This window comes from Gordionus sp. m RMFG-2023, chromosome 1 (assembly GCF_954871325.1).
Source record: "Gordionus sp. m RMFG-2023 chromosome 1, tfGorSpeb1-WG-v2, whole genome shotgun sequence".
NCBI classification, from domain to species: Eukaryota; Metazoa; Nematomorpha; class Gordioida; order Chordodea; family Parachordodidae; genus Gordionus; species Gordionus sp. m RMFG-2023.
In genome coordinates, this window is record NC_088775.1 from 15,042,079 (window position 1) to 15,114,167 (window position 72,089).

General features: G+C 26.6%; 1 protein-coding gene across 5 annotated transcripts; it reads right to left on the reverse strand.

Moving 5' to 3' along the window:
* Nucleotides 1-891: 891 nt before the first annotated feature.
* Nucleotides 892-42,328, reverse strand: LOC135930991 (ras-related protein Rab-37-like). Of its 5 annotated transcripts, none has more exons than XM_065467860.1 (10): nt 42,104-42,328; nt 17,385-17,495; nt 11,745-11,792; nt 10,747-10,788; nt 10,312-10,378; nt 9,004-9,056; nt 3,067-3,192; nt 2,946-3,022; nt 2,208-2,335; nt 892-1,028 (listed from the first exon to the last, which is right to left on the reverse strand). In XM_065467860.1, the coding sequence occupies exons 1-10, from the start codon at nt 42,113-42,115 to the stop codon at nt 943-945; spliced, it is 750 nt and encodes a 249-aa protein (XP_065323932.1). In that variant the 5' UTR covers nt 42,116-42,328; the 3' UTR covers nt 892-942. The 5 variants fall into 5 exon arrangements, with proteins under 5 accessions (XP_065323932.1, XP_065324215.1, XP_065323998.1 ...); XM_065468143.1 differs by having other exon boundaries at nt 11,745-11,796; nt 42,104-42,115; XM_065467926.1 differs by lacking the exon at nt 42,104-42,328 and adding an exon at nt 26,015-29,338.
* Between the last annotated feature and the right edge of the window lie 29,761 nt (nt 42,329-72,089).

The following is a 72,089-nucleotide window of genomic DNA, read 5'->3' on the forward strand; positions in this document are numbered from 1 at the left end:
GCTGAAGATGAAGTTTGAAACAGTAAAGTTAGAACTACGTAGCGCGAAGAAGAATTAATTTTTACATAATTTTAACCAATAATTAATTTAAAAAAATCTCATTAAAAAAAACTTATTTTTTACAAAAATAAATATAATATTTAAATAAAGGAAATACAACCGTTGATTAAGGGGATAGGCAGTCAACATTTACATAAAAAGAAATTTGTGGTAGGCATTTTGCAAATGTTTCCCCTATCCATGTAAAAAAATTGCGGGAAATATTCTCACAGCTTTTATATTATAACAAGAAGATGTTAAAATTATTATCCAAATTATTTGAGCTATCTTTTTATAATCTCTCTCCTCCCAAATCATATTCAAAAATTTCAAACATCAATCATAATTTAGAAACAATGACCAAAAATAGATTTAAAAAAAATGGTATCCAGTCATTGGTGACAAACACTTCTTCAAAGATATTATTGATAAAACATTGGCACGAATAGATTCTTATCTTCCCATAAATCCAATTATCTTCTTAAATATTATCCCCAAAAATATGCAACCGTATGCTCTATAGCTTTTTTCCAAATCTTCTTTGACACTTAAGAATTTTGAAAACCAAATAAAATCTATCATCAAGAAAATCCTTATATTATGATTAAGATGCATGCAAACCTACCAAACAAAATCGATGGAATTAGCTTATGTCAAGATTTCAATAAGTGGTTTTATATCTTGACATGTCAAGGAACAGAAAGATAGATTATTTATTTTAAAAAATATTGAATCTAACTTAGATGATAGATCTATTTAGAAAAAAATTATTTATAATGCATACTTTCTTTTCTTTTACACAATAATTTTGAAATAATATATATTTTAAAATTTATATCAATTATTTTGAGACACGAACTATAAATTAATTTATTGGCGTAGCCAGGATTTTCCTAAGGAAGATTAATAAATTTTTGGGGACTTCGCCCCCAGACCCCTCTTTTGCCGGGACTTCGACCTGCGTTTTTCCAGTCTTTGCCCATATATAGCTAAAAAATATTTTTGTAAGATAGGATGTTAATTTTAATTGTTATATTGATTCTTTAGTTTTATTCATAATATATAACATCAGTCAAAATGGAATCAAGGAAAAAGATATATATATTTATTTCAATATTAGAATAAATCATTCGATAAATATAATTTCTAATTTAGGTATGAAAAAATTAATTTTAAGAAAATTAATTTACAAATATCGTTTTAGATAGAACTAATGTTTAAAAATGAAAGCTTATTTGATATTTTGGTGCATATTCTGCAGAAAGCTCAAAAATATATATATAAACTAGAAGGTCGGGCAGAATCCTATCTGATAATGAATTATTGTAAATTAAATTATATATGATATGATTTGTGATAGACAATATCGGGTAATCTATATAATTAAGGTTTGTTATATAATTAATTAACAAAATTTTTACTTCCATTGTATTATTAAAATATAACGAGGTTTTACTGTGTTAAGTCATGAAATTGTGTCCTGGTACAACTTATTTTTGATACTTATTGCTTTTTTAGCCTAGGACGAGGACACCCTATTTTGGTTTGTTTTAAGCGTTTGGGTTTTTTTTCGTTTCGTTTTGTTATGTTTTTTTCTCTCTTAACTTTTTAGGCTGTTTATTCGAAGCCATATACAGCAGGCTGTTTGGAAATAAGTCGTACCAGGACAGAATCTGAGAGTTTATATTAAAAGTAATTTTAGCTTTATATAGGACAAATATACAAATTTTCAAAAAATATGTGTTCACCTCTGGTGTTCCCTCTGATTAAAAAATCGTGATTATATTACTAGCCTGTTTTCATATGAAATTAATTATATTATAATGTTTTTAATATACAAAATCTATAATGTTATTATTCAAATTATATATTGTTATTATCATACAAGGCTTTATATAAGTATAAATTTGTATTCGATCATAATAAAATATTATAAATAAAAAATTTTTTATTTGTCCACCATATTGGCGAATCACATTAGGATTTAAGGATGAGATTAATTTAATTTAATGAAATTAAGAGAAGTATTTTTTTTAGGAAAGAATAGAGACTATAAACAACAAAGTGTGATAAACTATCCAATTCACTGATTTATAATTAAATTATTAAAATTTTAAATATTTGGGATATTTATTTGCAGCACCCATTATAATATAAAGAATTATAACTGTAGGACGATTTTCTCTTGCGAGTTAAAGAGTCGTTCGTGTGAGATGATAATTTGCGTGATTTATTGTGAAGATGCGGAAGCATATTGATATGGCTCGTAGGATCTCGACTCTTATTAAGCAAACATCTACAATGTGTATAATGTGTACAAATAGAAAATACCGTGAAGATTTTATGTTGGTCCCCAACTTTGCATAAATAAATTTAATATGACAGACCCTCCCAGCCATATGAAGTAAATTGTGGAAAATAAAAATCAATTATCCTATCCTACCCAAGCTTCGTGTAATCACTGATAAATGCAAATTTTTTAGTCTATATCATAATTAAGGGTCCACCAGTCTGTCACTAATTTTATAAAACATTTTTTAATGACGAAAAGAATTTTTTTAGTGATTACATGCCCGACTAAATCGATAAACATTTTAAGGTTAAATTCATTGAGGACCATAAATAAACTATTAATAGTTCTTTATTTAAAATTGTAAAAGAAAATATATGATATAAAAAAAGAAAGACGAAATAAATGGGATAAACTTCATTTCGACGCCTGAAAAATCTCATTTTAAGTATTTTTTTCTCACCCACACTGTTATAAAAAATAATTAGATAGGTGTGATTTATTAATAATTTTTAATTTTTAAAATTAATTAATAAATATCTTTATAAATTAGAAATTATATATTAAGACTTGATTTGATGAAATTGATATAAGCAAAATGAAGAACATATATTACTTTGCCACGAATAAAAATGCATCTTGAACATTATATCCCGTCTTAGCACTGACCTCCATAAAATATACGTTATTCTCCTAAATTGGTAATCAGATTAAATATTTGTTTATATTATATGAACCTTAGCTATTCTAATACCATCATCTTTATTTACTTTTCGAAATGACGAGGAAACATCACTCTTATTGGCTAGTAATAGTAAAACCACTTCTGGAGAAGCGTATTGTTTGATTTCAATCAACCAAGCCTTAAATGTTAAATATATGAGATGAATAAATCGCAATTGATATAAAAAAACAAAAGAATGGGGTAATTTAGCGCCTCAGGTCAAAATAAAATTAACAGCTCTTTAAAGGCCCCTGTTTACTCAATAAAAAATTATAAATATAAGAAATAAATACGTCATTCTCATATGGGAGAAACGTAGAGTAATATACTTCTCAATATATTTAATAAAGTTTAACAATTTGTATACTTTCCACTTTTAACTACATGATAATTATTTTCTAGTGGCCCCTAAGATGGTATAATTTTAGCATCCAGGGTCTCCGCCCTTGCTTCTCACACAGGCCTATTTGAAATGCATGAGCAATATTTTATTGCCAAATCATTATAGAAAAATAATTTTATTATCCTATCATCTATTTAAAATCTTAAAGTAGTTGTTTTAGATCAAATTTAATTCGCAAATAGATCTATAAACAATTTTTTATGCAAATAAATCATACAAGTTTTATATATAAAAGATTTTCTTACAAAAAAAATTTTAAATTTTAAGTAAAATAGTATTCACAAAAAAAAATCTATTTAAAAAAATCAAATCTTTACTTTTTTTAATCTTGAGATATTAAACTCTACAAATACCTTTTTATTTTGATGATTTGTGCTCTTGAATAAACAGTAAATGTCTAGTTAACTGCAAATTCCGCAAGTAAATATTGTATACTCTATTAATTACATTTTAATTAACAGCAAGTTAACCACCTCAACACTCTATATATTGTCCCTTTTTAAAAGGGAGACAGCTCCTACACTAAGCCATCAATTCGATTATCATTAGGGAGATTGAGAGCAACAGATATTTTTCCTCACTAGAAACCTCTAACCACAGCCCCGACATAATTCCTTAGAATTAAGATGTACGTTTTCTTGGAATTCGTAGATGGTTTTGCTTAATCTTTTTCTACTAAATTACATCACGAGAGAAGAAAACGTAAAAACTAAAATACAGCAACCTACTTTCTATTAAGGTGATTTTCGACACCTCAGCTTTTGGACCTCAAGCTCTAATCTTTTCCCTAATAAATAGGACAAAAGCTACGTGCTATCATAGGTGTAGTGTAATGTATTTATATAAATTGAATTTTATATTTGCTTAAAGCTACAATTTATTACAATTTATAAAAATAGAAAAACATCTATATATATATTATTATATGAAATAAATCACTTTATATTATTGTATTGTTCTGAATACATTTCATTTGGCGACGATTTATTTTCAAGTCATTTTTGATGACGACGAATTATTTTAAATAAAAAGATTAAAATTATAACATGCCTCTGAAGAAGATTGAAGAACTTACTCAATTTCATATTTTTGAATTCATAAAAGAAAAGGTTAATATTCAAGATTACCTATATAATATAGAACTCATTCAAAAAATATTTTCGATCAAAATAAAAAAAAAGATTTATTATTGGCCCATATAGGCACTGAAAATTTAAAAATATTTATTTTCCTAATAATTTAGATAATATAAATTATTTAACTTTACTCAAGAATTTAGAAAAAATTTTTAAGGATGCCTCGAGTATTTTTCTTCATAGAAACAATTTTTATACCTTAAAAAGAAATAATGAAACTATTATTGATTTTTCAATTAAATTAAAAAGCATTTGCTCTTTATATAATTTTAAATCGCCGGTTGATGAACTCTTAAGAGATATTTTCATCTTAGGAGTAGAGTTACCTGAGCTGGACAAAGAACTTCGGTCAAAATATGCCGAAGGAAATATTACTTTTGAAGATACTGTGCGTCTAGCGATAGCGCTGTCTTCATTGGAGAAGGAAACCCTGACAGAATTTAATAAAATAATTAAACATAAGCCTATGCAAGGTTCCAAAAATACTTATTTTAGGAATAATTATAACAATGTTAACAAATTCAATAATAATTATAATGCAAAATTCAACCATAATTTTTATAAACCAAGTTTAAACCTAATTTCAGTCAAAAAAAAAGTAATATGCTTTAGATGCGGAAAAGCAAACCACATAGCGAAAGAGTGTAGAACGCATGCTATACAAATGATTTTATCACGGACGCCTCGCCTGTCTTTTGCTAATAAAGCTACAATCGATGCGAAGATAAATGGACTGCAGCTTACTATGGAATTCGATACTGGGGCGGCGTGTAGTGTGATAGACGAGGTTACCTGGAGTCGCATAGGCAAACCACCATTATCACCTGCTTATAAACTAGTAGGATATAACCATATCAAAATCGAAGTATTGGATAAATGATTAATGGAAGTCGAAGTAAAAAATATTTTAAAATTTTTACCTATTTGGGTAGTTAAGGGTGAGAATTCCCTTATTTTTGGAATGCCCTTTTTTAAAGAATTTGATATAAAACTTCCTGAAGAAGTTCGTATTAATAATATAAATATGAAAGATTCCAGTTTAAATACTATTGTTTTAAAATTTCCGCAAGTTTTTAAAAAAAATTAGGACAAATAAAATTACAGGAAGCCGTCATCAAAATACAACCAAATACAGTGCCAATTACGCTGCCATCTAGATGAATTCCATTTCCGTTGCGTCGAACCGTTGAAGCTGAGTTGGACAGACTTTTAGATGAAGGCGTTATCGAGAAGGTACATCCAACAAAAACTCCAATTACTTGGGCTACGCTAACGGTTAATATTTTAAATAAATCCGGTGCCGTGCGGATATGCGGAGATTTTCGTTTAAGAATCAACAAATATTTAGCGATAGATAACGATTTACTACCAACTTTCGTCGACCTAACAAATAGGATCGCGGCTGGTAAAATATTTTCAACGATAGATTTAAGAGATGCATTTTTACAATTCGGAGTAGAGACCTTTTAGTAATTTCGACTCATGTCGGTTATTACCGATGCCAAAGAATTCCTTTTGGGTTGACTAGCGCTCCGATAATATTTCAACGCATTATGCAAAACCTATTAAAGGGTATTCCTCTAATCTAGAAGAAGTATTAAGAAGATTTGATAAGGCTGGACTGACAACGACAACCGATAAAATTAAAATTGGAGAAAAGTCAGTTACTTATTTAGGCCATGTTATTGATGAATTCGGAATTCACCCGACCGAAGATAAGATTAATGCTATAAAAAATTGTAAAACATCGTCTAATGTTAAAGAATTATGTTCGTTTTTGGGAATGGTAAATTATCATGAATCGTTTACTTTCGGCAGCTGAAAAGAATTATGCCACAATTGATCGGGAAGCTTCGGCGATCATGTTCGCTATCGAGAAGTTTCATCAATATATTTATGGAACATTTTATTTTGGTTACAGAACATAAACCTTTAAAATATATCTTAGGTGATAAAAGAGACCTAAATAAAATAACAAATAACCATTTAATACGGTGGGTCACGAAGCTTTTAAATCACAACTTTGAGATAATTCATAGGCCGGGTAATCAAAACAGATGCGCTGACGCCCTGTCCCGTTAGGGGGTAGAGAGAGAAAAAATTAATGAAGTTAAAAAAAAATTTGAAAATGAAATTAGAGAAGTAAAGATCAATTTAATGGAAGATTTATCATACACTCGAAGTAAAGTTATAATTGAAACGATCAATGATATAGAGATCATTAAATTAATAAAAAATCATTGGCATATTGATAATATGAATAATTATTCGGAAAGTTTAAATAAATTCATCTTAATTAAAGATAATATTTCTTTGGAAAAAGGGCTATTATTTTATAATGATAAAATCTCATTCCTGATAACCTAAAAAAAGTGGTTTTGAATGTTATCCATCAAGGACATCCTGGGATAGTGGGGATGAAATCCTTATGCAGATACTATGTCTTCTGGACAAATCTTGATCGAAATGTTGAAGAATTCGTCAAAAACTGCAAGAGTTGTCAGGAAGGTAGACCGGGAGCCAGAGAAGTACCATTATACAATTGGAATATTCTTACCCGACCTTGGGAACGAATACACATTGATTTGACAGGCCCCGTGTCTAGAAAGTACTGGTTAATTTGCTTAGACGCTTTCACCAAATGGGTTGAAGTTGCAATTTTAACACATATTAATTCGACGAGTGTAATAAATAATCTCTGTAATTATTTCGCTAGATTTGGTTTACCTCGTTACATTTTCTCTGATAACGGTACTCAGTTTACTGGATCTGAATTCAAAACGTTTCTTTTTAAAAATAATATAAAACATTTTAGATCGGCCTCTTATAGCCCCAAATCGAATGGTTTGGCTGAGCGTTATATACGTACGATAAAGACGCGTTTCTATGCTGGAAGGAGAAGTGGGACTCCGGACCAATTAAATTTAGCGAATGTTTTAATTACACACCGAAATACTCCAAACGCAACTACCGGTAAATCCCCTGCCGAAATGAAGTTTGGAAGGCCGCTCAGAACGACGTTAGATCAATAGAAATTATCTACGAGAGAAAGGAGAAAACGCGTTATGGAAACAAAAAAATTATAATGATAGGAACGTTGAGCCCCGTGAATTTGAAGAGAAGCAAAAGATTTGTATAAAAAACGAAAGGACTGCATGGCATGAAGGGACAGTGGTTCAACGGAAAAGTGCGATATTGTATGATGTTGAGTCTGAGGGTATTGTAAAAAAACAAGCATGCCGACCAACTGAGAGTAGCTCATGTATAAGCTAAAGAAACACCCATAACAATGACTGAAGATTTGGACATTGCAGAATATAATAAAAATACAACTCTAGAAAAAAGGGTTTCAAAACCCCCATTACGTTATTATGATGAATTCAATTTATAGTGGGGAGAACTGTAATATATTTAAATAAATTGATTTTTATATTTGATTAAAGCTACAATTTATAAAAATAGAAAAACATCTATATATATATTTTATTATGTGAAATAAATCACTTTATATTATTGTTCTAATACATTTCAATAGGCAATGAAAAAATGGGGTTTTACTTACGGCAAAGAATATCCACGTAATTTGCCGATCCAACTGTATTTCTATACAGTGATCATCATAGATTTTTAATTGGTGTTTTAATATAAAGAATATGAATATACGCTTATTTTCAATTGATCTTAAAAAAAATTGTATATTCATTGTTAATGTTATTATATATTTTTTTAAATAGATAAAAAAAATTACATTAACTTTAAACGAGTAATATAATTAATTTGATAGATGTAAGTAAATATGGTATTTTATTTTAACATATAATTAAGATATATTGAAATAGTATTTTATTCGTTTAAAAAATAATACTACACAAACAAGTCATTAATTAAGAGTTATAAATTAATATTTATAATCTAGTAATAGAGATGATTTAAATATTTTAATTAAATTATTTATATTAAAAATGAGAATAAGATAATATATTTCTAATTTTCCTCAAAGTGCCGTTAATAAATTTAGGGACAATTTAAAAAAATTAGAAATTCTGTATTTTGTACCTCATTTTATCAAAATCTCAAAATATATAAAAATAAAATTAATTATAATAATAAATTTATTTTACTGGTGAATTAATTTAAATAATATATATACTTACTTTATTGTTAATATTATTAAAATCATGTAGGAAAAATTTAATTACAAATAATAATACTGGGTAAAAATTATATTTACAAATCTATTAAAATACAAAGAAAAAGAAAAAGATATATTTACTGAAAATTTTATACTTAATAAATGACAATTTTTTTATTATATACTGGAAAAATAATTTTTAAACTGGTAATTTCGAATAAAATACTAGAAAAATAAATAACTGAATACAGAAACATAATGCATATATTTACAACTCACACGAATGTTATCGAATGAACTTTTACAGCTAACATCGTACAACAGTAGCAAAGCTAAACATGTAAAATAAAAATTAAAATAATGGATGAGAATCTTTTTTCTTAATGACTCAAAATAAAAATACCTAAAGCAAAAGAATAAGGATTTTGTCAAGTAAAATTTCTGATTTTCTTAGAATTTTCTTTTTTTTGAATTTCTCAGAAATACTAAAATGCTCATAAATTTTTGCTATTTTAAATGTTTTATGCGTTTAAGTAAATTTGGTTTTAAACGTTCATCTTTTACCTTACATTATTTATAAATTTTTGAATAGGAAAAGTTATGTGGTCAGACCTGTTAGACTTTTTTTTATAGCATAATAATTAATATGGGAGGGAGGAGGGATATATAATTAAAATTAGATTTTTTTAAATGATAATAGAATTAAATCTATCTTATTAATTTTCAAATTTTTATTATAATTTTATGTGAAATCTTACAAACAACCTTATTTTAATAATCAACAATTGTCCAATCATTTATTTTACAAAGATGTTTCTACCATTCAAATCAGAGTTATATCTTACTTAAGAGGAGCTCTGGCTCGAGTCATCGATTTCTCTCATACAAAATTTAATGATCATTTGACTAAGTTTATAAAAAAATGCCTTCGCCTTGTTAGAAAAATGTTGCTCGTCTCACTCGCAATGTTTAATCTTGCTATCAAAATTAAATTTGATTTTTCTTACCAAATGGTATATTCCTGTTTATATAAAACGAAAGGATGTATAATTGTTATATTAAAGTCGCTTAAATCTGGGGGGCAAAATTTTTTGCCACCAATTTCATCAATGAAAGTTCAATTTTTTACATATAATGATTTTATTACTATTACTATGACTTTTAAAATGCTTTCGATACCAATTCTATCAATATCGAGGCTTTTTCCTTTTTGTTTCTTATATTCCTAACAATATTAATCTTTCTACATTTTACAAGATTCAAAGCTCTTTAGATATAATGTATGATATGGGATAATAATTTGCGCCAACTAGAAAGGGAGGACTTTCTATTAAAGCTTATCAAATATTTTGTTATAATTAGATAGATGGCAATAGAAAATATTAATAGTGTGATGGGACTTATCAATTTTAGAAAAATTGCACTACTATTATATTGCAATAATACCAGAATGAACCTAGGTTCTTCCTAGTCAGATGTAAAATTTTATATATTCTCAATTCTCATTATCGAATAAAGGCAATCTAGCTAATAAATTTTTAATAGTATATAAAATTTTATTTAATATTTTTTAAAATATATTCCTACCATGTGCATCACGATAATATGCATGAGTTATACTTCTATACCGTTCTTGTCCGGCAGTGTCCCATATCTATTTAAAAAAAAATATTTGATAAATTTTTAAATGTTATGTTATCAACAGCAATAAAAAAAAATTATGGTAATGATTTGCTATTAGTATTATTTTAATATTATTACTAAAGATCATAAAATCCCTATATCTAGAAGTTATTTTACTAAAAAAAAGGTTTAATTTGAAATCTGTAAAGCCAGCAAAGATCTATTTAATTTATTATCAGGTCAATATTTTAAATTCCGTTTGATCAATATTACAATTAAATAAATAGAAATAATTTCATTGAATGTTCAAATATTACTTTAATTTTTTATAAATTTAAATGTTGATATGAAAAAATGGTGTTCTTTTACAATTTATAAAAAAGTATAAAACTAATTAACCTGTAATTTCACCTTTTCATTCTCCACTTCTATAGTTTTACTCTGAGATACAATGATGCATTAAAAAATGAAATGTAAAGGATTGTAATATTGGTATGAAAAAATATATAAACAATATCAACTTTTGTAGTTATTTGATTTATTTTTTACCAACCTTGACATTATTTACAATAGTATAGACAAAGATTCCCCAAACAAGATAAAAGTATCCCACTTGCAAAAATAAGATGTTAGCAAATTTTGACAAAACTTTGGGCTTTATTGTCATACATTATAGTCAACATAGATCTCAATCTTTGAATCTCTCCAGCTCATTTTTATATATTTCTATATATTGACTGACATTTTTCTCACGATAGATCATGCCGCATAACAAAGTTTTTGGATAAGACAAAAATTAATCAATACTCGAAATTTTTAAATAAATGAGAAGATATCATTTATGATGATCTTAAATACTAAAGTATAAAGGAACAATAAAAATTTCAAAATTCCCATGGGATAAAAATGTCGATTTAATTTCCCTTTTAGTCTTTTTTATATAATATATAAAATCTTTTTGCCAAAAATATGTTATCAAAATTTTTTAAAGATGTTGGTAAAATTTAAAAAAATATATTTTTGACGTAATGTTTTTTTTCTCCTAAAATTAATAATTGTGCCGTTAGTAATTGAACGTGTTATATTGGATGAAGAGTTATTTTAAAAGGCAGATGGCATGAGCTAAATTTTAAGAAAAATAGAAATTTTGTCAGTCCAGAATAAATTCTTCGAGATTTTATCATTTGAGCCTAAATTGGGTTTCATCTATACTCAAATTATAGGCCGTTCTAATATGTATAATACATCATCTTAAAAGCAAAACAAGACATTAATGTTGTGGAAAAGACTGGAGCGCAACGTCAACAGGGGTAAGGAAGAAAATGCCAATAACTTTTCAGCCATTTGAGCTAAATAACTAAAATTTGATCAAAGTGTATTTTTATAAATATTTTTACCATGTATTTTACTAGAATTAGGTTATGCGATCGACAGTTTTTTTTAGCCTGCCTTTATAAATAAATAAAAATATAATTAATAAAAAATTTTAAAATTTTTAAGAGAGATTCTTCATTGCCTATCAAATAAAGTGGCCGGGAACTTCTAGCTCATCTAGAAGTAATTCGCCCCTATTGCCACCTCATCCCGGATATAGGGTTAATTGGAGAATTTGTTCACCTCTCATATATTTAGGACTTACCTAAACTATGAGAGATTGAAGATTTTTTCTATTTTATAGCTTGATGATGAGGTTATCATAGTGCATTAATAGTTTTATTCTAATTCCTAAGATAATTTATTTGCAAATCGGGAAAATACTTCTTAAACCGATCTCCATTAGTTTATCTTATATTTCATTTTCAAAATTGAAGGGATAAAATTTCTTTCCCTTTTTTTTGTTATGATAACATAAACCCAATAGAAAAACTATCATGAGAACTGTTTTATTTCTTATTAATATAGAAAGTCTCCCGTCAATCCTTAATTACGCCTTTCAACAAAATAGTAAATTTTTTTACCAAATATTGTCAAATTTTAAACTAAAAAAATTGTAGCACTTACAAAGGGAAGTGTTTTTCTATTTGTTTATTTTAAATGGAACATGCAAAATTGGTAATTTTTGGGTCAAAAAAACGCAATTTATCTCCATAATTTAAAATAATATATATATTCACTTAGAAATTTTTATATAAAATTTTTTGTAAAAAATTTTTTATATGAAAAATCTATTAAAAATATTTTGGGCTCTGTCCTAATTTTTAAGAATTCCAAATTTTATTTTGAATAATGAATTTTTGAGACTTAAAAAATAAATATCTTTAAAGTATTTTGAAGATATCATCACATAATATCAAAACCTACAATTTAAAAAAAAAATGGTGAACAGGCTGATATTCTAAATAGAATTCAGAATTAAGAACAAAAAAATGAGTTGAGCTAAGGTTCGTTTATGAAGTTCAAAAATATTCATTCATGGTAAAAATTGTTTGAAATTTAATAAAACAAAGGGTATTATGTATGCACTTTATATACTGCTCAAAAATACATTTATTGTAAAATATAATTTTTTTTAAAAAATTAAATTATCTTCAAATATAAATGTTTTGAAAAAAATCTTAATCACGAAGTAATGACTCTGCAATTTTTTTTAAAGGTAATAAAAAAAATTTGTTTTGATAAATCTCGCTAGCAATAAATGGAACCCATAGAGAATTAATGGTGTAGTTAAACTGCTCGATTTGAGACATTTTTAAAAACGGCAAAATATTTTAACCATAAAAAATATTGCCTAAACCTCGAGATTTTGCTAACAGATGTTTAAACCTTTTATGCCATCTAGGGCCAACATTCTTCTTTGTAATTTATTTCTGGACAAAATATTGAGTTAGCTGTTTTTAAAATATTGGCTCAAATTTAGCCGTTATACAACACTATTACGAATCTTGCAATTTTAATTTATTTAAAACGAGATTTTTTTCAAAAAATGTGATAAATATGATATGATCGGAAATGGATTATCAACATGTGTAGAAAATGCCTATCAAGTTTCGGACAAATTTCTCGCTAACTTCTGAACCTTACTCTATATTTTTAAAATTGGTTTATAGATTTTTTCCTTCATATATAAATTCAAGAAAATACACAAATGTTCGTAATGAAATTGTCTGAAATTCTACAATGTAAGTATTCTATATATGCTAGGGATTTTTTACTCCTGGAAGAGAGAGGTGAGGGGTTATGTGCAAGATCACCAGTAAAATGGGAGGGATTAACATTTGAATGGGATTTGATGGGGGGGGGGGTAAAGGGTAGTTTTGATTTAGATTTTATATTTATCTTTTTTCTTTCTAATTTTATTTGGATTTCATGTATTTCTTAATTTTTAATTTGGCAGGAGAAGGGTAAAAGGTAAAACTCAGAGAAAGTGGGAGGCATGGTGGGGGAAGGGGGTAAAATTATCACTGACTTGGAGGGCTGGGACGTAAAATTTGCTCATATATGCTATTCCAGATCAAATCAAATTTTTATTAAATTTATAAATTTTCAACAATATATTATTCCAAACTCATAAATTCCAAACCTTATCTTATACCTAAAACGAATTATTTGTTATTCGATATTCTATTTGATTAGATTCAATTCGTATACACAATTATTGGATTCGAAAAAATATATTATTCGTCGAATAATTTTTTATATATTATTCGTCGAATAATTTTTTATATATTATTCGTCGAATAATTTTTTATATATTATTCGATCGAATTATTCAAGATTATTCGATTAAAATAATTTATATTAATAAATATCGAAAAATAATCATATATTATTAGTAGGAATTATTTGCAATTATTCCTATTTAATAAAATTTCCTAGTGGAATAATGAAGAAACATTTTATATTTCTAAATGTTGTTAACTGCTGTTTTTATTCGAATAATTCATAATACAAAATTAACTTCATTGTTTTATGATGGACGAAGAAAGTATTTTTTTATATGTAATTTATAACACATATACAATTATAAATAACTAGTAGCTATCCCATCAAGAATGACGGGCGAACCAGATATTTCTCCTTTGTTTGATGATGGAGAAATCATAAATTTGACTTTTTGCAAAAACTTTGTGTTTAAAAAATTAGTTGTTGGTATATTTGTCTTCTACATGATATGAATATTATATTGATTTTTCTACATTATATATAAATATACTATATATGTAACTATATTATCTTACTAATAAAATTTGTTTGTCTTTTATCCATAATTAAATTTTACAAAATAAATTTAATAACGGTTAAATAAAATTTTCGAATTGAATCGAATATTCGAAGAATCTAATCGAATAATCATTTTATTATTCGTACGAATACGAATAATGAATTATTCGATTTAAACGAATACGAATAATTCCATTATTCGATTCGGAATTTCGAATCGAATACGAATAATACAATTATTCGATTTGATTCGTTTTGTAGGTCTACCTTATCTATTCCATATCCTAGCAGATGTATTCGTATTTGATGATTAAATATTTTATACATTATAATTTCACACAAGAAACCAATTATAGCAGTATTTATATAAATGTGGAAATAAGGAGAAAATTAATTTTCCTTTTCTTATATAAATGTTATTTATCAACGAATTCTTAATTTAAAAATTTATATTTTTAAACAATTTGAAAAAAGGCATATTTCAAAAAATAAAAATCAATAAATACCAAAAAATTATATAAATTTTTAAAAATTTTAAACTAAAAAAGGTTCAATTTTTTTAAAATTGTTTCAAATTTCCTAATCCAAAAAATCTTATAAATAATTGAAATTTTTTTTTATAAAAATTAGGTACTAATTATATTCACACTGTAATATTTTTGGGAGAAAATATTTCTTCATATTCGTTTGAAAATATCATTTTTAAATTGGCAAATATTATTTTTCACGAAGTACACGCTAGAAAATTAGAATTAAATTTATTTCTAAATTTATCGTGATAATCTTCTTTGGACAATTTGTGTCTGTAATGTTTTAATTTAGAAAAGTATATAGGAAAATTTATATAAATTTAGAGCAACTTTATATGACCGATATCAGGCCTGTTAACGATACTTTTAAAATGTCACCTCACCTAATTTTCCCAGATTATTTAATACCTTTACTTTAAAATCGCTCTCCCATGCAATTTATTTTAATATCATTAAATATTATATAAATATATATTAAACACATATTCTAATATATAATTCCTAAAGTAAATAAATACTTTATAAGATATAGTTAATAGCTGGAGATGGGAGACGGGGGAGGGTTAACTAAAAAAGATGATACGAAATATAAATATACCAGGAAGTTTAGAGGGAGTACAACAAAATAAAGCTAAAATGGTATGGACACACAATGGGAAGACCCGAAAACAATGTTGGAAATAAAGTTAAAAGTTTAGAAGTGATGGGTAGAAGAAGAAGAGGCAGGTCAAAACCAATAAGTCCATAAAAACCAATATGGCAAAATATATATTAATAAGGTGGATTATATGAACAATAGAAAATGGAGAGAAATACTGAAGAAGATTACCATCCAGGTGAAAGCTAAAATAGAAGATAAATTTTTTTTATTAAAAATTAACTATATTTGTCTTTATGTCTGATCTTTACAATCATATCCAAAGTTTAAATTATACCCGAGAAAACAGTAACGAAGGGTTTACCGCCTAATTCAAGTTATCAAGTTTTAATTTTTTTTCTTTTTTAAAATTTCATAGTCATACATATATTATATTTGAATATTAATATTGGTATATGAATCTGATTTAACGTATATACCCGATTTAGGTGTTTAAATATATAATTTAATTTAAAAAAATTTTTTTTTTTAATTTAAGTTTAATATAAATAATTAATTAATTCCTATAATAATTAGCTGCAAACATCGACATAACCTGAAAACTCAACCTATTGCAATTAATACAAATTCAGGCTGTCATTTGGAAATATTTTTATTATATTATGAATCTGATCAACAAAATCGTGCTTTGATTGAATTATTATTTTACGATATTAGAACTTTGTTTAATATTTAAATTATTTTTTTTTAAACTTACATTTTAAAAATATTTTGATTTTCGGGTCCATGTTTGAATTGAATTGGGGAAATACTTTCAATCTTACCCTTCATTCACAGTTAGTGCGAATTCTTCGTGAATATACATAAATATACAAAATATTTTGCATACTTCCCCTCGAATTCGTACTAACTATGAATGCAGGGTAACCTCTCATTCACTGTTAGCTTGAATTAGCGACCGAGAATACAAAAATACATCGTATTTTTTATAATTCGCCGGCCAATTTGCGACTATTAATGCAGGGTTACGGGTCTAGGTTTCTCTCTATACCACGTATATTTATATAATGTTAGACAATGTGCGGAAAATACGTTTTTCGACAAAATCAGACCTCCATATTTTAAAAACGCATTTATTTAAAAAAATTTTTTTAATTTTTTTTAAGTATATTAGGACATGTTTAAAATTCCTGCCCTATAAATTTTATACCATTTTATAAGATATTATACATTTTTCCTGGCAGTAATATATAGATATGATAAGATTTCTAAATAAAAAAATTAGATAACCTATTAAATTATAATTTCCTAATATACACTATAACCTTGTTAATTGTGAACCTTATTTCAAAGTAAGGTTAGATCGGGCGTTTTCCTTTTTGATCGGGAGATTTTCTTTTTTGATCGGACTTTTTCCTTTTTTGATCCAAATTTTTCCCTTTCTTATTGGACCTTTTCTTGGTTGACTGAGAAACTCTCTAAATGGTTAAAGAGGAAATGAGAAATCCTCCTCATCTCCATTTAAAATTTAATTTTTTCCATTAATAAAAACTCGTACCTCCGTACCACCCCCTGCCACCACCTCTCCAAAAATAATAAATAAAAAAAGTATAAATGGATTAATAACTCCTTAAAAAATAATTGTAAAACATTTTATTTAATTTAAGTGAACAAATTATCTCCCTTTAATCAAGGTTCACTATGACTAGTTTATACACTATTATATACAGCAAAATAATTATTAATACCCGAAAATCGATTCCAACTGTAGTCATAAAATTGCCCCCCAAAAAACTTCCTTCTTTGAATCTTACGAGAAGACACGTTTTTCCAACACCCGAATCTCCCAGTAGCATAATCTATTTATAAAAGATATAATAAAATACAGGTGGAAATATTGACATAATGAAAAATTTTATCTCGATGAGTCTCTATTCTCTAATCGAATTTCTTCTGACATATTTTTTTCTTCTAAATTAAATATTTTTAACAAACGGATCAAGCAATTACTTCACATCCTATTGGATTAAAAATGGTCTTGATTAATTCCTTTATGCTGCGTTTATAATGCTAACATACTTTTATATAAACATAAATTAAGGTAATCTTATAAATAAGGAACTTTCGAGTTATTTTATTTTATTTTACGTTATTTTTCTACTAAAATTATCAAAATATTAAGTTAATAAATATAATAGCGTTCGCTTATATTCAATAAAACGTCAATTTGTTGCAATCTTTTAATATTACAGTTTTCGAGCGTAAACGTTACTAAAAAGAAGTAATCTAGGACTCTTATCTTGAGATCAATATGCCGGATTATTTTACATTTTTATGACTCCGATTTAAAAATTATGAAAATTTATTATTGTTATTATATTATATTTATATAAGAAAATACATTAAGAATTATAAATATACATTACATTAATGTTTATTTCCATTATCATTATATTAAATTGATATATCGTAAAAAATAAATTATTAATATTTATAAATATTTTATATAAATTATAAATTCTTTGATATAAAATTCAAAATTTATGAAATACTATAAAAACCCATATTTAAAGGAAATTAAGAAAGAAAGATTGAAAGAAAATTTAAATGATCATGCGTGTAGGACCGAGTGTCAGTAGTTATCGATTAGATGAATATAGACAAGACAATGTGTAGTTTGGGCATGGATAACATATTCTTGTCACAGTGAATGAAATATAAAGAAAGTAAAACAGAAACTCTTATTAAAATTAATTGGAGAAATTATTATAGCGTTAAAAATTTAAGACTTTAGATTAGACGAAGTAATTACTTTCCAAAATAGAAAATGCGCTGCGCAGAAGCAATAGACGCCACTTCTGTTATATTAGATATGGTTGATAAAAAATGCTTGAATTCGATTCATGTATAAATGATGTCTTACAAATTTAAAAAAATAAAAACTAGATGTGCCTAAATGTTAGCATAGCTTTTTATTTTTGCTAGAAAGAATAAGTGGAATTGACGAAAAGTCCAATTATTATCATATTAAATAGCAATGGTGTATCCAGACTTTTCCTATAGGGGTGGGGGGAATTGGGGGCTGCCGGGTCATATCTTTGAGTTATTCTTTTTAATTATTCATAATACAATAATTATTATATTAATATATTTAGCTTTTATTTACTAATTCGCGCTTATGGATATTTAAAGAAGAAATAAAGGTTATAACCCAATTTTTTTTATTATTTTAAGTTAGGTATATATTAAATAAATTTTTTTAAAAAATATTAAATTGAAATAAAGTTTTATATCATTTTTTTCATGAAATTGGCTTTATTTTTTTTATCGGCCTGCAGGTTCTATACTCTAAGAAATAATTTTTCTAATTATTGATTATTTACTTGCTTATTTCCTACAATCACTTTTTAAATATTCTTTTCCAAAAAAAGGTATTATCTTTTCTTTTTGTTAAAAATATTTATTTATTGTTATTCTTTAATTTGTCTAAAAATATTTTATTTTTTTTAAATAATAAAAAAGACTTTTCTCTATTAATTACATAAATTATATTTCACTCTAATAAATGTATTCATAAATTTTCCCATTGCTTAATAAATTATTGATTTAGTGATATTCTGTTTTTACTTTGTATGGAAAACTTGTGAAACATGCTATGGACATTACCTATAATATTATCGTTTTATAAATGCGGCGATAATTTAAAATATACCACATAAAAAGAGTCCTTAAAGCTGCTATTTATAGCAGAGGAGAAGAAATAAATTGGCAACAAATAATAATAGATAAATGTCATTTTGATCTTGATATCATTATTCGAAGTGAAACTTCAATCTAATTTAAAATAGAAATTAGACTTACTTTTCCTGTTGCACCAAATGCAGTAGAGAATATTTAAATAAGTATGTCATAACAGTTAAAATGTGTAATATAATCAGACCATAATTTTGGAATCTAGGAAAATAATTCCCCGGAAAAAAAATCCCGGAAAAAAATTCCCGGAAAATAAATCCCCGGATATTAATTCCCCGGAAAAAAAAATCCCCGGAAATTATTTCCCCGGAAAAAAATCCCCAGGAAAATAATTCCTAGGAAATAAAATACCCGGAAAATAATTCCCCGGAAAAAAATTCCCAGGTAAATAATTCTCCGGAAAAAAAAATCCCCGGAATAAAATTCCCCTGAAAAATAATTCCCCGGAAAAAATTTCCCCACTATATATTGAATTGCTAATGCATTGCTAAACTGCATTGCTAAATAGAAATCAATCATAAATAAATCAAAATTTTATTATGTATATTTTATTAATGATAATTTTTTAAACTTTTTTTAAAATATACTTAAATCATTTTTTTATTATAAATGAAGAATATAATAAAAAATCATATAGTATATAATTTTATTTTTATTTAATATTATTAGTAAGAAATATATTTATTTTTCTAGCTTATTAAAACAAAAGTACATTTTATTCAATTTTAAAAATTAACAAATATATATCCGTAATAGGGCGTTATATGTTTTAATATGTATCATTTTAGGAAACCGGAATGATGATTGGATAGCACTTTTTTTTATATTTGGGTATATATACATATGACGAGTAGGTTTAGAATAGTAAAACAATGGAAATTTTCTAATAAATATTGCTGGCGTTATTTATCAAAATCTCTTCATTTTTGTTTTATACGTGTATATTTACGTGCTAAGCATTATCCTAAAAAATATTTTGATTTGACCGATTGCCGAGTTCAAAACCGACCACTTATTAAATATTCGATTGATCAAATTTGCTATTAAGATAAATTGAAAAATGTTGATTTTTGTTTTATGTATCTATAAATACGTATAAAACATAATTCCCAAAAATATTTTAAAATATCATGATTTGACCCGAAAACCGACCGAATGACCAAATACTGCATTGCTGGCGTTATCCATGGAAAAATCTTCATTTTTGTATTATACGCGTATATATATACGTGCTAAGCATTATCCTAAAAAATATTTTGAAAATAATTTAATTTGACTGATTGCCGAGCTCAAAACCCCACTTACTAAATATTCGATTGATAAAATTTACTAGTAACATTTTTTGTTTTATATATCTATAATTACGAAAACATATACGAGTCGGTTATCCGCCAAACCACGATATTTTTAAAATATTTTTTGGGATTATGTTTTATATGTATTTATAGATATATAAAACAAAAATGAACAATTTTCAAATTATATTACTAGTAAATTTGTATCTAGGAAAATAATTCCCGGGAAAAAAAATCCCGTGACCCGGATCTGCTCTGCAGTATTTAATTAAATAGAAATGTTTTTTAAAGTCAAATTTCTTCGAGGATTTGAGATTTTAAATAATAAAACGAAAGTTAAATAAATCTAGTTCACCTTTACACACTTTCATCAACTTTTAGGTATTTATTGAAAAATTATTTTTACACAAATTTTAATCATTTTTTTAGAAATATGATAAAAGGCTTTTCACAGTTTACTAACTCTTAAATAGCGCCCCTTTTTGTTTTTACAAGGATAAGCTATTAAATAATATAATTTTATAAATTTTGTGGCGATATAGGAAATTAGCAATTCAATCTGATACCCTTTATTTGATAAAAATTATTTTACTGAAGTATTTACCTACTTTAAGAATTTAACTGACTGAATACAAAATCACTATAAAACTTGCAAAATTATATTTTTTACTGCCCAATTTTAATTAAATACTGCCAAAAGTAATGAAAAATGCTGACCACTTTAATCAAAATACATCCAGAGGTGATTATCAGCAGTGAGTATTATATTTTTCTAATCTAACAATTATTATTTTGCTTATGAATCAAATGTTACAGAAAAGAAATAATTATAATTTTATTAAATGATATATAGAATAATAAATTATATTATTCAAAAGAAACAATTCTAGAACGTATATGTTCTCCAATTGAAGAGAGAAAATTGGGCAAGTCCCTTCTCTCTTCTAAATAATCAATGCATAAATTTTTTAAAATAGTTTGTTTCGTTGCATAAATACGATTTTTTTTTGGGAGTGTATGTCCCAATATTCCATTGGCCGATTTTTCCCATATCAACCGCTATTTTCATCCTTATTTTTTCGAGTAGTTCCCATATCTTCGGTTTTTTGTTGCCTACAATATGCTTAAATCGGTTATTCCATCCTTCACATACATTGTTTGTTCGATTTTCCCCAGCAATCGTAACATTGAACACATTCCATGTTTCTGGTGGGAACAATGGCTCTACTTGCCTTTGAGAGTTTTTCCTATGTCTCAATTCTCCATTCACATAATTTTTATCAAAATAAAACAATAATTCTTTGTTTTCATCCGATACAATGGTTTTTAAATACTCCATACCTCTGACATCGTGTATAGGTAAAAATGCTAATCCATCGATCATAGCTGCAAATAAGCATAACATTGAATCATTCCGATATGATGATTCTAACCTCAATTCCTGAATCTTTCTATGAGTTGATTGAGTTAGATGATAAAAACATCCTTGGATGTTGATATCTCTACCTAAAAGTTGAAAAAATATAGATTAAAATTATTGTATAGGTTTTATTTAATATTTATGTCTTTATCAATTTTTATTAATTACACTGTGTGACAAGAAAAATGGGAGAAAAAATAAATAAAAACAAGTTTTGGTGCAGAATTTGACATTGAGTTCAAATTCATTTTCTAAGTTTTCCCTTCACTTCAAGTTTTAAAAATATTATCGTATAAAGGCAACTTTTCGAAATCTCAAAAATGGTAAAATTTAGGTCTTTATACGGATATATTTTAAAAAGTATCAAATGAAAATCCCTGAAAATTGGTGATAGTGTTAGACTTATATTTCCTTATAAATTTATTAATTTTTATAATTTTTTATCCATTGCTTTCTGGTAAAGAATTTCGTTTTGGGGGTCTTAAGTTTTCAATTTAAATTCCCGGCAAGAATCGTATAAATATGTTAGCGGACTACTGCTGGAGTATTTTTTTTGAAAATAAATCATCAACTTCATATTCGCGGAAATATATTTAGATTTACCATTAAATGTTTTTAAATTCGATAAATTTTATGTTATTGTTTAATTTGTTTTAAATTCAATAAATTTATTGTATATTACAAGTTAAATCCTATATAATAATGAAGGATGGGGTGAGACAACGGACCGATAAAAGGTTTATTAAAAGTAAAATATGAGATAGGTTAGCTTAGCATAATATATTTATTTAAATATGAGAAATGTAACTATTTCATTTAAATTAAATTGTTTGGGAATCGTACCTTGTGCAGTGTAGCGAAGAGAACGAAAGCCACAATAAATATATTAAATGTAAGCTATATTAAAAAAGAATCTATAAAAATAATTCCCCGGAAAAAAAATCTCCGTTTTTAAGATAATTAAAATTACAAAATTAATAAATTAGGAGAAAAAAATCCCTATAAATAAATCAACGAAATAATAATTCTCAAATAAAATATTTAAAAATTTTGATAAAATTAATTCTGAAGAATTATTTTCTAAGATTTACTGTCTTAAAACATGTTTATTTTATTTTCTCCCAAAAAAATCAAGTCAAAATTTGTCACACAGTGTTACTAGAAATGGGTTCGTTCATCCTACACTCATAAAAAAATCGTTTAATATTCCTAAAAACAACAGAAAAAGGAAATTAGAATTAAAAAAAATTTCAAATTCCACGGTCCAAAATACATTTTAAAATCAAGGTCCTAGCATATCTCGATAGGATATAGATGTAATTAAATCGTAAAAAGAAACCTAGAGTATTTTCGACGGCATTGATTGCAGCCTTTTCAAAATCTATATAAATTGTTATCGGATCTATGACTAAATTCCGTTCTTGGGCTTTTTCGAGTAAAATCTTAAAAATTTCTTCATATGTTGTATACGTTTTTCTTTGTAACAAGAAATATGCCGCTGTTATATACAGTGTTTTAAAGGGTATTCTAATTACATATAGCTGCAAAAATAAATGAGGAGCCAATTTAAAATTCCCGTCTATATACCAAGTTTTCGTTAGCATATAATCGGTGGCAAATATAATTATCCGTTCATTAGATACTCCGCCATTATCATGCAAAAGAAATCTCTCATTCGTGGGAGATCCGGTTGTAGCCCAATCCTCTAATATTAAAAGATATTTCCAATTAAAAGTTATTTATAGCATGAATATGATTTAACCTGAAATGCTTAATTCTTCCAATGTGGCCGGAATAGGAGGAAACCTTTTTATTTTGCGATTTCTAAGTGTCCTCTTGATACTCTCTTCATTCGGAAGTCTTTTTCTGGATTCGGGAGACAATTTAGACATTTCTTCTGCTTATATTTGGCAAGTATTTTGATTTGTTTCAGAGGCTTTTCTTTTCATCGTGCTTATAGCATTTTCAATTTGATATTCATGTGGATTTATAGGATGAATATGAGGCGTATTTTCCAATGTATAGTCATTTTCATTGTAATATTTCAAAATAACTGGGCATTTTTCAGCATTATATAATGTACATTTATATCTTTTAAAATTTTTCGTAGTTTTATGATAATTGTAGGAATATCCCTCATGAAAAATTTTAGCATGCTTATTTAACGGAAGAATAAACATAAAAAATTTATTAAAATTATCAAAAATATTTAAAATAGTAAAAGAAAATTTTATAAAAAGTAATAAAAAAAACTAAATGAAAATCGTTTGTTTCAAAATTACAAAGAATATATCACCCAAATATATAAATTTATTTATTTTTGAGCATAAATTTCCTTTCAACGTTATAAATAATAATATAAGAAACTAACTGGGATTATATAATAACATTTCCGGAGTTGGAAACTTTTAAATAAAAAAGTTTCTATTTTAAGATTATAGTCCCTCATATGTTTTCTTTAATGAATTAAATTTATTAAAAATTATAATATTTATAAAAATAAACAAATATTATTTAGAATAAATAGTATATTTTTTGTAATGTTCTACTTGAGATAGTCTTTGAATTAAATAAGCTTTTGTAATCGGTGATTAATATTAATACTTTTTTTGAAAATTTATAATCAGATACAATTTTTAAAAATTAAACATAAAAATTTCCATTATGTTATTTTTGTCCGGGATTCAAACTGATATTAGCATATGGAACAGAATAGTGTCATAATATTATTTTAATGTTGTATATATTTTAACAGTGGCGTGTTAGAAATAACCACCCCCTCTGCATGGTAAATATAATGTGGTTTAATTACCTGTTTAATATCTATTCAAGTCTAGATGAAAAGTAGATAAAGGAAATAACCTTTCTCTTTCTCAGTAAAAATTTGCTTTCACATTTTTCTTTTCAATTCTAAATTACCTCTTTCATAATTTTCATATATTTCTACGGGAATTTTTTTCCAGGTAATTATTTTCCAAGGATTTTTTTCCGGGGAATTATTTTCCGCTTACCAGTAAATTTGATCAATCGAATATTTAGTAAGAGGTCGGTTTTGAGCTCGGCAATCAGTCAAATCAAATTATTTTCAAATTATTTTTAGGATAATGCATAGCACGTAAATATACACGTTTAAAACAAAAATTAAGAGATTTTGATTTATAACACCAGCAATTCAGTATTTAGTCATTGGGTGAGCTACGAGTCGGTTATCCGCCAAATCGCGATATTTTAAAAATATTTTTAGGATTGTGTTTTATACGTATTTATAGATATATAAAACGAAAATCAACATTTTTCAAATTATATTACTAGTAAATTTGGTCAATCGAATATTTAGTGAGTGGTCGGTTTTGAGCTCGGCAATCGGTCAAATCAAATTATTTTCAAAAAAATTGTTAGGATCATGCTTAGCACGTAAATATACACGTATAAAACAAAAATGAAGAGATTTTGATAAATAACGCCAGCAATATTATCTTTAGAAAATTTCCATTGTTTCACTATTCTAAACCTACTCATAAATTAAACATAAAAGAAACCTAAAAATTTTTTTACGTGATAAAGCGCATTCGCCCTCTCAACTTTGTAGGAACAACAGAGCTACGCTAGGTTTTTCTCATTTCCATCTAATTGGATTTGTTAAGGTGGGGAAGAAAATATGAGAAACCCTTTACACGTTTGTGGGCTAGCCGTACTTACTTGTACGCACAATAGTCCAAGGATTAACGTTTAAACGTCTATGGGCTGATTGAGAAAGGGACAGGGCCAAATAAGACAGCCCACACCCATACCTACTATCCTAATTTTATCTAACTATGATTGGATAGGGGAAGGCTGGTTTAAGTTAATGTTTAAAGATTCGCATTTAATAAAAAAAAAATATGTTATTCAAATAAAAGAAAACTTGTACTTTTGAGGTGGCTGAAGAGGAAGGGTATAGTTGTGGGTAAGGGTGAAGTAACGGATAGGGGATATCATCTCAGGTACGCACATTTTACCTTAAGAAGCTTTTGATAGATTTTTTATTTTTGTTTAGTCTGGTGAACTGTTTCCAGTTTAAGTTCAGGCCAGCAACATCTTTCAATACCCGGTGGAGCCATAATGTTTTGTATCTGCTATATGATTTACCTTTACAGGTAAAAAGCCAAGTTAAAGCATCATGAACCAAATTTCAGCTGGGGTGTCTCAGAATGTGCGCTAAGAAATTAATTCGTTTTTTCTTTAGTATGATATGGAAAGGAATATGTTTTGATTGTTTCCATAACCTTTCGTTCGATATTAGTCTGGGGTAGAAAATGCCGTTAATTATCCTTAAACACTTGTTGATAAACGTTTGACATTTCCTATTATCAGCTTTGCTTATTTCCCATGTTTCACAGCCATATAATAGAATGGGAATAACAGTGGAATTAAAGATACGTAGTCATGTGAAGGCAGGTATCTCCCTTGTCTTCCATAACTTGAAGTACTTGTAAAAAGCTACTTTAGCTTTTTGTATTCTTATCCTGAGTTCTTCTATACAGCCCCCTCTATTATCTAGGGTAATTCCTAGATATTTTATTTGGGTAACCACCTTAATCACCTCAGACCCAACATCGATACTTTCTATGGGAGACGTGTGTCTTGCTAACATAATCATGGTTTTCTTGAAGTTTATTTCTAGCCCGACTTTCGAGCTCACCAATTTCAACAAATGAAAAAGATTGGAGGTTTCCTCTAAATCCTTGGTGATGATTACCACATCATCGGCGTAGGATATAATCCTGTTCTCTAGATTGTACTTATTCGGATATAAGTTTAGTTCCAACAGGTTTGCAGCGTCTAAAGTATCTTTTAAAATCTTATTCATAACTATGTTGAAGAGGATTGGCGAGAGAACACAGCCTTGTTTCACTCCTTTTTTTATCCTAAACGGTGGAGAGATTTTATTGTTTATTCTGCATGAGGTAAGCAAATTGTTATAATGGTGCCGTAATATCTTGATTATGTTTGTGTCAACCCCAACTTCTGATAGAATCTTCCAAAGTGCATCATGATTATCATTATCAAACGCCTGTTTAAAATCGATAAAAGTGAAAAAGAAAGGTAGTTTATATCTATCACATTTATGAATGATGATTTTAAGAGCAAGAAAAGGCTCCATAATGTTTTTGCCTGGGCGATAGGCGCAGATATACTTGGCGAAGAGGTTTTGCGATGTTTGTAAAATGTGAAACTTGAGGAGGATCATAAATATTTTAGAAGCAGTAGAGGTGAGTGCTATTGCCCTGTAATCTCCAAATTTAGTGGGATTTGAAATTTTAGGGAAGTTGCAAAGGGTGGATAGATTCCAGTCCTTCGGTGTCACCCCTGTGGACCAAATATTATTAAAGATGATTTGCAGGAAACGTGGTACTGCCTCCGATGTTGCTTTAAGATGCTCACCAGCTGGGCCAGGAGCTTTGTAATTCCTAAGTTTTTTAAGTGCAGAAGAAATTTCGATTAGTGAGAACTGAGAGGTATATTGAGGTGTTGAGAAATTGAGGTGTGGCTTGGAAATCAGATAGTACGCTTGTCGGTTTCCTGGATTCGAAGATCCTCATGTAGTGGTCCGTCCAAAGCGCCAATTGATCATCCTGGTCGATTATAACTTTGTTATTTTCCAGTCGAATGGAAGGGAGTTTTTTGAAAATTTTGGATTTGCAAAAATATTTGAGTTTGCTGTAGGCATCAAAAAGCCTGTTTCCTCTCATATCTGCATCAATCTCGTGTGCTTTCCTGACCGTAAAAATTCTTCTGTCACTTCTAAGCAATCTCTGTATAGATTTCCACAATTCTTTATCAAAGTGGCCTTTTAAACGGACCTCCTCAATTTTTATCATAGTAGTGGTGGATATCCATTCATTCCTTCCGAGAGAGTTGTTTCTTGCTAATACCTTGCTTGCCTCATGAATGTCACATTTAAAGATCATCCAGCATTCTTCCACTGTTTTAGCCTGGGATATGCTTTCAAAAATTGTAGCCTTCTCACATAGTCTGCGGTCAAAAAGTTCTCTGATCTCTGGTATTTGTAAGTAATAAATATTTCGCCTTCGGAGTGTAGCAGGCTGGTTGAGAATGTTATTTGATCTGATTGAGATATCCCATAAATTCTTCACCAAAATCTTTGCTTTGATCATTTTATGATCGGATAAGTTTACACTCGTCATGGCTATTACATCTTTGAACCAGCCATGGACATTTGAGATAAAGAAGTCTATCTGCGAAATGTAATTTCCCCTTTTAAAGGTGAGTGTATTTATCTCCCTATGAGAGAAGAAAGTATTTTCGATTTTAAGATTGTTACTGCTACATAAGTTAAGCAATATCCGACTCTCATCCCCATTGGGTTGTGCGAGGGCTGCATTTCCAATAGTGTTGTTCCTTTTATAGATCTCCTCCAAACCAATCCTGGTATTTAGATCACCTAACAAGATTATGTTATATCTTCTGGGTAAGGTATTGATTATGTTTTCCAGATCGTCAAGGAAGAGTAACCTGTCTCTCCTATTTGGAGGTGCGTAGATGTTTACCAGTATTGTTTGCCTATAGTTTGTGTTGATGTATAGTAGCCCGCATCTCTCTGAGATAGGTGTAAACTTATTTATATGATTATGAATTTTCTTGTTTACCAGAAACCCGACGCCTGACCAGCTGTTTGAAGTGGTTCCAGATTTTAATTTTTAGGTTTTTCATAAAATAAAAAAAGCAGGGTTGTGCATTTGACCGGTCAAATACAATTTGGTCAATTGACCGATATTTGACCGGTCAAATATGGTCAAATACGGTCAAATATGGTCAAATTCAAATAAATGTTTTTTACACCAATATTAACTTAATTTTGCATTTAATATTATAATAAATCTATGTATAATAATAAATATCATAATATTTTTTAATTCATTCTATAGTCAATGTTTCACCCTCCGTGGCAGAGTCTTGTTCCGATTCATATTCAATATCATTATTTTCTTTAATATTTTTAATCAATCTTAAATTATGATACACTCTTACTAATTTTCCTGCTGTAGAAGCCTTTAATCTATTTCTGTTTTTCGTGTGAATATTGCCCTAAACCGACCAATTTCTTTCAGAAGAAGAAGTCGAACTAGGAAATGTTAGTAAAATATTAGCGACTTCTCTTAATGGGCAAGGTGGGCAAAATGCATTCCACCAACTTGAGGCCGAAATTTGATTGTTTCTTATGGAAGTTACAACTTTCCACATATGGCTATTAAATATACCGCTTTTGCTTCTGAAATTTACTATATTACTCAAAATATTTTGATTATCACCACCTTGTAAAATACCCAATTCTTGTATTATATTACATGCTTCATCAAATTCAGTATTAGTAAGATGCTCCCCTTGATATTGGGGGTCCAAAGCAGCATTGTGAGCACATGTATTTAGATCAGTTTTTCTCTTTTCAAACATAACCTTAATTTTTTTTTCTTGAGATGGAGAAAATATAGAATCATAGCATGATTGTATTATGTGTTTTTCCAAATTAAGCATCTCGTTTTTTACTTGGGCCAAAGTACATTTATCCCCTTGCACTTTCAACAATGAGGTAGCTAAAGGCGTCCAAAATTCTTCGTTTAATATATTATTGGTAATTTCTATGGGACAAATATCACAAACAGCTTCTTCAACAACTGATGCTTTTAGAGCTTTCTTGCATATTTGAATTTGTTCCATACATTTTATTGACGATGCCCATCTTGTTTGGCTAATTGTACTTAATGTAGATGGTATGCCATGAAGATTCTTATTACGGGAAAATACTGCAGCTGGTATGTGTTTATTCTTGAAAAATTTAACAATTTTTTTAATTATTGAAATATGGTCACTGAAGGTGTTCAATCGATCAAAATCGTGAAAGAATAACTGCAATGTATGCGCTGCACAACCATAACATTGTATATGATTATAAATAGATTCAAATTTTATAATTCTCCAGGCTGCTTTCATGTTAGCGGCATTATCAGTAACTAAAGAATATACTTTTACCGGATTCAATTCATGAATTACATTTTTAAATTCCTGGGCAATATAATCTGCCGTATGGCGATTTTCCTCAGTATTTAGAAATTTGTAGAACACTGGAACAGGCGTCATCACCATAAAATTAATAATACTCTCGTTTCTAATGTTGCTCCAGCCATCTGATACAATTGATAAGTAAGGAGCTTTATCTATTATATCTGCAACTCTCACCTCCATATCACCTGACGCTTTGTCTAAAAGATATCCAGCCAGCTGCCTTCTCCTGGGTAATGTGTAAATAGGACGTATTTTTTTAAAAAATTCTTGGATGTAGGGATTTTCAGTGATGTGGAAAGGTAAATTGCTCGCATATACAGCCTTTGCAAACAATTGATCCAGCTCATTTTTTTCTTTGGGATTAATTCTATCTATGAAACCAGTTATACAAAAGATTGAGATTTATATTTAATCGCCTTGCTTGTAGATTGATTAGAAATAATGGAATCGAATTCTCCTGAGTCACAAGACAAAATATTGTTCATTTGATAATCATTCTCACTAATTTCACCCAATTCTTCATTAGAGTTAGACTTAGAAGTATTACAAATTACATTTGTGATATTTTTTGTAGAGGTTGATATTTTGGAATTTGAATAAAATTTTTCCTTAATTATAACAGGGCACATAGTACAGCTGCTTAATAAATGTTTGACCATTCTATCAACGTGGGTGATATAGGACATCTTGCAAAACTTGCACACCGCTTTAACTGATTTACCATCGCGTACTTCTTGAAAATGTTTCCAAACATGATGCTTTGGTTTGACCATAATCCCTAATATATTAAAATTTAACAAAAAATGATTTTGATTATTGTAAAGTTAATCAATCTTAACTATTTTATAATTATCGACCAATTATTCCAATAATTTCTTAATATTATAAATATAATATAATATATATAACTTTTTACCAGAATTGAATAATATTCCGTAAATCTGACCAGAACAATTAAAATGAAAATTAATTTTAAAAACCAAATATAGCAAGTGTAAGTAAAACAAATGAGAATTAATATAATTTATACTCGGCTAAATATTAAATAAAATTTAAATTTATTAAAAAATAAGAATGAAAAAATTATATTATGATTATAATAAATCGGGTATTTTTATTTTTTTTAAGAAAATTAATTGAAAAAAATGAAGAAGGCGAGAAACGGCAATGATTAGGCGAAAAAATAACTAAAAATAATACTATATTTAGGAAAATTACATATTTATATTTTAACAATAAAAAAATTCTTTTGTTTTTAACAATTCATGATACAAATAATTTTTTAAATAATTGTAACCTAATAAGATTGATAAACATGCTTTTAATGCATACTAGTTAATTATATCAAAATATTTATTCGCCATTAATATTTTAGAGTATTTGACCGTATTTGACCGGTCAAATATTCCTCCGGTCAATTGACCGACATGCCAACCCTGAAAAAAAGTGCTATCCAATCATCATTCCGGTTTCCTAAAATGATACATATTAAAACATATAACGCCCTCTTACGGATATATATTTGTTAATTTTTAAAATTGAATAAAATGTACTTTTGTTTTAATAAGCTAGAAAAATAAATTTCTTACTAATAATATTAAATAAAAATAAAAAATATATACTATATGATATTTAATCAGTATTCTTCATTTATAATAAAAAAAGTTTAAAAAATTATCAATAATAAAATATACATAATAAAATTTTGATTTATTTATGATTGATTATGATTGATTGCTATTTAGCAATGCATTAGCAATTCAATATATAGTGGGGAAATTTTTTCCGGAGAATAATTTCCAGGGGAATTTTATTCCGGGGATTTTTTTTCCGGAGAATTATTTACCTGGGAATTATTTTCTGGGGAATTTTTTCCGGCTATTTTTTTTCCGGGATTTTTTTTCCGGTGAATTATTTTCTGCTTACCATAATTTTGAAAGTATACTTATATCTCCTTGGCATAAATTTGATTAAATCATTCCCCTTTTTAATTTGATATAATATTTTTGACCATAAATATAATATATTATTAAAATATTAAAAGATTTATGATAATTCAAAATCAAATTAGCAGAAAGAAAGAATAGGTTTTATTTCATTTTGATATAGCAGAAAGGAAGGAAAAGGAAATATTAATATATTTGTTATGAGTACTAATTTTAAAAATTAGGTGCTGCTATATAAAAAAGAGCTCCTATATAACGACGCCTCTTAAGCAAACCGCCCAATGGTGTAGATAAATCCCTCATAAATTGGTATAGGTTCTAAATCGCGAAAACAAAAATTGCTGAAAATTGGGAATCTCGCTTATATCTCCTAGAAAATTTTATAAGTGATATTGAAAATAATATTAATAGTTGCTAGGGTAGTAAACACTTATATTTCAATTGAAATTAAAAAATTGCCAAAAATGAAGAAAATATCATTGCTCCCAGAATTGGGAACAACATTTAAGAATAATGATATTTCACTCATTTTTAGAGATTTTCTAAAAAACTAAATTTAAATAAAAATTTATATTTCCCTAACATATATTAATATCAATTTCAAATTTACTTTAAAAATTTCCTAGGATATAAGCTAGATTCCCAATTTTTTTTGCTTTTGGTGATTTTTATTTTAGCGATTTAGAACGAAAACCCATAAATCCTCTCCCCCTTCTGAAAATATTTTGGCTATTACATATGTTTGAATTTCATTTAAAATTGTTCTCATATTAAATTGTTGAGGGCACCGCCCCCCCCCATAGAATAAAGATCGAGCTTCATAGTAATGCAGGAAAATCTTGTGTAAACTAAAAAGAGTGCTCTTATAATTGAATTCACCATATCTTGAATATCTAAAGAAATTGTTTTGGCGTTTAAAAACAATAAAGATTAAGCCATATACATCAATTAATTATTTTTTTATATAAATGATTGCCCTATAAATATTGTTGAGCAGAATGTTTTGAATTTACCTATTAAGCCAAAACTGTGAAATAACTTTTCCCAGTATAAAACTAACCCTTTTATAATAGTAAAAAGAAGAAATTATAATTACTCACAGGAAGAAATCAAATGTCAATGTTATAAGTTGTTGAAGAGGAATTAAACAAAGTTTATTTAAAAAACTAATATAAAACTTAAAATTCTTATTTGAAAACATGTTATTCGCTTTAAGAACCCGTTTCAATTCCAAAATGAACTCCTTAGATGACGTTATCCTAAATTAAACTGCCAATTTTAATATTTTAATATTGTATCTTACCGTTTTAGAGGCGTCACCCGCTTTTGCTAAGAGAGTAGCTAAAGGTTAAGCTTTTTAATTATGGGGTATATGCCAAAGACCTTCAGGCCCAGTATTAAGCCCGGAAAAATTTAGAATCGGGGCATCAAGGCATCAATTTAATTATAATTTTATATTAAAAATATAAGATTTTTATATTGAAATATTAGAATTTCATTTTAAAATATAAAAAATAAAAGAATTTTTCTCATTATTAATTTGATCTCTCTATATAAATAAATATAATAATTTTGCTAAAGCATGGCTTGAGAAAATTACCAATTGCCAATTTAAATTATATTTTGTACAATTATCCAAACAAGATGGGCATTCATTAAAATGTAAGGAGCAAATATAAATTTGTAAGAAAGCACTGAAAGCAGCTGTTAAAGTTGAATATTTGTTCGAAAGAAATTACCAAATACATTAAAAAATATTTTGGAAACCTTCCAATTAATGAAGAAGAAATGTAGTAATGTAGTTTTCCGTCATCTTGCGATCTGTCCCTGACAACATACGTAATTCCTTGAATTTAGGACAGAGAAAAAGAGAGATAAAATGATACTCATGTAAAACAAATTTTTCAATTAAAAAAAATGCTTTATATTAAGTAGAATCAATTTTATCTCTCTTTTATCGCATTGATATGTATTACAAACTTCAAAAAGTTCATAATACCAAATTACCACTTTAAAAAGAGTGCAAGAGTCCGACTGTAACTAAACAATAGCTCTGTGATTATTTCCAAGAATATTGACAAGATCCTAAAGAATCGGAAGGTCTATAATATAATACTTTTCCGATCCTCCATGTCTTGAAGAACTTTTATAATTTCCTCATTTTGTGAATAAACACTATTGAGCATATTGTATTTAGAGTTCCAGCAAATTACAGGAGGCTCAGGAAGTTAATGAACTATCATTGATCAGTTGAATTACGATTGTACTGTTGTTTAACAAGCTCAATTATTTTACGACAAATGGGGCGATGGTAATTCTGTTAATATGTCTATACCCGATGATGAATTTAATAATTAACTATATGTAAAAATAGATGAAGCAATTAAGGTGGATAATTTGTTAGAGTGATGGGCGCTCATCAAAGCCAATTTCCAATTTTGGTAAAATTGGCAAAACGGGTATTGGCAATTCCTGCTTCAATTGTGAGCGGAATTTTTCCACTATTGGGAGAATTCTTGAAGAAAGAAGAAGTAATCTTCAACTGAAAAGGTAGGCATGCTTATCTTTCTTTATGATCAAGGATGCGAACCCTATAAAATTTTAGCCCGGGTTTGATTCGGGCTCGGTTTAAGGAAATATTTTTGAACTTGGGTTTGGTTCCGAGTTTAGCTCCGGTTTAGGAATTTTTAAATTCATAAAAAAAAATCTTTATTTAAAACATATTTAAAAAACTAGACATAAATTTGGTATAAATATAAATTTTTTATTTTATTTATAGGCAAAATAAGTTAAAACAAGCATAGTCATGTATAAATCTTTTATTAAGACGTATTTCTTTAAATTAACAATATCCAATATAATAATTTTTACTTTGACTTGTTCACTTTCATTTTCCTCCAATTAATAATCATTGAGAATAAGTTAAAAATTAAAAATAAATGTCGTAAATGAAAATTGTTTAAAATTTATTAACACTCCAATAGGAATCTTTGAGAATAAATTAAATAAGTTCTAAAAATGGCGTAAATGAATTAAGTTGTTTAAAATTTATTAACAATACACTTAATTGGAAATTTGAAAATATTATAAAATCTCAATTAAATTACTAATATTTGTATTTACACAAATATCTTAATATATGATTTTAAACAATACACTGAACCCGGGTTAATAAAATTCACGGATTCGGTTCGGGGTTCATATTTTTTCCCAAAAACCCGAGTTTTCTTCTCCGGTTTCGGGTTCGGTTCGAATCTCTGTTCATGATAATTTGTAAATTTTTTATATCTTTCTTGAGTAGAGGGTTTCGTCATTCATTCTGTTTTTTACTTTGCAAACTCTCAAATATTAATTGCATTTATTATATTTTACCTTGAGTCCTGAAAGTTTTTTTAATCCAACATTTTTATTTTTTTTACAGAAAGAAAGAAAGAATGATATATACAAATATTTTATTTTGTTAAATTTATATTATTAAATATATTATATTATATGTACAAATTGATTTTATTCTCAAAATATAATTTACTTTACATTTTTTTAAATAGCGATTGATTTTTATTTTATAAATATTAAATACAATATATGATATTCTCAAAATATTATTTACTTCCATTTTAATAAATATTAGTTTTATTTTTATAAATACACAATATAATATGGTATATTCATTTGCTTTACCATGCATTTTTTAAATATAAATTAAAATTATCACAAATACAATATATTATATTCTCAAAATATTATTTTCACAAATTTTTTATAGTATCAATTTGTAGTATATTAAATATATGTTTAGATTTAAAATAAAAAAAGATTAAATATGTAATATGCTTTAAATGAATACTCGCTGAAAAATACGGTAGTAAAATACCGAATAGGAGAATTTTTATTCCAGGTCGAATATAATTTTAAGAAAATACAGGCCGGGCTTAAATAAATTTTTTTTAAAAAATTCGGGTCGAGCTTAAAATTATTTATCTCGGGCCAGGGCCGTACATTTTTTTAAAAAAAATCCGGGCAAATAATACCTTTGTAGGTTTCTGGTATATACACAAAAATGTCTAGTATGGAAAAAAAAATTACAGTAATATTCCTTTTTAAAAAAAATTTTTGATTTCAATTTGAAAGATTTTTTATGCATGAAAATTATTACAAATGATTTTTTAAGAAAGATTTTGACATTTAAACTTGATCAAAAATCTTTGTTCTTCAAAAATAATTTTTTAAAATAAATTATGGGAGGTGCTCAGTGATAAAAAAAATGTTTAGAGGGACACTAATTTTAATTTTAGAGCTAAGTGCCCGCTTGCCTCACCTCAATAATATACTACATTAACTAATTGGAGGAGTGTATTCAAGGTCATTTCTTATTTTAAATTGGATTGGAAGTAAAATTTGCCTAATTTGAGCACCGTTGTAGCCTACCTAACTTAGACAGTTTCCCAATTTATCAAGATTATTTTAAATTTTCTAATAAGATAAGGACTCAAAATTTTGTTGGGCTTTTACTATTATATGTACCCTTTGGTTCCTTTTGGCGCTTTTTAAAACTTATAGAGTAAATGGTATAAACAAAGCGCCGATATACAGCAATATTTATACATGTATTAGAAAACTATTAATGAACCATCTTATTTGCATTTTAGAGTTTTAAACAGAGTTGTTAAAGAGCGGAGCTACAGGAGCGGCGCTCCTGGTGCGCCCCTCCTTTTTAAAAATGAGGAGCGGGAGCTAGCTCATTTTAGGGCTGGTGTGGAGGAGCGCCGCTCTACCGCCCTTTAAATTTAAGGTATAAATTAAATTATTTTTTAAATATTAATAATGTTGTTAATTAAAATTCAATAAAAATGAAATTTTATTTTATTTAAATTTATCCATTAATAAATGTTGAACCGAGTTTTGAATATTTTTTGGAAAATCTTGTAAGTCATTTAATATTCATTTTATAGATATATAATAAAAAATAGTTTTAGATATTATGGATTTAGAGATTATAGAAGAAGAAATCGAATTTCCAATTCCATCATACAAAAAATATTTTAAACTTCTAAAAGATGTTGATCCAAATAATCAAACAAATTTAAGGGCAAAATGTCTTTTGTGTTTAGTAAAAGTATCTCATTTTCAAAAGTGAGCAGCTTCAATCTGAAAAAGCATTTAAAAGTAAAAAACCTTTCTTTTAAATACAAAATGATAACTATATTTTTTTTATCTTGGAATTATTTTATTTAAAATGGTTATAATTATTTTTGGGCAATTCATTATAGTTGAGCCTGGGTTGTTACTTGTTAGATATGATGATGCTTTTTTAAATATATTTTAACATTTATTTTTATTTTCTCATTACTTGTTCAACCTCCTTTTTTATACCTGAATTAAAAAATATCTTTATAAAATACAATATCCCGCTTCCCTCTAGTGCTCCTGTGGAGCGCTTATTTAGTATTGCAAAACAGATCATAGGGGAGAAGCAAGGATGTTTTTTAGATTATAATTTAGAAAATTTATTACTTTTAAAGGTTAATAAAAGATTATAAATATTTTAATAGATCATTTTATATAAATAAAACCTTTTGATAAACAATATGATTTTGTTTCGCATACCTTCCAAAAAAATGAAAATCAAAGAAGCGGTTATGGAGTGGCGCTCCAATACTTGGAGCGGGAACTAGTTCCTTTTAAAAATGTAGTAGCGGGAGCGGGAGCTAGCTCCTTTTAAAAAGGAGCGTTATCAACTCTGGTTTTAAATATAATAAAATATTATGTAGAAATAATATATTTTTTAAATGCAATTACAGTTCAAATGGAAAAGTTTACTATGGGAAAAAAAGAAATATTTAATATATGATAATTCATTTTTTTTAAATTACCTTAATTAAATTTTAATTTAAAACAATTTTAATTTATATTTTTATATAAATCTTATCTTTTATGTTGCATTATATAATTATATATAATTACATAATTCTAATATTTATGTTACTTTTGATAATATAACCGTTATTAATTTCTTTCTTGTTTCGATGAAAATAAAATTAGATATAATACATTATAATATCACACATTATACTATTATATTAATGTCCTTATAGTAATTTAGTATAGTGTAGGAGTCATTAAAAAATATCCATTTTAACAAAAAAAAGGCACATTTAAATTTATATCTTTACGCACATTATTTATCTGGAGTTGTAATAAACTTAATCGATAATTAAATAAGTGTATTTCATATTGTATAGATAGTTAATGCAACTACAAAATTTTACTAGATGATTTGAAAATGGTTTTAATTATAAGTAGTATTTGGTTTGTTTTTTTTTATCTAAGTTAAACAGGGATCCTATTTAATCGCTCAGAATTAAAACTGAAGTTAAAAAAAAATCCTCAAACGCTCAAAAAAAATACATAAATGCTCAGAATTATTTCCTAGCTAAGATAAAAAAAAGCAAACTTATTACTAAATAGCCAAAAGAGCAAATAGAAATAATTTAAAAAAACTAAAAAAAACGTGAATAAAATACGAAAAATACAATGCAACATAAAAACAAACCAAAATAGGGTTTTCTATCTCAAATTTATTTTAACCTATACTAAAAAACAATTAAGTATTCAAATTAAGTCGATCCAGGACATAGCCTAAGCATTTTTTATTTCTTAGAAATCAAGGAAAAAAACTCTGAGTGTTTCTGTTTTCTATAATGACGAAAATTATTCATATAACTAGTGGGGAAATGATGCAATAATTTATCTCGACTTGGAATTGTATCGCGGGTAAGTCACAGAGACGTGTCTTTTAACAGGTAACTCATAACCTAATTAAGTTAGTTATCAGTTGATTATAATACAATGACTTTTAACAATTCTAGGGAATGAAATTTGATTCAAAAAAAAAATAATTAAATTATTTTCTATTTAAATTTATATATAATTAAATTGTTACGAAAGAGAAATTATGTTTTTTAAATCTCATTAATATGCAGATTTTTTTAAATATAGCAAAAAGTACTTTTTTAAAAAAAAATTAAATCATTGTTATTTTAATACTACTATCTTATATAAAGTTGCATTATGAAAGTTCTTAATATTAGTGTTGTTACAAAGCCCGATTCGGGTCGATTTTTAAAAACGGCAGGATTAAGATTATAACCAAAATAATATTGTGTAATCTAATCATTTTGCTCATAAATGTCAGAAAGGTTTGGGCTTCTACTTGCCAAATCTTGAGGCTTACACAAAATTATTTTGGCTAACATCTTAATTGGGCCTTTTTTAAAATTGACCCAAATTGGGCTTTTTGATAGCACTACTTAATATCCATTCAATGATGAAACTCAGATAATTAGAACGGGGTAGATTATATATCTAGACGAGTCTTTATGGGAGGTAATGTCCCTCTTTTGGGTTTTCCTCAGTTTTGTTTGTTATGCGTTTACTAAAATTAAAAATGGTAACTAATTTTTAAGATGATACCCTAACCTATCCTATCCCCCATATATTGTATATTTAGGTAAAAAAAATAACCAGTGCTTAATTACATGATATCTATCAGTAAATTAATATATTTTGTATGATCAACAATTTAAAATATAATTCATAATGATATACTATTAAATTGCCAAATGAAATCTTTACATCTCACAATTTATACTTATTTATTAAAATATACGATATCCATCGTTATGAACACTTTTATTATCAAAAAAATCAACATTTTAAGTTTATATACAAAATTCTTAAAACTATAAATATACCCTGATAATTGTATCCTGTATTACTACACATTATATTGTATGGATTGGATTTCGATATAAAAACCAAGGATATTTATTTAATAAATAATAATCTCATCATATATGATTTTAGATGAATGAAAATTTTTTTAAAATTTATTCTTAATTACTTTTATACAGATGGCAATTCTTGAATTAAATTATTTAATATATCTGCTTGTCATTAGCCATAATTTTTATATCACTCAACTTAGGTCTATATGAACGCAACGTAAATGATAGAATGATGGAATATTTACTACACCTTCTATATTTATACTATTTACACCCAAATGTTATTCTTTATTATTTTAGAATTTTTAAAATGATTAAATTTGAATATTTTAGGTTTGATTTAATTTCCTAAATGAATCTTAAGAAAAGGATGATTTATTTTTATATTTACAAATTAGAATTTTTTGATGAGTTCTTAAATGATTAAATTTTATACGATGATTTATTTATGATTAATTTTTTATTTATATTTACGAGTGGTCAAATTTCTTATAAAGTAGAGATGAATTTCGAAGCCCTTACCACTATTATTACAACTTTATATAAATTTTATGCTACTCCCCCACACCCCGACACACATATTAAATTTAAAATATTAACTAAGATATAATAATTTCATATAAATATGCATTAACTAATCCTAAAACCTAAAATAAAATCATTAAAATTATATATGATGAAAACTCACATTTTAATAATTTATCTATGAATAAAAGTTATTTAAAAAAATTAATGGTTTTAACTTTCCTTCCACTTTATATAAAATACTACAACATTTTTTCATGATTAAGATTAAGAATTATGAAATTAAAGTATAAATTTAAAAAAAAATATGATAAAATAAAATCTGTTGTAAAAATGTTTTATTAACTAATGATTAAAAAATTATATAATAAAAATAATAAAATCAGCTACTTTTTCGTAACAATGAAAGAACACTTAAAAAAATTTTTAAACAGTGTTAGATTTTTTTCATAATAATAATTATATTAGTGGGTCCTCAGATGAGAAGGCGAAAATAAAAATCTTATTTTTTTTCCAGGGCCATCAATATTGTGCTGTGCTTTGTATATTTTTTAAAATGAAATAAGCGATTTTTAGTGGGATAGGTACCGATTAAAATGTAGAATTTTTGTGAGGATAAGTAATTCTGTTTAATTAGGTTGGACGAAAACGAAATCAACTCTCGTTTAATAATTTAATTGTAAAAATTCTAACTCATGACACAAACAATTAAAATTATAGAGTCCTAAGAATATAATCTAGATAGCCTCTAGGAGATAAGATCCTCCACTTAATTGAGATTAGGAATGTATTGGGTTCCTCTACTCATTAATAGTGCCCACAGGAAGCGTGAAAAACGCAAACTACATTGTTTCAGTTTTTATTTGCTCTTTGATAAATAAAATGCGAAACAACTTCTTCAATTTATATGTATTATAACTTTTAGGGAATAAAAAAAATAAAAATTACAAATCTCATTTTAACTTTAAATGAAGTGTGACGTTACTTTATTAAAATAGGTAGAAAAAGGCATTACTTTTTTAAAAAAAGTAGCTTCTTTAAGATTTGGACGTGTTCATTAATTAATTTTTTCATTAATATTTAGAAATAGAAACAATTTATTGATTTTGCGATAAATAGAAGTCATAATCATTATAATAGCCTTTGGACCAAGCTCATTTTAATTATATATAAATTTTATTTTTTTTAAAAAAAAATTAAAAAGGAAAGCTCAAAATGCTGAAAATTATTCTGACCATTATTCATGAGAAAGAATATTAATATATTTATAATTTATATTAAATTTTGTATCATATTATAACTAAAAAAAATTTGCATATATTTATTTAGCAGATAAATAACCTTGAGTTAAAGTAAATGGTGTTTAAAATATTACTTTTTTAAAAAAAAACAAATAACTATATTGCAATTATTAAAGAAACCTAAGATGTATTTTATTCAATTGTATGGATATTTATAAATTATGACCCATTGACATCATTGAGACTTACACTTAATCAATTTTAAACTTATGTTTTCTAAAAAAAAATGTTTTATTAAAATAGATAATTAACATTTTGGTGAGTTCCATTTTGTTTCTCCTTATCTGAGTGAGGTTGATGATCATCAGTATCATTAATTTGTATATAAAAATTACAAATATATTGGTTTACTTAGAAATCATAAAAAAAATCTTACATTGAAATTCATGAGAATACTATGATGAATAAATTAATCCCAAATTATATTTCGAATTTTTTAAATAGATTAGAGCTCCATTTCTGTTAATTAATTATTATGTGAGTTTCTCTAGTGCTAAATGATGGCTAAATTTGTAATAATTGGTTTTAAAAAATGTATGATTAAATATCATAATTAATTTGTTGTATCACACAATATAATAATAATAATAATATATTTTTTTTAAATGTAAAATTATTAGATAAATATTTTATAATTATTTTCTAGCCAAGAACAAGAATATCATAAATTTATTGATTTATATATATATTTTTTTAAAATGAAAACAATCTGGTGGACAAAAAAAAGAAATATATTATCAAGATATTTCTAATAAAGTCTAAAATAATATTTTTATTAATAAGCGTTTTATCCTTATATATATTTTTTTTAAAAAAATTACATTATAAATAAATAACAATATAGACTTTATTTTCATTTTATAATCACAAAGCCGATTTAGATATGGACCCAACATTTTACATTTCATTTTACCTATGAGTCGAGGTCTTGGACAGAGCACTTGGATTTATACCGTGATTATCTAAAATATTTTTTGTTAATTCTAACTATAATTTCCAAAACATATCTACGAATATAATCAATATTATAAGAAATCAAAAGTCAAATAGTTTTATCCCCATAATTCCATGAAAACCTATTCTATGCTTTGAATTCGTATCATAGGCATATTCAAAATTTTGCTGAGAGAGAATGGTGGCACTATTAGGTAGTTTTTCCAAAAAAATTCTTATTAGAGGGATTTTTAAATTATTAAAATGATTTTTTTCTAAAAATCTTGAATATAGTCCGTGAAGTTGACCACACACTTTTGAATTTTCAATGGTTTATCAGTTGGACTGATTTGTACCCCCCGATTTGTACCGTTTTTAGTTCGATTTTTACTATCACCGTTTTTGAGATATTCAAAGAACAAAATGGGGGGCCGACTTCACGACAGCCCCCCAACTTTTGAATTTAAAAATAAAAGGTGTATAGGTCGATAGAGGATGATTTGTACTGATTTGTACCGTTTTCAGTTCGATCTGTACCATTACCGTTTACCAGCTATTGACCGTTAAAAATATGGCGCCAAAAATAAAAAATACTCAAAAAAATTAAAAAAAAAAATTTCTTAACGTAAAACGATAGAGAGTTTTTTTTGTCTTCCTAATGATGCCTCAAATTAAGGTTTATCTTCATTATTTATTTTGGAAATCAAATTTTAAACCTTATATTATAGCGTGATAGCCCCCCCCCCCCAAATTTGATATTTTTCAAATTTTTAAAACGGGATTAATTTGTACCTGATTTGTACCGATTTGTACCATTTCAAACTCGATTTGTACCGTTTCGAACTCGATTTGTACCATCACCGTTTACCAGCTATTGACTATGGCGCCAAAAATAAAAAACACTCATAATTTTTTAATTTGATTTCCGAAGTAAATAATGAAGATTAAGCTTAATTTGAGACATCATTATGAAGAGAAAAAATTCTCTATCGTTGTACGTTAAGAAATTTTTTTTTAAATAAATTTTGAGTGTTTTTTATTTTTGGCGCCGTATTTTTAACGGTCAATAGCTGGAAAACGGTAATTGTACAAATCGAGTTTGAAACGGTACAAATCGGACAAATTAATCCCGTTTTAAAAATTTGAAAAATATCAAATTTTGAATATCGGGGGGGGGGGGGCTAACTTCACGCTATAATATAAGGTTTAAAATTTGATTTCCGAAAAATTTTTTTAAAATATGACAAAGTCAAGTCGAGAAAATAGCAGACAGAGGTCTGCAATAGGTGGATATTTAGCCCGCTCACCCATTCCGGGCCGGCTATAATTTTATTGGGTGTGGGCGGGTTAAAATTTATTTTTAAGTTTTTAGAAAAATATCAGTATTTCTTTTAATCAGCATATTTATTTTGCATTTGCACTAGTATAAAATTAATGATATAAATAAGAGAGTATCAGTTTAATTAAATACATAATTTGTCATTTTCTAATCAGTAAAAAAATAAAAAATTCACTAAAAAATAATAATTTATTCATTTGTCATTAATAATGAAAATGGCTAGTAAATGAGGTCATTTTGCAAATTGTTCATCAATTGATATTCAAAGGACATAGATTCGTTTCCGGTACTGGACAAAATCTTTTCAAAACCATCCTAAAGATGTTCGGACGATTAAGATTTAAGTCAAAATAATATTATATAAACCTGGAGATTTTGGTCATGGACGGCAGAACGATTTGGATCTCTATTTGCCAAATCTCGAGTATGGTATATTAATAATAAAGTTGATCGGCACCCGTGCAACCGATCTTATTTAGTGTTGAATTTTTTTGTAAATAAATAATGGAATTTGAAATATAAAAAGGTAATATTAATTGTGTAATAACTTGAAAATGAAAACTAATATACGAAATTTAACATACATTATTACATAAGATTTAAGGAAGTTTGTATTAGATGGGCGCGCCCTGTGAAATCATGTGTGACACGACGAGTCACCACGTGAGTTTGAATAAACTTTAAATTATTGGGCGTGACTGGGCGTGCCTTCCCACAATTTTTGCCGGAGTGATTATACGTGAACGGAAATTTTAATTTTTAAAATTGTTTTTTTATGAATATAAATTTGCAATTTTATAAATATATATTTTCTAATTTAATTTAAGTATTTTTGAAAAGAAAATGAAATACAAGTTTACTAAATTAGATTAGTGACCAATGATTAGAATATCATACACTATTAGATATTTTTTGATTTCTATAGTGAGATAATGCAACACTTGCCACGTGTTTATTTAAGGTTGGGTAATGTATAGAATTTTGGTAAAGAGGAGGTTTAGGGTGTAGGAGGAGAAATTTTTAGCTTCACATGATATTTACGAGATAAAACAAATTTTCAAAGGTGGGGAATTACCCCCCCCCTCCCCCTCCCGAAGGCTACGTCTATAGTCATAGTATATGTGTAATATTTAAAAAAATTAAAACTTCTTATCATAATTATCTTAAATTTAATTAGTGGGGAGTGATTCAATAAAAAAAAACCACGATTGACATTTATAAAAGTTAATATTTTTACAAATTTATAATTAGGGCTGTGCCGACCCACAAATTTTTCACAGATCCTATCTGATATAACTATAAAACCGATCCGATAACCAATCTGATATTTATATATATTTACTATCTATCTTATAATCAATGTCATAAAAAATAAATATTTTTTATTTACAAAGAATAAATATTTTCTATTCAAAAAAAATCAATATTTTCTATTCATAAAAAAACCAACATTTACTAGTGATTGATTAAGTGCATTTTTTCTCTTTTATTCACCAAAAATTATCATCTCATTTAAAATAAAGGTAATATCAGGCACACAACGGGGTGGAGGTATATGAGGACAAATCTTCACTATAAGTCAAATAATTTAGATGGCGAATAAAATATTTTTCAAAAATATTACTGTTTTTTGATCTTTTCAATAATTTGCTAGGAACCAACAACATATTTGATAATGTGAGAATTTATATATATTTTTAGTTACAAAATTTTAATCAATTTTATTTAATATAGAATAAGTATTAAATTCAAACTATAGAAAATGCTATTGTAGAAAATATATTCATAAAAATCAAAGAAAGCTGCAACCTTCAAAATTGGATCTGCACCATCTTGTGGTTCTCCAATAAAACGATAAAATTGTGGAAATTCTATAAATTAAAAATGGAATCTTGGGTTATTATCCAGTCCTAAAATGCATCATTATTTAAATATCATTTTTCTCCTGGATAGATAAGTAATGATAAAAATATCAATAAAAATCTATTTTAAATACAATATTAATAAGAAATAAACATAGTTCATAAAACTCTTTAGCTATATAAAAAAATTAGTAAGATATAAGTTTAAATATTAAAAAAACAACAAATGTATACATAATAAAATGGAAATGACAATCGATATTTACCTCAATAGGCAACATTACAAATTCATAGATAATAGATGCCTCCCCATTAGAAAATTTCGGTAAGATACAAGGGCTCTCTTCAGGAGGTCTTATTGGTAATGTAAATGTAATAATCTAGGCCCTCTGGAGCTGGTTAATAGTTATTAACTTTCCTTTGGAGCCCAAGGGGGAGGAAATTAAGCCAAATGATTACATTTCTCACCCCATAATTTAATAAAACATTACATGTAAAATATCTTAAGAACTTCAGCTATTCCATTTTCTACAACACAAACTGTTGTAATTTAAATTAAGGATTAGCTCAGTACAACTATAATGCTTGATATATAAATTAAACGTGAACAACAATTTATTTAGTAAAACAATAATCAAAATTGAATTATATAAAAAGAAAGCATGATTATTCAAAAAGTGGTTTTTCGTGTAGTATTTTTCATATATATATTGAATCAATTTAGTAATTATTATGTAACAAAAAGAAAGTTAAATAAATTTATATTATATTATTATATAACAAAAAGAAAGTTAAAAAATTTTACATTATATTAAATTAAATCAAAATTTTACAAATATTTGAATATCAATTTTCCAACATAAAACTTATTTTTTATAAATAAATTTTATTAAAATTTCCTTTCCTTGTGAGTCCATTAACATTATTCAAAAATATTAATAAAATAGAAAATTTTTTAGTCAGAAATCAAAACGGTAATTTATTTTATTATTAGATATAATTATTTTATTAAATTCAAATCATTAGTGAGTTAGAATTAATAAGTATTTTTAATAATATTTTAATTATTAATAAATATCTATAATTTTTTAAATATTTTTCATTTTTACTTCCATTTTAAAGAACAGAAGAAATAGAAATACAAAAGTTAAATAAGGCTGATCATAAAAAAAATGTACAAATACAAATTGCTGGAAAAAATGGTAAAGGTGTAGCATATATACTATAAAAATTAGAGGCATTAATATTGATACTGAAATAAATTTAATCAGTGAATTCGAATTATGGTATAAATATTTACTACCTATTTTACCTGAGCATGCTAATTGGTGGGCTCAATCGGTGTAAAAACCTTGGCTCAATTTCCTAATATTTTGAAGTTGTTTTATATTCTATGTTTCCTATTACAACATGTATGAATGAAAGGACTTTTTTCAACTTGAGAAAGTTGAAAACATATTTACGAAATACTACTTCCGAATCTCGGCTAAATGGGTTAGCTCTGTTAAATATCCACAGAGATTTGGTTTCAACGACAAACGAAATGCTTGATGAATTGGCAACATTCCCATGAAGATTAAAAATCACATTATAATTATAGTATTTAATAAATTTTTTTGTATAATATTGTATTTGATAAGAAGTTTTAAAAAACTTGTTTTTTAAATTATTTTCTAGTCAATATTTTATACACACTACTATTAGTATTTTCAATAAAAAACTTATATTCTACTTATATTTTATGAGAATTTAAGCTGAGGCTAGTTTTTAAAGCAAATTTTATAAAAAAAAATGACATTAAACTTTATTTCAACTTTACATTTAAAAAAACTTTATTAAATATAATATACCTAACTTAAAAAAAAAATAGGCTTGTAATATCCATAAGCACGAATTAGTAAATAAAAGTTAAAAATAGAAATATAATTTTTATTAATAATTTAATAGAATAGCTAAAACATAAAACCGGCCGAAGGCCGGGTGAAAACTGGCCGAAGGCCAGGTAAGGGAGTTTGGGGGTGAAGCCCCCCAAAAAATTCCCCCCTCCCCCATAAGACCTGGATACGTCAAAAAGATAAATATATAATATTACTACATGTACCAAATAAAATTTTAAAAAATGAAGAAAACAAAATATTGTATTAAAGGGTTTAGAAAATTGTCATAAAATATTATATTCTATTAGAGAGAGGAATGCGATTATTGTAGATTCAATATAATAGAATACCATAATACATTACATTACATGTGGATACGGAATGGGATTAATGTAATTGATAATGTCGATTCTATATAATAGAATACAATAATATTCTTTGATGTACGAACAGCCCTCTCCGCCATCCCACTAGAGGACGGGTGATAAGCAGAAGTAAAAATATGTACTCTGTAAAAATATTTAAATTCATAAGACCTAAAAGCTGTCCATTATTTAATACCAAATTTACTGGAATAACCGAAACTAAAAATATTTGATTCAATTATAGATGGTATTAATGTTTTTATCCTTGATAGTCTTCAGCCATCGATAATACCCATCAATAATTATCAACCCGTAAAATTTTTAATTAGTATAAAAAAATCCATGTCAATTCGTTACCCGGGTTTATGCACCCAGTGATTTTACCTAACTCTTGGTAATGTAAGTGCAGTAGTCAAGTATTACACCTTAACACTATTTCTTTAATATCTTTAATAACTCCTGGCTACTAAAAATATCTTTTAATCGTATTTATCATCCTGAATAAACCAACGTGCCCTTCATGTAATTCATTAGGTATATATTTTCTAAGTTTGCGGAATAATAATTTGACTTCCTTTAAACACACAATCATCTTTTATGTTTAAAACATTTACATGTGTTTTATACTCCTTAACTTCTTTATAATTACCATCTTTATACAACAATAATTCTTTAACTTTAATGAGCTCTGTGTCTACCATTCTAACTCTTTTAATTGTGTCCAAATCACTGATGAGATTTTGATAATTATTAACATCATCCACATTAAAAAAACCAATGATATCTTCGTTAATTAATTTAAATAACATCAGGAATTATCTGATCTTTCCCCTTTCTATAATTTATGTTTTACCATATGTGGCCCAAATAAATAAACAGTTTATGATCTGTATAAATCTCAAAAATCCTATCATTTAAATATTCTCTCCATTTATTAACTGCCAATAATATTAACGAATCCATTTTTCTCAATAATCGAATATTTTTTTCAGCACTTGACTATACTTTGGAAATGAAATTTTATTTTCACTGTGGTGTAAATAATACCCACATACTGGTGTAAATTTTAAAAACAATTAATAATAAATATTATGCTCAAAATAATATTCCCCAAATATTTAGAATTCACAGTTAAAGATCAAATAAATAATGTTATAATTTTGTGGGCGTTTTTATTAATTCTCTCATGATCATCTTTTTCAACATTGAACATTACTGCTCCCATACCCTTATTTGAAGAATCAGTCAAAATAAACAACTTTACCTCTATCATGTGCTAATATAGGCCCATTACAGATTACACAATCTTTTTCTAATCTAACAAAAAGCGTACTTTTTCATTAATCTACCAATAAAAATGGTTCCCCTTCTTAAGCATATCATATAATATGCCAATTTCAAAAAACCTGGAATAATTCATTAGTCCTAAGAAGGATTGTAACTCAACCTTATCTTTAAGTTCAGTCATTATACTAACCGGCTCAATTTTTGCTTTAATTGGCTGTTACGATGATAGATTTAAAATAAAAAAAAAATCAGGCCGAGGATGAACTAAAAAAGATGCTATTGATGGAATTAGCCATTATAAATGGAAACTTCAGGGATCCTAATTGCAAAAATATATATTCCGCTACTTTAAACAAGATAAGCTAGTATGTATTTTTGGTAAAAAATTTTAATTAATATAATTATAATGAATTCAGATATCTTTAAATTTAATAAAAATTTACATTAAGTAACCCAAATACTTAATATTATTTTACCAAATTCACTCACTTTAATATTTCCTATCAAGCCAAATTTTATCATTCTTTCAAAACCTTATTCAATTAATATTATTTTTACCAAATTCACTCTCTTTAATATTTCCTATCATGCCAAATTCTATCATTCTTTCAAAACCTTATTCAATTTGCCACATGATCCTCAGTATCCTTACCAAAAATTAATAAATCATCTAAATAATAAATGACCCCATTTATGTCAGAAAATATTTCGTCCATTTTGGAAATATACAGTTGAAACTGTCAGCCCAAAATGTAACCTATTAATTAAATTAAAACGGACTTTTGTTAGTAGACACCGTAAGAAATTTTGAGGTTTCCTTTTTCGTTTCTTTTGAATATTGCATAATTTAAAATAATCACAAAAACTAAAGTAACTCCTCTAGAAAAGTAATATAAAATAAATTATACTCAAAAATTTACTAAAAAATTATATGAATTGAGTAGTAAGGCAAACTTAAATATCAATAAGACCGGATCGGACTAAAGACCGATCTTGACAGCGGTCTTAAAAAAGACCGGCACCAATCGCCCCGGTTCCGACCTAAGATTGATAGGACCGGACCGTTGATCCTCATTAATTGCGTGTAATATATGTTAGCAATGTTATTTTTCCAACTATAAATTATTTCTTGAACACCTTTTTTTTAATTTTAAAAATCTGATTTAACGGAAATGTATTCCAAGGTTTAGAATGCCCACCTTAATTTTGTCGTAACTTTTGAGTCATTTATAATTTATATTAAAAATCGGAAAAATTAATATAAATTATATCAAATTTAAAAATTCATGAGAAAATTTTCTAAAAAGTACAGAGTAGGTTTTCTATATATGCTGAAATACATTTCAAGCAAAATCTTATTATTTTAAATTTAAAAAAACATTTTAAAAATGATTTAAAATTGAAAATATAATACATTGACGCTAACATATATATTAAAGATTCGCAAATCCCGGCTTTTTAAAAAATTTAACGGGTCTGGAAATGTGTATATAAAAAATTTTGGGCCGGGTCGGACATTTATTTCTAAATCTCTAATTTTTCGTAAAATTTTAACAAGCTCGGGCATTAAAATTTTTATATTTTATTGAATTTCAAGCAAATATTTTGATTGATACCTTTTGAAAATAAATAATATGATTATTTCTTTATATTTTAAGACTAATAAATATTAAATCTATAAATAATATAGTAAATTCACGAAAAATTTAAACTGGTTATTTATGATATGATCCAATTATAAATGCACAATAAAGATACCATTTATAAAACAGTTGTTGCATAAATAGATAGCTATAGAGTGGAGATATAAGAACCTTAATTGGCATTGGGATAAAAAATTAGATATAGGTATTAAAAATGTGATGGTAAGAAAATTCGTAAATTTAGGGGAGAATTTTTCGTAAAATAATAATGGGGCCGGGCCTGCATTTTCGTAATTTTTTTTATAAAATAGGGTCGGGCTGAGCAATCTTTTTGCAAAAATTTATAACGGTCCGAAGGGAGCAGGACTTTGTAAACCTCGAATATATATAGCAATTATGTTATTGTAAAAAAAATTGGATTACATAATAAATCATTTAAATCTATAACTTTTAAAAATTTGTATATCCTATTAATCAGAGTTTAGCGCGCTATCATTTTTGGTAGCTATAGCTAATAGCGGCTACTTTTTTTGTAATTATTTAATTTTTTAGCGCGCTACTTAGCTACTTTTAAAAAATATAATGAAGGTAAGTATAAACATGAAAATTTAAATATAATATCAGAATTAATTATAATTTTTATGATTTATTATTTAATTTTGAAATTGAAAATTTTTAATTTGTATTATAAACCTAAATCACGTGTTAATAACTTAAAATGTCATCGCCTATGGATATCCAAATCGTTGCAATCAGACTGATATTAATGAAATGGAAGATACCAGGAAAGAAAATGTTCTTAATAACTATAATACAAATTTCCCATTCCCTAGATTTGAAAAATTTTTTAAAATATAAAAACCAAAACTGGTTTCAAATTTATTTGTTTAAAATGTAAAAAAAATATTTCCTCAAATCAATCCAGTAGCTATAACCTCAAGAAACACCTAAAGGTAAATTGTCATTTTTACATTCTAATAGTATTTATTTTATAAGACTATTCATGCCAATAGTTTTAAGGAAATGGTGAAACATCTAAATAATTTTGGTATAGGCGACTCTACATCCAAAAAGACTAATTCAATTCAAACCAAATTATTTAATAATACAAATGCCAATATTTTTCAGAAATTGGCTGATAGTTACTGTTGATTTTATAATTGATATAGTTCAGCCAATGTCCTTGGTTGATAATCCATCATTTACCATGATGATTAAGACTATCCCCTGGTACAACAGTTTTATGTCGCCAGGCAGATAACTTTAAAGTGGTGAAAGATGCTCTAATATAGTTATCAGATATATCATATATATGTACCACGGCAGATAGTTGGACACATAACAGAAGGTAAAAACTTATAAAATGTAATACCATAAATATTTATTTTTATTACATAAATTTTTATATAATCAAAACCAACTATATTTTAGTTTATGAATGTTGATTTTTATATATTTACTACACAATAATATTATAAGCAAAAAATAAAACAAATTTGTTTCTAAATTTTTTTTATAAAAAGTAGCTAAAGCTACTTTAAAAAAATAGTAGCTAATAGCACGCTACTTTTTTTGACAAATAGCAATAGAGGTAGTGCGCTACTTTTAAAAGTAGTTTAACAACTCTGCCATTAATTTCTTAGAAACTAATAATATTTATAACTAGATAAAATTAATTCTTAAAATAACCAACATTAAACCATTTCCAGGCAGGACGTTTTTTCAAAGCGATTTTCTAGGCATGCTTCCAGATATTTTTTTTATCTGTTTCCAAACAAAGGGTGATAATTTGTCGTATTAATTTTTTGCATAATAAAAAAATTTTTAAAAAAAGTTTATATAACCAACGATTATTTGAGAAAAAAATTTCCTTTATTTGGCAGCAAATAAAAAAATTGCTGGAAACATGCATAGAAAATCTCTTTGAAAAAACGTTGTCTGGATATGGCCTTATAGTAAAGTAAATAGTAAATAATTACTTGTATATGATATCGAAGATAACAAAAAAATTTGGATGATGACGTAATGTTAAATTTGTTTTATTTATTCGCGTTTATTTATTATTATTTAATTTGTATTATTTGTTTTATATATTCGCGTTAATTATAAATTTACAATAAACTTGTAAAAAAAATAATGTATAGTCTTGAAAAAATTATATAAAAAGAAATTGTTTTTATTATTATATAATTAAATCGATTTAAATTAAAAGAAACAAAATAAAGAAATTGAAAAAAACTAATTTGAGTTATTGATCTCCCATTAAAACAGAAATAGAAAAATAACTCAAATTATTGATCTCTCATCAAAACAAGATAAAAGAGTTCTATTAATATTAGAATCAGAGTTGTTATAACTAAAATATTAAAATAAGAGCAGTTAGAATTGTTATAATTTTAATAGATGATCTATCAAATCAATAAATAAAAAATTAGGCATGAGATTTAACAATTAAATTGTATGTAAATCAAATGTTAAATTATGACGTCAATGACTAAAAAAACGACTAATTTGGTCGACTAAAGCAACTAATTTCATCGACTAATTTGTTAACTAAGTTGATCTATTTAGTCGGCTTAGTCGACCAAATTAGTCGTCTGTTTAATCCACCCATTTAGTCAGTTTAATCGAATAATTTAGTCGTCTAAATATACATTTTTAGACATACCGAACCTGCATCACTGTATAGACGGCGTTAGTGTTGTTAATCAACTTCTTCCGACTACTTGAGACATCAGAGAAGATGTACAAAAGTAAAGTGACAATTGTCATAATCGTAATTTTAATCTTTTTTAAATTTTATTTAAAGCAATAGAGTAAAATTATAAGTTGTAAACATGTTAAATTAAAATTTAAATAAGGATTTACCATTGAAAAGTGACAATGAAGGTGTACCATAGAAAATTGATAATTCGATCATCGTTATATGGTACATCTTCACTGAAATTTTATCTTAACTTTCTATTTATTTTTACCTATTTACTATAAAAAAAATTTTAAAAAGTTCAAAAATAACAATTATAATTGTCACTTTTCTATGGTACATCTTTGAAATTTTATCTTAACATTTTTACAATATATATTTCTACCTATTTGCTTTAAAAAAATTCAATTAAAAAAATAACAATTATGGCAATTGTCACTTTTCTATGGTACATTTTCACTGAAATTTTATCTTATCAACTTTCAATATTTATTTTTATCAATTTACTATAAAAAAAATTCAAAAATAACGATGATCGAATTATCAATTTTCTATGGTACATCTTCACAATTTTAATTTAACATGTTTGTTTTAAAAAAAATCAAAAAAGTTCACAAATAACGATAAAATTGTCACTTTCCAATGGTAAAGTAAATCCTCATTTAAATTTTAATTTAACATGTTTACAACTTATAATTTTACCCTATTGCTTCAAAAATAATATAAAAAAGATTAAAAATAACGATTATGACAATTGTCACTTTACTTTTCTAAATCTCTAATATCTCAAGTAGTCGGAAGAACATTAACAAATTAACCCCGACTATACAATAATGCAGGTTCACGCCTCATTAATTTAAATTATATTTAGACGACTAATTTAGTAAAGTTTTTAGTCGATTTACACGACTACGACCTCGACTAATTAACAACACTACTCGAGACAGAAGGCAGAGAAAATTCTTAAAAATCCTGATTACATGGCTGGTTTCCTATATAATAACGTTTACATAATTTTATCCCTTTGAACAACATTATATCGAGATTCTACTATATATCAAGTCTCACACACACACAAAATGATGATTAATAATATATTTGGCTTGGCTACATATGACCATGAGCAATCTTTTTAAAATAAATCAAATTTATTTCTAAATCAAAATTTTTATTATCGTGATTATGATTACTCAAGTCAGCAAAAATAAATGTAAATATATTTATTTTGATTAGCCTTGCAAATTTTAATTTATTTTTCCAGAAAATCCTTAAAAACCCGAATTATTCGTATCGAATGAATAGAAAATTATTCGATCATTGAATAATGCATTTTTATCCACTCAGGTCTGTTCCAGTTGAACAGTACTTCTATCTATATCTATTATTTTCAATATGATAGTATACCTTGGTATAATTTAAATTTATTTTATAAATATGGATTTTTTTCTATTTTGAATTTATAAAAAAAAAATTATTTATTTTTTAAAAAAAGTTATTTTTGACAAAAAATGGATACGGGAATAAACTAATTCTCAGGCGAGGATATAACATGATATAAATATATCGCAGTGGTTTAGCAAATCTAAGTTTTTACTAAAATTATTAAAACTTAAATCACTCGTTTTAATAAAATATTTTGAAAGGTCTGATTTTACCAGAATAGTATTACACCCATTAAAACAAAAGAAATACAAATAAACTTATAAAAATTTCATTATGCGCGTTATAAATATTTTGATTCACATAACCCCGACTATAATTCATCTTCACTTCGGAATGAATGGGCAGCATCTTAAAAGAAAATAAATAAAAATATTTTAATTGGGGTTTAAAATGTTTAGTTAGCAAATTTAATATTGATATATACTTTTGTAAATCAATTAAAGAAAAAAATATGGCGTCCCAAAGTTTTACAAACCTTTAGGTTAAATTTTGAAAATAGTTACCAACTAATAAAATTTTCTTAGATATAATAAATACTATTCTAAACTGACGTAACTGTGTTATCGTTCGATACAAATCTGGTGACCTGCCATTTAGTTTTTTTAGAATTTCACTATTTATAAAAATTCATTTATATGGAAAACCAAAATGGTGTGTAACCGCCACCAGTTGATTTGTATTCAATGACCTTTAACTGCATTTTTAAAAATTTGTCAATGTGGGTAAATATTTTATATTATCTAGATACACCAATTAGTTTTTTTAAAACACCAACCATCGACAGGTTCCTGATGATCATTAAGATCGGACTCCTTGCATTCGTAAGATCCAGCTGTGTTATTACAAGTTTGTGTGGGAAAACAATCATGGATTCCTTCCTCGCATTCGTCGATGTCTTGACATTCACCTATATCCACAGGGTTCAAGGAATCGAGAGATGAACTTAGAGAATTATTCAGCGAAAATCGATAGCCCTGGTTACAAAGAGTACAATTATTGGCAGAAATGATGCAACTATGGCAACTGGAATGACAGGCTATAATCATATGAAAACAATAAATTAAAAGTTTAAGTTAGAATTGGCAGTTAGGTTTGAGTTCAACTTTGAAAATTTATAAGTTATTAAATAATAATGTAATTATCAGATTTGATATATCAACACAGAAATTTACTACGAGGTGTGCTTAAACAATGAAAAACTTATATAAAAAAATAAAACGTTATCTGATAAGTTTTCGTACATTTGGACAAACCAACATAAATGTTTGCGATTACTTAGAAATCTGCAAAATTTACCTCAACCAAAATTCCCCACATCGTCTTATCGGTCATGATTGGAACTTTTAAATACAAATGAGATCGAATTCTACAAAGCTTAGATGGAAATTATATTTCATACAACACAATAAACTTAATACAGATTAAACTCAAAATTTGCGGCGATAACAATCCAGCATGTTTTAATCACTACCACTACCAAAAGTGTTTTTATATGCAACAAATCCTATCTCATTAAGGCAATTTCAGTCAGGTAAGTATCAGCTACACGAAGTTAGTGGCATCGTGTATAAATTAAGAAAGCCACTTGAAATTTTTTTTTAAAAAATTTATAGATTTTTTTATACTTAATTTGCTTAATATTTTTTAGATATTTCCATTTTTCTTAGCTATTTTAGTGAACCCCGTCAAGTTGAAAAAAAAACCTAGAACATTGCGCATTTTTTGTTTCGTTTTCCTCTAAAATTAAAGATATTAGACAATTCCGATGCTCATATTTATCTTTTTAAAAACTTGATCAATTCTTTCAAATAGTGTTCCCGTTTCGTTCCAAGTCCTGGAATGTATTAGATTATTCAATGAAAAGGTTAGAATTTAGTTACAAGATTAAACTCAATACCTTTAATATATCAGTAGTCAATTTGCGGAATGCTGATAACATAAAGTAGCACATGTTGAAGTTCCAAAGTTGGCTTGTAGTAAAAAAAAATATATCGGTAGTGGATTTGAAAAAAAAATTCCTAAAATCTATTCTACAATAACCCATATCAATATCTGCAACAATATAAAGACATATATTGCACCCATGGATTTAATATTATCATCAAAAGTAACCCAGTAAATCTAGGAAAGCGTAATCTTATTGATTAGTGTAGAGTCATAAAGAATCACGAAAGCACAGTACAAGATATATCTTAAACTTCAACAATATATCATATGTAAGACTATTAAATATTATCATTCTAAAACGAAAAGTCTCTGCAAGGTTACAAATTCAATAATTATTATACTATACTCATAATTTCTTAATGGTTCCCGAAAACTAAGAGGACCTAACTAATACTTGGAAGCGTATCTCTCAAGCCATATAGATATAAAGACCACCCCCCCCCCGCCATTACATTTACAATAACACTATATGAAATGGGATCTTTACTTAGGACAGTGAGAAGAAAAAAAGTTTTAGGAAAAAATTTATTAATCATGTATTATAATACTTGAGCATTTATAAGAACCATAAAGATTAGAACAAAATTCGTCCGGCTTACAAATATTATCGTTTTGGCATTCGTCAATATCTATTAAATTAATAATAGTAAAAAAAAAAGAGTTGATTATGATTAATAAAATTGTTATTTTTAATAAATTAACTTTTTCAGGATATATATATATATATTTATTTAGTTTTATTTAAATATTATTTTATAAAACTCCTGCTTTCCAAGCTCCTTTTTTTAAAAAGGTTGTCCTAGCCATTTCTAGAACATAAATTAAGACAAACCTAGGACGCAGCCATTATGTTTATACATTTTTTTAGGGGCAGACCGAATAGGTATATCAAAATCTTAACTTTTGAGCATAAAATCTGCCAAAATAGACTCTTATAGGGAAGAGATGCCAGCATTACTGCTCCCACTTCTCATCCCATTCTTTCTCTCTTCTTTCACCTACACCCACCACTATATATGTTCACTTCGTTCATTTCATTTGTTCACTTCATTTACTTTATTTGGAATCAGGAGAATAGTCAACTTTTGGTAAATTAAATATACATGTTTGGGAACAGTAATAATTTTAACCTGTTCCCAAACATATATAATATGCGATTAATTACATCCACCTCACGTTTGATATAATGAACGATAAAAATTACTATATTTTTTAGTTTAAAGCTAATTTTTCCGGCTAAACCAAGTCTTCCGCCGAAAACTATTATTTTGGTCTCGGGGTTTTCCTTAAAACGATAGCAGTTCAAATTTGAAAGAAACTTATATAAATTAAAACGCCTTAATGTTAACTTATTTTCTCCGGGAGGTGCCTGAAGATTGAGCCAACATTTGGCCATTACCCAACTATAGCTGCCATTTAATTTAGGGCAACTTGAGCACGCCTTTGCAACTCCTAAAGGCTGGATCCATCAGCTGAACGATTTTTTAAATATGTTTGGGAAATTTTTCTATTATTATCATGAATAGAATTAAAAATAAAATTAATATTTTAATAGAGAAAATAAATTTCATAAAATTTTAAAATCGATCAGCTGTTAAATAGTGTCGGATAGCACTATGAATCCAATCTAGTGACTGCTATCTTTTTTTAAATAAACTATAAATGAATACCATCGTACCTAAACAGACATTGTTTGGATCTGTCACGAACCCATTCGAGCATTTGTCACATTTGCCGGGACCGAATCCAGTACAAGTGTTATTACAAGAATCGTCACATTCTTTTTAATATATTTTTTTTCAAAATTATTGATATACTATAAAATTTATGTAGTAATTTTATAGCTGTAAGAGGATTATAATAAAAGATTATGTGACTTTCGATATTTTACTTATTAAAATGGCGTCATTGAAAGAACTCTAACTGTAAACATGTGTGGTAAAGAATCGAAGACTAGGGCCAGGTCTACGAGATGACTCATTAGATTAATATATGGCCGCTAATTTAATAATTTTAAAAAAAGTCACATGATTTCTTATTTTGATATCCTTATAATATAACCTTAGTTGTTAAAGATTTCATAATTGTTCTTGAAAAATGTGATATATATTTTCCATTCCAAACTTTACTATCTATCAATTAATTTATTTATAATTAAGGTATTCGTCTGTTTCTAGGCCAACTGAAAACACCATTTTTTATATGGATTCAATTTATGTAAATGTATATAATATAAATATGCACATTTAACTCTTTTTTTTCTAATTCTTAATCGTCTAAAATTTAATTTTCTAGATATTCTATAAAAAATATAATATAACTTAGGGGTAATGTTTAGAAATCAGTTGGCTAACGCGACTTAAAATCCTCTAGTTTTTTTGCACCATTTTTAAAAAAAATAGGCTAAAACCGTCATTCGTGACTCTGTTTATCCAATATCAATCAAGTTTTGAGTATTAAAATTATTAAAAAAAATTTCTTGCTAAATAAATATATTTTTTTAACATATAAACTACACTAATCAATCTTTTTCTTATTATTAAAATCAGAGAAATGCAGGCCCGACCCTAAGCCCGACCTTTTTTAACCTAAATATAAATTTTTTAAAATACCCGGGCCGGGCCGGGTCGTATATATTAAAACTAAATATTTTAAATCGCCATTATTACCTATAAAAATTTAAAATAAATAAAAAAAATCCGGGCTTGAAAATATAAAACTCGGGACGGGCCGGGCCTAATTTTTTTATAAAATCCGGGCTGGGCCATGCAAATGGTACCTCTGCAGGTCTCTGATTAAAATATTGAGTAAAAATATTCATTTAAATAAGGGCAGATAAAAATAATAAGGATTCTTGATTTCATTTCTAATAATTATATTTAGCAATTAAATAAGATTTAATTATGCAAAATTTTATAATAAATTAGGTATGATAAAATATTTTTAACTAATAATTATTTAAAATACAAAAAAACCGTTTTATATTCAAAAAATCATCATTTTTATCATGTCAATCATAGTACAACACCAACCTTCTCCCCCTCCAACAAATAATTAAACTGATGCATGGTTTTATTTCTAATAGGATAACGAAACCTAGAAGTAGATTTACAACCGGGCTCGGTTCGGGGAAAAGAATACATAAATTATTTAGCCGAGCCCTAAAAATCCAAATAAAATAGGGCTGAACTACTTAAAAATAATTTTAAAAAAAACTAATATTAAGACTTTGGAATTAGAAATAAGGGGGAAAAAATTGGGCCACAGAAATCTGTTATAAATTTCGATAGAGCATGTTACTTCGTAAAGTATCATTTTAAATAAGAAAAATATTTTAAACGATATTTTTTAAAGGTTAAAAATGATACTTTAAGGAAGCAAAATGCTATATCTATGTATATTAAATAGATATTGATCATTAAAACTTGCGCATTTTGAATGGGTTGAGTTCGTATTTACCAAAAAGTAACCCCTCACACACCTATCGCACAAGGTTCCAAATGAGTTAAAGTTGCATTTGCAAGTTCCATCGCCAATCCTCGTGGCATCACCCTTTAAATCCATAAAAATATTTCAATAAATTAAAAAAAATTGATAATGGTTTTTACCTTGCAATACCCATTACCAGAACAAGGAACATCGGAATTTTTCTGATATAAGCATGGTAAACAATTATGGCCCCACGTACCTTTAGGACAACAATCTAATATTAATAATATAATATCAATTTATCGAAACATTACTAATATTATTTTAGATTGTAAGTTACATAAATAATTTTTTTTTAAAATTAATATATCAAATTAATCTTAATCGTATTTTACCAACAGAAAACTGAGGATATAAACCGAGCCTGAATCGAGCCTCTAAAAAAACCTAAAAACCGGTTTAAACCTTTAGATATTTTATCTATTTAAAAAAAATCATTATCAGTAAATTTTGACGGGTCAGTATCAGTCACCATTTAGAATATATCTCTATTTAGCCATAGAGTCATTTCATGTCAAATCAACAAATAATTAGGACGATCCAATTCAAAACGAATGAAATTTAGTTTTACGGTTCATATTATAGATTATAAATTTCATACCATTCTAAATTTTAAACCTCTAACTTAAATATATCCGGAATTTTTGACTTTTCAAGATTCAATCAGGGGGCTTTATTTCTTTTAACGAATCTTAAATTACTCAAAAACATATTTAACTACCATAAAATTCTAGTTAAGAAAATATTATTTATCATTGTGGATAAATTTCCCGTAAAAAAAATATTTTTTGAGCTAACCACAATTTCAGATGATTTAACAAATAAATTAAATATGAGAATAGAATTTAGTTTTTTTTTAAAAATTTCTCGAATTAAAAAAAAATCATATCGTTAAAATATAATTTTTATGTAAAAAAAGGACATTATATTATAAACAGGGATGTAAACCAGAACCCGGACCCTAGTACTTTGGCTGTACCCGAACCCGGATTCTTTTGAAAAGTGGAGGGTCCAAGGTTTCTAGGTGTCATAAAAAATTTGTAATTAAAAAATTATTTTTTTAAAAAGTAATAAAAAAAAAAATTTTTTTTTTAAATAATATAAAATTTTTTTAATTTTATTAACTCATTTTCGTGGATTCATTTATTTTATCTTCGCGTATTTTTTTCAATTTTCTTCCTGGGCTTCCATTTTATTTTGAGATTGATATCATGAATGATTTTTTAGTATAGGTAATAATATTTGAAGACCTAAGTGAAATTGATTTACAGGAAATAATAAAAGATTTCCAAACAAATATATATTGCATCAGATTTTCAGCCCATACTCTACAATTGGCTATTAATGATTGCCTAAAAAACAATCACTTTAAAACTATCATTGATAAAGCAAGGGATTTGGCAAAATATTTAAGAATTCCCACAATTGTAAGAACAGATCAATGAAAAGGTTGGCAATATTAGATTGCACAACACGTTGGTCCTCAATTTGGATGCTAGAACGATTATTAAGTTTGAAAGATTTCTGTAATGATTTTATTATAGGAGCATGTGAATTCATTTTGCCAGAAGATGATTAGTGCCAAATAAAGGACCTTACTTTTGTATTAGTTACTTTAAAAATAACAATCTGATTTTTATGGCATATGACATGCCAATTAGATTTAGAAAAAATTACTAGTTTTCATAGGAAATTAGAAAACGTGAAAATTCGAAAGCAACAATATTTGCAAAATAGTGTTGTATAAGCTTCTATATATTTAGACCCTCGATCAAGTTTTAATGAGTATTGAGCAAAAACAAATGGCTAAAGACCACCTTAAGGATTTATGGCATACGCAAAACTTCATTATTTAAAATATATTGGAGGCCGCCAATACCTACTGGTTGTAGTGATAATAATGATAATGATAGCAAAATTGATGATCTTGATATTTTACTTTAAGATAGAGAAAAAAAAATCAAATAATTCATCAGATAGAAAGGAGCAAAAAATGCCTATTACATCTTTAATAGAAAGGTTCTCAGAAGTTAAGAGAATAAATAAGGATACAAATATTTTAAAATTCTGGGAAAAAAATTCTTTAATATATCCAGAATTATATATCTTATCTAAAATCGTCATGGTTGTACCGGCGACATGAGTACAATATTTTATGTATTATTAAGTAAACTATCTATTTTAGGTCAGCGTAGAACTTGGATTTTCATCTTTGAAATATATATGAACTAATTTATGTGGAAATCTCAAGGATGATATTTTAGAAGATATTATGATTGTGCGATTGAATAAAACATTTAAAATATCAATTACTATTTTTAAATTTTAGTCTAATTCTGAGTCATTTTTTTTATGTTCCCTGAATCCGAACCCTTTTTAAATTTTATTAATGTACCCGAACCCGGACCCTTTTTTTGTCGAAGGGTTCACATCTCCGATTATAAATAATTATTTTATATATTAAAATTATTATGTAAAAAACTCCCTTTTATAGCAATTCAATATTGTAGACACTTATTACAATTTCCTGGGGGATTACGTGTACGGGCGGGTGTCAAATCGATCAAAAAAGGCACTTTTTCGGCCGACCCATTTTAAAATTGTTAAAAATTTCTGGAATTATTTAGATAGGTAAAAGAATGAGAAAGCCGTTTATTTTAGCTCGCTAGCACACCTGGTTCTCGAGATATAGGGGCACAAAGGTGCAAAAAAGAGCCACTTTGGAATCTGTAAAATTTTTAAAATGCTTATATCTCAAAAACTATTTAGTAAAAAAAATTATAATATATCATTTTGTAGGTAAAAAAATTCTCTAATGGGCTAACAAAGAATTAAATATTGGCGCCATTATAGGCTTTTAACATCCGGTAATTGCTTTAACTGTATTTTTAAGCAAAATAGTGAGTTTGTTTTCGAATTTTTTTTTTGCTTTATATTTAGACTTTTATAAATATACGATGTCAAAACCTTGGCGACGCCATCGACTTTTCCATAATACACATTTTTACCAAAAATTGAAGAAAAAAGTAGATGGCGCTAATGTCTGAAAAATATTATTCTTAAAGAAAATGAAAATATTGATATGTTTATAAGAATTGTGATAAAATTTCCCAGTTCTGCCCTCCCCCCCCCCTCCCACTATCATTAAATGTTCTACATTTTTTAGACCTCTACTTTGTTACTATAGCGAGCGAATGACTTATTAGCTCGATAATATATAACAGCTGCAGTAAAAACGAATATTTTATTATGCATATATTTGATTATATTTTACAAATTAAATTGTTTAAAACGATCTCTTTTTCTACTAAATAATTTTAGTCTGTCCGTTCAGATTAATTTTATCGTCTGTCTACCAATAACAATCAGGATTTGGAGAGTGCAAAAACATGTATTCTAGGTGTAAATCAATTAAAATTTTATTCTATATCACAGATGGACGTACCAAATATTAAAATGTTGTAACCCATTTAATCTACAGAGACATGCTTATTATCGCGAGCATCTAAGAAAGATTCTACCCTGGATGACCCAAAAAAATTTACCATTCAATTTAGATATGTTAATATGCTCTTCATGGCGACAAAAATTAGCAAACATTACTTATACATCAAATGACAATGTAGATATTGATTCTCCCCTTCATATAATTAATCAAGAGGCTATTGATAACATAAATATATCCCTACAATCAAATGATGAATCCCTCATTAAAAGAAAACGCTTATGTGAAAAGAAATATTCGAAGAAAAAAATATCTAGAGTAAAAAAAAGTTTTAACGACTAAAATTATACCATTATCTTCATCAAATGATGAAAAATTCGATGAAATTGTAGATACCTAAAAAATTAAAAAAATTATATGAAAGATATTTATTACATTATTAAGTGTCTAATGGGCATATGCCCACTCTACTCCTCAGTTAATTAGTATATTTAATAGAAAATCAAAATTTTTTAGTATAAAAAGTGAAAATATCTGGTTATTGATAAGTTAACAGCAAAATTTTAACCATAATCCGTAATTTCATGAAACGCCATCTATTTTTTTATCAATTTTTGGAGTCGATAGCGTCGTCAAGGTTTTGATATTGTATATATATTTAGCAAAGGTGTCTAAATAAAAAGCAATAAAAAAAATTCGAAAACAAACTCACTATTTTGCTTAAAAATACAGGTAAAGCAATTTAGGTAAACCGGATGTTAAAAGCCTATAATGGCGCCAATATTTATTATTCTTTGTTAGCCCATTAGAGAATTTCTTTACCTACAAAATGATATATTATAATAATTTTTACTATAAATAGTTTTTGAGATATAAGCATTTTAAAAATTTTACAGATTCCAAAGTGGCTCTTTTTTGTATCTTTGAGCCCCTATATCTCGAGAACCAGGTGTGCTAGCGAGCTAAAATAAATGGCTTTCTCACTCTTTTATCTATCTAAATAATCCCAGAAAATTTTAACAATTTTAAAATGGGTCGGCCGAATCGTGATCGATTTGACGTAGAATGGCGTACATCCTTAGACTTATTATGTGTATACCACCCGTGTTACGGTAATATGAAAAAAAACCCACGGAAAAAAACTCTTGGAAAAACCCCATGGAAAGCCCCCAGAAATAAAACCTTAAAAAATTCAAATTAAAATAGCATTTTTTAAATCATATTTTATGCTTTAACACTTTTTGAAATTCTCACATATATCTTAGGATTTCTTCTACGAAATCTTCTTCAAATAAAAAATCTTAGAATGGTGGGAAATTATTAGGGATACTTTATCATATTAATATATGGGGGTAGGGTAAAACAAGGTAAATGTGGTTTTGATTTTAACTTTTTTGCTAATTTTTATTTACAAATTTGAATTTATATTTCTTTTAGGTACTCTTATATTTTAGTATAACCTAGCAATTCAGAAGCCAGGTTTGGAAAGCCAATACTGGACAAATGAAACTCTAAGCTTCTTTTGTCATGATGGATACTTAGCATTTATTCCATTAGATATGGGCAATGCAATGACATTCCTGAGATCGGTTACTCCGAGCAATGGTAAGGATATTCTTGATTATTTCGATAAAAATTATATTAATGGAGTATCAAGGGAGGTCACAAGAAGCAATTCTTAATCCCAGACACTTCGAATTGAGTCTCGATTTCCTCTAGAAACTTGGAACGTGAATCAGAGCACTCTATCCGACGAAGAACGCACAAATAATCAATGCAAAGGTTGGAATCATCGTTTTTCCTAATCTGTTTGGCATTGATTAAAAAAATGAAATGCGAAGTGGGTACCGATGAAACAAAACTTGAATGATGGCGTGTAGGTAGTTAGACATAGAAAACAAAATCGCAGTTATAATACCCAGATTCGGTAAAGAAACTTTGCGAGGTATACCGCGATGAGATGCGAAGCCTTCAAGATTTTATTAGAGCTATTTCCTTCAATATTCGATGTCAGCCCATATAATTATTATTCTAAATTATTAATACCAGTAAAATAAATATATATTATTATAATAAGGATAGATATTGTATTTATTACTATAGCAATAATTTTTACGAAAATAAGAAATACAAGGATTATTTTACTGGGGTATTTTTCCCAGTACCAATTTGAACATCAGCATTTTATCTTGTTTTTTATGGATGGTATGTGAGTAATCTTTAAATAATGAATTAGGGTCTAAAAAATTTTAGCTTATTAATAAATTATATTTTTTTCTAAAATATTAATTTGTTTATACTTTATTATAATCCAAATAAAAATATACCTATATTATTAGGTCTTAAATAAATTCCATAAATATGAAAAAAAAGGTTTTTTTCCGGGATCTGTTACAGCTAAGATTATTTATCATTTGAACGCCATTGTTTAAAATAATTATAATTTATGATAAAAATAAGTATTGAAATAAAAAATGGTTTAAATTAGAAATTTTTAAAACATCTTTTGCAGATGTCATCAATTATGTGGACAACAAAAAATTCTCAAAAATATAATTTTTTTAAATAGTACCCTAACTGGGCTTGAAATAAAAAGAAATTAAATCTGGTTGGTATAAGCCCTAAAATGTCTACATCTACAGGTTAAGGCTATTTACTAGTATCTAATATTGTATAATAATTATATATATTTTAAAAATATTATTAGAGCCTTCTATATTATTATTTTTATATTCACTTAAAAGAATTTTATATGACCTCAAAATAAATATTATTTGAGTAATTTGAGATTCATTAAAAGAAGAAAACGCCCGAATTGGACCTTGAAGATTGCATAAATCTGGATATATTGAGATAAAGCTTTATAAAATATTATAAACGTACAGAGTTTCATTAGTTTGAATCATCCAAAAATCTAATTTGTTTTGTTCGATTGCAGCTACCTAATAGCATATAAAGATGTTCTCAAACGATTTAAAAATGTTCTCTTTATAGATATATTTTGAAGACAATTGAAAATATATTAATTCAATGACATTGATAGTATTTTTTTTTGGAAAATTTATATTACATAAGTTAATAATTAGTAAATAAAGTTTAAATTTGCCATTTTAGGTATATTTGTAGTTGCATTAATATTAAAATAAAACGTTATGTATAATAAAAAATCTAAAAAGAATGCTTGTTACAAAAAAATTTAATCCAGAACCAGGGATGTACCGATATTTTTTATCGGATCGGGCCGATAATTCACCAATTTTAAAATATCGGTTATCGGCCAATATTATAAAATTTGCCGATCCGATCCGATATAAAATGGTGTCGTTAACAAAAATAAAATGTTATAAATTTTTTAAAAAAAGTTAAATCTAATCCATATTTTTTTAATAATAATAATTAATTAATAAACATTCTGCTACATTGTTATTTTTTCGCATTCTGTTTATAAAAGTGTGCGATAATCTATTCAGAATCTGTTTTTAGTGAAGCTGGTGATATTGACAGTTACCATCGCCACAAACTGATTTCTGATAAATTGGAAATTTTGGTATTTCTAAAAAGAAATCTTCGATATATTAATGTTAAATGTTATTTTAAATATTTATTCAAATTTCATAATATATTGGTTTATTACTTATTATGTATATAGATTAATGTTGTTACTTATTATATAAAAGTGATTTAACAATAAAAATATTTTATATACTTTTAGAATAAACTATAAATGATCATTATAATATATTTAAATGAAATAAGTTATGATATAATTAAATTATAAGATATTATACTAATAAAAAGTATATTACAAATTAAAACCATTGGTATCTTTACAGAATACAAAATTAGATATGATATCGGATCAGTAATTGGCCAATATCAATTTAATATCAGAAATATCGGATCGGATAGGCCTTCAAAAAATAATATCGGTACACCCCTACTTGAAACCATTATTATCTGAACCATAATCTAAACCAATATCTGTAAAATGAAGAATGAAAATAAAGCAGAAACTTAATATTAAATGATCTATTATAAGTTTCCAGCTGATAAATTCATTAAAAAATTTGGCCCAGTTTTATAATTTTTTATATATTTTAAGCCCAGACCCATATCATTAAAATCATATAAATTTATGGCCCACTTGAGGTCAGAGTAGATTTACAGGTCAAGGTAGATTCCAAACCTAGAGATTCTGATTTATATAAAATCTTTCCCCTTTTATTTATAAAAAATTGTCATATATGATTATTGAAGTATTTATAATAGACAAGATTAAATTTAATAATATTTAAAAATTACAAATTTAATTATACATACATCAAATATAATGAAACATCTTTAATTCAATAAAAATTACGTTGCAAGGTTTTGACACAGAGATATTGGTAAAGGCTAGGAAATTCTGTCCTATTTTTGATCCACCATTCTTCTATGGCAACTTCATTATTTTCTAAGAATGATGCTATCTTTAAAAAAATAAAGTTAAATGTCATTAAAAATAATATATACTTTATCATGATTATATAAAGCATCTATAATTTCATGAAATCTAACTACACTATATTTTTAATAAAACGTCAAATTACAAAGATAAACTATAATTAAACTTTAAGGCTTATATACCTATCAACATATTTTAATAAATGTCGTTCTTCCCAATGAGTATTTCCACCTCCAAAGTGTGATTTATTAGTTTTTTCTAGTTCCTAAAAAGGAAAAATTAACATTTATAATAAAATTGTTACAACTCTATCAAATGATTCTGATAAATTAGTGCATATACGGCATAAAGAGGCAGCATAAATAGAGGTAATAAATAAGAAATAACAATAAATTAAGAGGTAGATCATACACACTTAATATATTTAAAGGTAGTTTTATATTAATCGTTCCACTACAAAGTTCCACGTAAAATTTTAAAAATTTTATAAAAACATATGATTAATAGGAACAGCATACCACAAAAAAGTAAGGAATGTATAATACATTGGGAGAAATAGGGGTCTCCGTCCTGGATCCCAGAGCTGCCGAATTTTAAAATTTTGAGGATGCCAAATTTCAAAAAATAATTTAGAATTTTTTCTGGAAAGTCTAACTCTTTTTTTAAATCTACAAATTCTAATAATATAAAATATGGTTTTCATTATACGTTTAAATTTTTTTAAATTTATTAAATTAATTTTAGAATTCTAGTTCTTTATTATAATTTATTTAAACAATTAATATAGAAACATTTATTCTTTTTTCTCTTATGGTTCTTTTTTATTATGCATTCAATTCCCGTCATAGTTGGAATTAAATATATGAAATCCAGTAAAAACTGATATTTCACGAGTCTTCCATATTTTTAGGTACTTGCAAAATGCACTTGCATTCTGAATTCATATTTTTACTTAATTTTTGCAATTTCTTTCACTATCAAAAGTAACACCTAGATATTTGACTTTGTTAACTATTTTCACCATTTTAGAATCTACTGTAAAATTGCCACAACAGTAGGTGAACTTGAGAAGGCTGATGGTTATATTAAAATTTATATTTAGGCAAAGCTTATCCATATGGATATGAGTTTATGTTTAAGGTTTATTGTTTTCCCAAACACTCTCAGTTATTTATTTTAATTTTTTTACTTGACCCCAAAATCTCTTCTTCTTTTTTTTTCTTTTCAAAACAACAATTTTATTTTTTCCGAGAATTCTTTTTCAATACACAACTTTTATTTTTTCCGAGAAATCTTTTTCAATACACAATTTTATTTTTTCGCGAAATCTTTTTCAATGCACAACTTTTATTCTTTTCGAGAAATCTTTTTCAATACACAATTTTATTGAGGAAAAAGAACGAATGAATCTAATTATCATAATAATAATAATCATAATAAAAATATGTGAAAATAATAAATATAATCCTAGTATTATAAAATTTTTACAAAGCTAATACGTTTTTAAAAAAAAATCGATACAACTATTTTTCTACGATGGTTAACATTTGAGGAAAAAGAAAAAACTAATATTATTTATCCCCGCTTACCACAATAATAATACTATATTATCAGCGTAAAATATAATTTAGTTTTCTAAAATCTCAATATCTTTTGATCCTATTTCAATTAGACCAGCCAGTGACGTAGCTACGGGAGGGGTTTTTGGGTTTGGACCCCTCCCAGAGCAAGAATTTTTTTATGGATTATACGTTCAAAAGACTCAAAAGTGATTTTATATCAAATAAATACCATGAATATTTATATTTTTCTGGTTTTGAAAGGATATTATATTACTATTGAAATTATTCTGGATAGTATTATTATAAAGTCATTGAGAATAATCTATTAAAATATAATGACATATTATTGATGCATTTAAAAAATATATTTATTAAATTATTTTTAAGATAAACCAGGCCGAAGGTCAGGCAAAAGGTTGAAGACCCGTTAAAGGGGGCCTGGGGGGGGGGCCCCCCTCCAGGATTTTATATGTATGGACCCCCTCTAAGAAAAATTCCTAGCTACGCCACTGAGATCAGCCATGATATCTCTTTGATTATCCTCTAGGTTAAACAAAGTGGTGTTACTGTTAGGGTGTATCCCTATTTTATAATCTTTCTTTATTCTGAATGGGGAGAGGGGGGGGGGGTAAATTTTTGTTTATTTTGAAATAACATAACGATTTTTATAATGATTTATTAATATGCTCATTATATATGGATCTATACCATATTCAGGCTAATTATTCATAAACTGCTATGTTTTATATGATCGAATGCTCAGGTAACGTCAATAAAAGTAAAATAAACGGGAATTTGTATATATTACATTTTGGGATTATTATTTTTAATGATAAAATAAGCTCTTACTGATTATTTGCACATGATTTAATAAAAAGATAAGATGCTGAAGAGACTATCTTATTATTTAAAAGGAGCATGGATATGTTGAAGACACATATTGTAAAGGCTACCACTCTAAACTAAAGTCGTCGAATTTTTGGGGGTTATTCGTAAAGAAAACGATGAGAATAGACTGGATATTATTTATATGAAAGTTAAATATTTAAAGTCAAAAGTCATATATGTTTTAAAAAAAGAAATATCAATCTTTAAAGTTAATGGATACTGTAAGAAGTAAATATTTGTGTAATAAAAAATCACGTTAAACAATTTAGCAAATAAATATAAATTTAAGAATTTTAATATAAAATATTTTAAAGATATTAATAGTACAAAAATCAATCGAAAAAAATCGATCACTTTAAAAGTTCGTCATAGGAAAACTAACAAAACAGGTATTCCATTCACTGGAGGTTTTCCCAGTTATTCAATTTTTCTTAAATAGCGTTAACAGTAATGAGGGTAGAGTACAAGGCGCCATATGTAAATATTCCGTTGCTAGATCTAGCACTAGAAAATTGTTTTTTTTAATTTTTAGAACCTCTGAAATTTCCAAGGCTCCCTATAGTTTGAAAGATAATTTTTATAGTTTTTGATAATGGTAAAATAATTGCAGACCAAAACGAACTTATCCCTGTATGATTAGTTATAAATATTGATTAATTATAAATGACGATAAAATAAGACGTTGAAACAAAATAAGATAGAAAATAGCTAATTATTTATATAAAGATAATTTGGTAAATTATTATAACTTACACTTATTAATATATATTATATATAAATGGGAAGTCCTACTAGAAAAAGTTCTCAATTATATTATAGAAAGAACTCGGGTGTTTTCCCGATGTTCTCGGGTATTTTGATTTCTAGCCTCTTGTAAGGAAAAAAATAGACGAAATGAAAATAAACTAAAAATTTGTCAAGGGGAAGAATGTATTAGAGAATTTTTATTTAACAGACTCCCTTTAACATTTATTAGAATTCAATTAAGAAGTGAAGGAGTAAAAAATCGTCACAAAATAAAATATAAAATGGAAATGAAACAATTAACATTCGCTATGCATTTTTATTCTCCTGAAGCTTATGATTATCTTAGGAGCTAATTCTGTATGCCATCAGAGTCAACACTTAAAACAG

Excerpts from the sequence above, each read along its gene's own strand:
- LOC135930991 (XM_065467860.1), bottom strand. Across the intron at positions 11,793-17,384 it reads CAGTTGGAATCGATTTTCGG|GCTAAAAAAAACTGTCGATC; the intron begins GTATTAATAATT and ends TTATAAAGGCAG. Across the intron at positions 1,029-2,207 it reads CAAGAGAAAATCGTCCTACA|CTATATATGGGCAAAGACTG; the intron begins GTTATAATTCTT and ends AATATTTTTTAG.